This window comes from Mesoplodon mirus (genome assembly GCF_964341445.2).
Source record: "Mesoplodon mirus genome assembly, contig: HAP1_SCAFFOLD_1455, whole genome shotgun sequence".
NCBI classification, from domain to species: Eukaryota; Metazoa; Chordata; class Mammalia; order Artiodactyla; family Ziphiidae; genus Mesoplodon; species Mesoplodon mirus.
Genome location: NW_028294690.1, coordinates 6 through 71416, shown reverse-complemented (window position 1 = coordinate 71416; position 71411 = coordinate 6). Strand labels below are relative to the sequence as shown.

At 40.7% G+C, this 71411-nt stretch overlaps 5 protein-coding genes across 5 annotated transcripts; all 5 read right to left on the bottom strand.

The window, feature by feature from the left end:
• Window positions 1-9651: 9651 nt before the first annotated feature.
• On the bottom strand, window positions 9652-12785 carry LOC309798043 (YTH domain-containing protein 1-like). The gene has a single exon (XM_082646376.1). The coding sequence runs from the start codon at window positions 12067-12069 to the stop codon at window positions 9892-9894; it is 2178 nt and encodes a 725-aa protein (XP_082502502.1). The 5' UTR covers window positions 12070-12785; the 3' UTR covers window positions 9652-9891.
• A 10719-nt stretch (window positions 12786-23504) lies between these two features.
• On the bottom strand, window positions 23505-26517 carry LOC309798040 (YTH domain-containing protein 1-like). Its single transcript, XM_082646373.1, has one exon. It carries the CDS (start codon window positions 25755-25757, stop codon window positions 23580-23582), a length of 2178 nt encoding a protein of 725 aa, XP_082502499.1. The 5' UTR covers window positions 25758-26517; the 3' UTR covers window positions 23505-23579.
• A 10673-nt stretch (window positions 26518-37190) lies between these two features.
• On the bottom strand, window positions 37191-40203 carry LOC309798042 (YTH domain-containing protein 1-like). Its single transcript, XM_082646375.1, has one exon. It carries the CDS (start codon window positions 39441-39443, stop codon window positions 37266-37268), a length of 2178 nt encoding a protein of 725 aa, XP_082502501.1. The 5' UTR covers window positions 39444-40203; the 3' UTR covers window positions 37191-37265.
• A 10658-nt stretch (window positions 40204-50861) lies between these two features.
• On the bottom strand, window positions 50862-53945 carry LOC309798045 (YTH domain-containing protein 1-like). Its single transcript, XM_082646378.1, has one exon. It carries the CDS (start codon window positions 53128-53130, stop codon window positions 50953-50955), a length of 2178 nt encoding a protein of 725 aa, XP_082502504.1. The 5' UTR covers window positions 53131-53945; the 3' UTR covers window positions 50862-50952.
• Window positions 53946-64561: 10616 nt separating this feature from the next.
• LOC309798046 (YTH domain-containing protein 1-like) lies at window positions 64562-69059 on the bottom strand. The gene has a single exon (XM_082646379.1). The coding sequence runs from the start codon at window positions 66812-66814 to the stop codon at window positions 64637-64639; it is 2178 nt and encodes a 725-aa protein (XP_082502505.1). The 5' UTR covers window positions 66815-69059; the 3' UTR covers window positions 64562-64636.
• Window positions 69060-71411: the final 2352 nt, after the last annotated feature.

Below are 71411 nucleotides of genomic sequence, written 5' to 3'. Positions count from 1 at the left end.
AGGTCTTTTGTCTCCTTAGGTAGGTTTATTCTTAGGTATTTTAGTGTTTTTGTTGCAATGGTAAATGGGATTGTTCCCCTAATTTCTCTTTCTGATCTTCTGTTGTTAGTGTATAGGAATGCAAGAGATTTCTGTGCATTAATTTTGTAGCCTGCTACTTTACCAGATTCATTGATTAGCTCTAGTAGTTTTCTGGTACCTTCTTTAGGATTCTCTAGGTATAGAATCATGTCATCTGCAAACCCTGACACTTTTACTACTTCTTTTCTGATTTGTATTGCTTTTATTTCTTTTTCATCTCTGACTGCTGTGGCTAAAACTTCCAAAACTATGTTGAGTAACAGTCGTGAGAGTGGGCAACCTTGTCGTGTTCCTCATCTTAGTGGAAATGGTTTCAGTTTTTCAACATTGAGAACGATGTTGGCTGTGGGTTTGTCATATATGGCCTGTGTTATGTTGAGTTCCCTCTATGCCTACTTTCTGGAGGGTTTTCTCATAAATGGGTGTTGAATTTAATCAAAAGCTTTTTCTGCATCTATTGAGATGATCGTATGGTTTTTCTCCTTCAGTTAGTTAGTATGGTGTATCACATGGATTGATTTGCATATATTGAAGAACCCTTGCATTTCTGGGATAAACCCCACTTGATCATGGTGTATGATCCTTTTAATGTGCTCTTGGATTCCGTTTGCTAGTATTTTGTTGAGGATTTCTGCATCTATGTTCATCAATGATATCGGCCTGTAGTTTTCTTTTTTTGTGGCATCTTTGTCTGGTTTTGGTATCAGGATGATGGTGGCCTTGTAGAATGAGTTTGGGAGTGTTCTTCCCTCTGCTATATTTTGGAAGAGTTTGAGAAGGCTAGGTGTTAGCTCTTTTCTGAATGTTTGATAGAATTTGCCTGTGAAGCCATCTGGTCCTGGGCTTTTGTTTGTTGGAAGATTTTTAATCACAGTTTCAATTTCAATGCTTGTGATTGGCCGGCTTATATTTTCTATTTCATCCTGGTTCCGTCTCGGAAGGTTGTACTTTTCTCAGAATTTGTCCATTTCTTCCAGGTTTTCCATTGTATTGGCATATAGTTGCTTGTAGTAATCTCTCATGGTCCTTTGCATTTCTGCAGTGTCAGTTGTTACTTCTCCTATTTCATTTCTAATTCTATGGATTTGAGTCTTCTCCCTTTTTTTTTCTTGATGAGTCTGGGTGGTGGTTTATCAATTTTTTTTTATCTTCTAAAAGAACCAGCTTTTACTTGTGTTGATCTTTGCTATCGTTTCCTTCATTTCTTTCTCATTTATTCCTGCTCTGATCTTTATGATTTCTTCAGCTAACTTTGGGTTATCTTTGTTCTACTTCCTCTAATTGCTTTAAGTGTAAGGTTAGGTTGTTTATTTGAAATGTTTCTTGTTTCTTGAGGGAGGATTGTACTGCTATAACCTTCCCTCTTAGAACTGCTTTTGCTGCATCCCGTAGGTTTTGGTTGGTCATGTTTTCATTGTCATTTGGTTCTAGGTATTTTTTGATTTCCTCTTTGATTTCTTCAGTGATCTCTTGGTTATTAAGTAGTGTATTGTTTAGCCTCCATGTGTTTGTATTTTTGACAGACTTTTTCCTGTAATGGATATCTAGTTTCCTAGTGTTGTGGTCGGAAAAGACACTTGATACGATTTCAATTCTCTTAAATTTACCAGGCTTGATTTGTGACCCAAGATATGATCTATCCTGGAGAATGTTCCATGAGCACTTGAGAAGAAAGTGTATACTGCTGTTTTTGGATGGAATGTCCAATAAATATCAACTAAGTCCATCTTGTTTAATGTGTCATTTCTTTTTTCACAAACACACACACTTTATTTTATTTTTTCAAGAGATAAATAAACTGACACCAAGCATTGTAAATGGATGAACACAAAAAATACGACAATGAGTGCAAATACCAAACACGAAACACACTCATACTATGTCATAATATTGACATTCAGTCCAGTAATCCTCCACTGTAACAGCTCCTTTACTTTGCAGTGAAAATTGATTTGTATATGTTTTGCCTCTGAGTCCTCGTGGGATTTGTTTTTTATTCAAACAGAAAGTCACAAAAATTATAATCATCCTCATCAGTTCACTCAGTCCCATGTAATTAATTTTTTTTAATCTTGATCTTTTGTTAGCACCTTTATGAATTCATCAGTTTTCCATTAGAGCTCTGAAAATGCTTATTCATTCAGTTCAGCAGTATAGTCAGTTACCAGAAACCTGTACTTGTCAGAGTCTTTCCCATGAATTCCTTGAAGACGAATGTGTCATTTAAGGCTTGTGTTTCCTTATTTATTTTCAGTTTGGATGATCTGTCCATTGGTGAATGTGAGGTGTTAAAGTCCCCTCTTATGATTTTGTTACTGTCGATTTCCCCTTTTATGGCTGTTAGCATTTGCCTTATGTATTGAGGTGCTTCTGTACTGGATGCATAAATATTTACAATTGTTATATCTTCTTCTTGGATTGATCCCTTAATCATTATGTAGTGTCCTTGTTTGTCTCCTGTAATAGTGTTTGTTTTAAAGTTTATTTTATCTGATATGAGAATTGCTACTCCAGCTTTCTTTTCATTTCCATTTGCATGGAATATCTTTTTCCATCCTCTCACTTTCAGTCTGTATGTGTCCCTAGGTCTGAAGTGGGTCTCTTGTAGACAGTACATGTACAGGTCTTGTTTTTGTATCCTTTCAGCCAGTCTATGCCTTTTGGTTGGAGCATTTAATCCATTTAAATGTAAGGTAATCATTGATATGTATGTTCCTATTACCATTTTCTCCATTGTTTTGAGATTGTTATTGTAGGCCTTTCCCTTGTCTTGTGTTTCCTGCCTAGAGAAGCTCTTTTAGCATTTGTTGTAATGCTGGTTTGGTGGTGCTGAATTCTCTTAGCCTTTGCTTGTCTGTAAAGGTTTTAATTTCTCCGTCGAATCTGAAGGAGATCCTTGCTGGGTAAAGTAGTCTTGGTTGTAGCTTTTTCCCTTTCATCACTCTAAATATGTCCTGACACTCCCTTCTCACTTGCAGAACTTCTGCTGAAAGATAAGCTGTTAACCTTATGGGGATTCCCTTGTATGCTATTTGTTGTTTTTCCCTTGCTACTTTTAATATATTTTCTTTGTATTTAATTTTTGGTAGCTTGATTAATATGTGTCTTGCCATGTTTCTCCTTGGATTTATCCTGTATGGGACTCTCTACCCATCCTGGACTTGATTAATCATTTCCTTTCCATAGTAGGGAGGTTTTCCACTATAATCTCTTCAAATATTTTCTCAGTCCCTTTCTTTCCCTGTTCTTCTTCTGTTATTCCTATAATTCGAATTTGGTGTCTTTCATGTTGTCCCAGACGTCTGTGAGTCTGTACTCAATTCTCTTCAATCGTTTTTCTTTATTCTGCTCTGCAGTAGTGATTTCCACGATTTTATCTTCCAGGTCACTTATCCATTCTTCTGTCTCAGTTATCCTGCTACTGAGTTCTTCTAGAGAATTTTAAATTTCATTTATTGTGTTGTTCCTCATTTGTTTTTGTTTTTTTTTTTTGCTCTTCAGTTCTTCTAGGTCATTGTTAAACGTTTCTTGTATTTTCTCCATTCAATTTCCAATATTTTGTATAATCTGTACTATTATTGCTCTGAATTCTTTTTCAGGTAGACAGCCTATTTCCTCTTCATTTGTTTGGTCTGGTGGGTTTTTACCTTGCTCCTTCATCTGTTGCAATAACAAACAAATGAATAAAATATGGCCCAGCCCTCATGTTACTCTAGTGAGAAAGAGCTGGTAAAAATACATTGCAATAAAGAGGGATGGACACCATGAGAGAAATCTACATGAAACAAGTGGAGACACATGGAACAGAGGGTCAATTCTACTCAGAGAGGCAGGGAGAGAGAAGGCTTCACAAAGGAGATGAAATAAGCTGATCTTAAAGGGTCCATAAGAAGTGTTGAGCAGGTCATAGAGCTGTGCATTTTGTCCAATAGACTTTGGTGACAGCCCAGGGAAACGAGGGCCCTGGGTGATGGCAGTAAGAATGGGAAAGAGGAGTGTAGAGGCTTGAGGTAGGATTATTAGGGGGTGACAGTTACATGTGGTGTCCAAGGAGAGCAATGAGCTGAAGTCCTGTGACTGGGGTGCCATTATCGGGGACAGTTTGTGGAAGAAGAGAATAGATTTATTTGAGTTTGTGGCACCTATAAAATAGAGGTGTGGATAAAAGACAAAAGAAAGGAGTATTGGGTTTTGGCAATAGCTTTTTGTCCAGAATGACTATTAAAAGCCATGTTACTGATAAGGAAAGAAAAGGATCATCCCTGACTTTCCCCCATTACCTCAGGTCAGTTTATTAGCCTTGCCATGGTCACCGGAGGCTCAAGCAATGTAGGAGATGAGATGTGATTTCCACAGGTGAGGGTTGGGGACCATGGCCACATTCAGTCCTCGGCTGGTTAGACAGAGTCTCTCTCCTTCTCTGGCATCTGGATTTGCTTTCTTAAGGAAAAGAGAAGGAGTGTTATTTTAGCTAGTGGATGAGCAACTTTTGAGAACTTAGGTATTCATTTAAGCTTCTCTTGACAGGTATTTATTGGGCAAATGTTTATTAGTATGTACTAGGCACAGTTATTGAGGTTGGGGATGCTGTAAGGAACAAAACACAGCCCCAGCTGTCCTGGGACTTAGGTTATGGGTGCTGTGAGCTAGTAAGTAAATACAGAAAGGGGTACGCTATACAAATGCCTGTGGGAAGAGGATCCAGGAAGATGGCACAGCCAAGCGCAAAGGCCCTGTGGCGGGAGCAAATCCAGGTTAGCTGCGTGCGTGAGTAATAAATTGCTCTTCTGGACCATCACCTCTTCCCCCGTTGAATTTCAGGAACGGGCTCTGAATTTCTTGGTTACTGAGTGAAACAAATTCTCCTTGAGAGGATAGACATCCTGTTACTTGGTGTGGCTCTAGACCTGATTTGTAACATGAATGAGAGCCTTGGATAAGCTTTGGAGATTTTACTTCCTTGGAGCTCAAATGCTCTGGGAAGCAACTGCCATCTAGTGGCGAAATGAGGAAACATGCCTGGTAGATTGGGAAGAGAGGAAGCTCAACCTTGGATCGCTGGCTATGGAATTACTCTGAAAATCTGCATATTTTCCACTCTCACAAAATCCACGTAAGTTGAACAATAAGCTCCAAAGTAACCTCTGTCACAATTGTTTTCTGACAGGAGGAGGCATTTTCTTTGACATGTACTTGGCATTTTAACGTTTCCATATTTAATCTTCACAGCAACTCTGCAAATTGGCCGTTTTTATTATCCTCATTTTGAATAGGAAGATAAGTAAAGATTGAATCACTTTTTCAATGTATTAGATCTGTTAAATGACAGAGTTTGCATTTACCCTGGTTTGTGTGAGGACAAACTTGAGTTACATTGTCCACCTGTAGGCAGCTCTGAGCACTTAGTAAAGGAACGAGATCTTAATTGGATGCCAACAAGTCCAATTAACTTGTTGTGAAACCAGGTCCCCAATTCTCACTATGAAGGAAATGCTCAGAACTAGGATTAATAGGGAGAAATCACCACAGGTAAATGTCACTTCAGCATAAAGAACTTTCTAGGAATTAGACTTGTCTGCAGTGGAACAGGATGCCTTAGCGAGCAGACATGGATGGGGTCGCTAGTGGGCACTGGCAGGACATTGCTGTGTTTTTCTGGCCCAGGCTGAGTCTTATAAACATTTGCATTTGAGTGCTTTGTCTTGGAGTTCTTTCCAGTTTGTCACAGTCTCAGCCATTTCCTAAATACTACACATGACCCAATTCACACATCTACCTTACCTGACTGGCCCACTAGGCATTTGGATTGTTGACCGCTGAGTAAATTAGAGGTGTTTTAAGTGATGTTCTACCATATATTTGAGGGGCTTAACAACGTTTTAAAACTAACTTAATTTTTTTTCAGAAGAAGGGTTAATAAAACGAACTTAGTCCTGTTACCATAAATATTTTCTTGTACAAAATAGATAAAAATAGACGGAAGAAAAAAGAAAATAACAATTATTGACATTTGTTGAGTGCATACTATCAGTGACCATAAACTCTGATTTTCCCATTTTTGTCCCGTCAGTGCCTGTTGTCACTGTAGAATTATTAATACGGCCCCTTTTCACTTTTCAAAGTGTCTCTTACCCCAATCTCTCTCCTGCCCAGGGGCAGCCTCTGTTATTAATTTCTTGACTATCACTTAGGAAATTTCTATGACTATGTAAGCATTTATATATGCATATATGGCCCTTCCAAAAGAAAAAATAAATAAGAGCACACCATTTTAATACATCATTCTTAGCCTTGCTTTTATCTCACTTAGTGTGTCTTAAAGATTTTTTTTTTTTTTTTTGCGGTACGCGGGTCTCACTGTTGCGGCCTCTCCTGTTGCAGAGCACAGGCTCCGGACGTGCAAGCCCAGCGGCCATGGCACACGGGCCCAGCCGCTCCGTGGCACGTGGCACGGACCTGGACACGAACCCGTGTCCCCTGCATCGGCAGGCGGACTCTCAACCACTGCGCCACCAGGGAAGCCCTAAAGACTTTTTTTGCAACACATAAATAAAATGTTAAATGTTAAATTTAACATGAATATTTGTTTTTTAAACCTTTTATTTAAAAATGATTATAGATTCATAAACTAAATATAGACTATAGATTCACTCTGTACTATAGAGAGAAAGAGGACCATGGACGTTTCACTCAGTTTCCCCCAGTGGTTACATCTTACACAATTATAGTACAGTATCAAAGCGAGGAAATAGACATTGGCGCAATGTTTGTATATTGTTCTATGTCATTTTGTCACATGACTCATTTAGCAACCAGTGCCGTCAAGATAGGGAACTGGTCCATCATCACGAAGATCTCCCTTGTGCTACTCTCTTGTAGCTGCCCCCTTCGCCCAACCTCTCACCATCCCATAACCCTGGCAACCACTAGTATGATTTCCATCTCTATAATTTTGTCATTTGGAGAATATTATGTACATCAAGGGTCCCCTACCCCCAGGCCGCAGACTGATACTGGTCTGCAGCCTGTTAGAAACCGGGCCACACAGCTGGAGGTGAGCGGCGGGCAAGGGAAGCTTCATGTGCCGCTCCCCATCGCTCCCCATCGCTCCCCATCGCTCCCCGTTGCTCCCCATCACTCCCCATCACTCCCCACCGCTCCCCACCGCTCCCCCTCGCTCCTCATCGCTCCCCACCACTCCCCACCGCCCCCCATCGCTCCCCATCGATCCCCATAGCTCCGAATCGCTCCCCATCGCTCCGAATCGCTCCCCACCGCTCCCCATCGATCCCCATCGCTCCCCACCGCTCCGCATCGCTCCCCATCGCTCCCCATCGCTTCGCATCGCTCCCCATTGCTCCCCATCGCTCGCATTACTGCCTGAACCATCCCACCACACCCTCAACCCCTGGCTGTGGAAAAAGTTGTCTTCCACGAAACCGGTCCCTGGTGCCAAAAATGTTGGGGACTGCTGATGTACATGGCATCTTATAGTGTGTGGCATTGAGATTCACTTTTCTTTAGTTAGCGTAATGTATTTTTGAGATCCATCCAAATTGTTGTGTATTAATAGTTCATTCCTTTTAATTGCTGAGTTAATTAATTCCTGCTAATTTCATAATATGGGTATACTACAGTTTGTTTAGCCATTCACCTATTGAGGAACATTTTGTTTGTTTCAGTTTCTGGCTGTTACAAATAAAGCTGCTCTAGCACTCATATGTAGAATCTAAAACAAAACAAAACAAAAAAACTGAGCTCATAGATACAGAGAACAGATGAGTTGTTGCCAGAGGCAAGGGAGAGGGGAGTGGATGAAAGGAGTGAAGGGGGTCAAAAGGTACAAACTTTCAGTTATAAAATAAGTCCTAGGGATGTAACGTATAGCATGGTGACTCTAGTTAATGAAACTATATTGTATATTTGAAAGTTGATAAGAGAGTAGGTATTCAAAGTTATCATCACAAGAAAAAAAATGTATCCATGTATGGTGAAAGGTGTTAACTAGACATATTGTGGAGATCATTTTGCAACATATGCCAATATCAAACAATTATGTTGTACATCTGAAACTGATCTGATGTTATATGTCAATTATACTTCAATTAAGTTGTTTTTAAAGCTGCTATAACGATCATTTCCTGGTTTTGTGTGAACATAGGTATTTGTTTCTTTGGTGTAAATACCAAGGAGTGAAATGGTTGGGTTGTATAAATGTATGTTTCATTAATTTAACAAAACTGCCAAACTGATTTCCCAAGTGTACCATTTTACATTCTCGCTAGCAATATATGAGAGATCAGATTCTCCATTATGCCAGCATTTGTTATTGTCACTATTTTTCATTTTAGCTGTCCTAATAGATGTAGTGATATCTCATTATGGTCTTTAAAAATTTTTTTAAACCTCTTTGTTGGAGTATAATTGTTTACAATGTTGTGTTATTTTCTGCTGTATAACAAAGTGAATCAGCTATATGTATACATGTATCCCCGTATCCCGTCCCACTTGCGTCTTCCTCCATCCCTCCCTATCCCACTCCTCTAGGTGGTCACAAAACACTGAGCTGATCTCCCTGTGCTATGTGGCTGCTTCCCACTAACTATTATACATTTGGTAGTGTATAAATTTCGATGCCACTCTCTCACTTCATCCTAGCTTACCCTCCCCCCTCCCTGTGTCCTCAAGTCCATTCTCTACTTCGGCTTCTTTATTCCTGTCCTGAACCTATGTACATCAGAACCTTCTTTTTTTTTTTAAGATGCCATTTTTATGTGTTAGCATACGGTATTTGTTTTTCTCTTTCTGACTTACTTCACTATGTATGACAGTCTCCAGGTCCATCCACCTCACTACAGATAATTCAATTTCATTTCTTTTTATGGCTGAGTAATATTTCATTGTACATATGTGTCACATCTTCTTTATCCATTCATGTGTCTATCGACACTTAGATTGTTTCCATGTCCCGGCTATTGTAAATAGTGCTGCAATGGTTATTGTGGTACGTGACTCTTTTTTTTTTTTTTTTTTTTTTGTCAATCTTTACCAATTTATTTTATACAAAACAGTAGCAATGTAGAATATGGGAATTATCTTCCGCTGCCACACATGCAAGTTGTGAACATTCCAAGCCAATGTATACAGTTTGGAGGGGAAGGCTAAACAATAGCATCAACCATGCTACTGAACAGAGGAATTTTTTTATCTAAAAAGACTAAAAATTAGATAGCAACGTCTTAATATTGCTCTCATCATTGAAGATGGAAGAAACATAAAAAGTGACTTTTGTTAAGATTAAAAAAAGGAAAAGGAGAAACCAAGAGGCTGCTACAGCACTGCCTTACAGTCAAACCATCATATTTCAATATTTGCATACTTGATAGCAGCATTATTTTTACTGAACCGTGTGCACCTACATTTAGAAATACATCAAAGCAAAATATTGTTCCAGTCATCCATCAAGATGCAAAAGAAAGCAAGCAAACAAACAAAAAACTCTAGGATGAACATATTATATGTAGATGAACATTTATGGAGACTGAATCAATATCTACATTCTTGGGCTGTTCCATTCTGCCACAATAAAAGCCTCAACTCAAATTGTCAACTGTGCATTTTTTGGAGGATTTGAGTTTTTCCAGTTCTTATTATACTGCATGCTTGGAACAAAGCGGGTCATAATAAATCCTTCTACACAACGAACTTCAAGTAGACAGTTGAAAATAGTTTTACTACTTGTAAACACACACAACAAGAAAAATACAAGATTCTTTTTATTTTTAAAGAATCGGTGCTTCCAAAAGCACATTATCTTCTATATCGTCCTCTCTCCCCTCGGTCTCTGTCTCGATCACATAATCGCTCTCTTTCTCGTTCTCTATCACGTCCTCTATCTCGTTCTCTGTCTCTTCTGTTATCTCTAGGGCGATCTCGCTGTCGCTCCCGATCTCTTTCACGAGGTCTACTTCTCCGACCGGTGACAACAGCTTGTGTTCGACGAAGGAAATCATCCACCCTCATATCATAATCATGTAGTCGTTTATCTCTGTATCTTGCTTCATGTGGTACTGGGTGATGTCCTGAGTAGGGGGGATGAGCTTGAGGAGGTGGAGCATGGTGCTGATGGTGTGGAGGTCGTTCCATTCCAGGATAAGGAGTCATTCCTCGCCGAGGTGCTGGTGGTCCCAGGTTATGAAATTCCCTCAAATAATCATTGTAGGACCCATTTAAAAACACATCTCGGGGAACTCCTGAAAACCGTCTATCTACTTCCTGGTATCGTGGATCCTTTAAATACCCTGGTGTCTGATGAAACTCAGGGGCATAGTCAATCCTTGCTTTCTTTCTGCTGTTATGAATATCATAATCTTCTGGTCGACGCCTTCCCACATCCCGGACTGGTTCTCGACGGGATGGACGATCTCTTGACTGGGGCTGAGAATGCATTCTTCTCTTGTGAGGCATTTTATGAACGACCTGATGCAAGTCAATACTTTCATCAGGGGGAAATAGAAGACAAAGCTGCTTTCCACATTCAAGTTCAATTTCCTGTCCATCACGTGCGATGTTTACTGGCTTATGTCCATTCCAAGGATTGGTGAGATGAGCCGACTTAGTGAAGGGTAGTCCACGCCTGCAAATCCAGTCAATTTTAAAGACACCTCCCAGCATTTTAGCGTTCATTCCTGCTGGAAGTACCCAATGTATAGGAGATCCTCCATGGTGTGATTCTGAAGAAAGTCTTGCAAATCCTTGAAATTTTCCACTGTCTCTCACAGAAAATATTAAGATAACACTCCTTGCAGATCTGAATGCAGCATTTAATTTCTTCTCATTTACTGGCAGTGTAGACCATACACCCTTAGCTTTGGCAAGGGACACATTCTCATGGCTGTTACTCTCTATGAGAAAAAATCTCGCATCCTGTAGGACATATTTGAGTTTACTGGTTTGATCTTTTCGGACAACATGAACGGCAGATTGTAATTTCGCGTGCTTCTTTTCTGAACCTGCATATGACTCTGATGCAGAGCTTCCACTTGTATCAAAAACAATAGGAGATACGCCTCTAGCTCTCTTCCTTTCCTTCTTTTTCTCCTCTGATCCATCTGTTCCTGAACCAGATCTGACAGGCCCATCCGTGAAGGAAAGAGAGTCGATAGCCTCCCTTCGGGTGTCATAATCATTTCCCTCTTCCTTCTGGTCTCTCTCATCCTGTTCATATTCTTCTTCCTCCTCCTCCTCTTCCTCATCCTCCTCCTCTTCCTCTTTTTCTTCCTCCTCCTCCTCCTTCTCCTCCTCTTCCTCTTCTTCTTCCTCCTCTTCCTCCTTTCCATCGTCATCCACCTCTTCATCTTCCTCCACATCTTGCACCCCTTCCTCCTCATTCTCAGTGTTGTTGCCTTGCTCATCCGAAGAACCACTGCTGCCAGTCTCATGGTCAGAGGCATGTTCTTCAGAGTTCACTTCCTCCTTAGAAGACTGGCTGGATCTGCTTGCACGTCTGTCCACTTCAAGCCCAATTCTCTCAGAGCCATCTGGTGTAAGGGATTTGACCCTCCTTTCAGGATCCCTTTTCCGCACACATGTTTTCTCAGGTTGACTCTTATAAGGTTCTCTGGAGGCACTACTTGACAAACGAGTCTTCCGATCAGCTTCTAGACGTTTGTATCTTTCAGATCTTTGATAGTCCTCATTTTTATACTCTGTGACTGGCTTTCCGTCTGTACTAACCATTCTTTTGTTATTGCTGACTGATGAGCTCAGTGGCTTAGAAATCAATTGTCTTGAAAGAACAGAAGGCTTTTGTTGCTTTGTGTCAGTAGATTCCATTCGGTCCCTTTTTCTTTTTGAACCCTCTTCCTCATTTTTATCTGGTTCACTCTCTGGATTATAGAGTTCATCATCCTGTTCTGGTATTTCAGACACAATAGCATCTAGAACAGTAAGTTCTATATCTTTCTCCTCTCGGCTGTCGGCCGCCATTGCTCCCCTCTTGTTTCCGCCGCCGCCGCCGCCGCCGCCGCCGCCGCTGCTCCGACGTGACTCGGGCGGGCGCCGCAGCCGCGGCAGCAGAAGCACAGGCGCGTCCGTCAGTCCGTCCGCTGGGCTTGCGCGCTTCGCACGTTAGCCTCTACCACTAACCCTTCCCGACTCACCCTTCCTCCTCACTTCTTCCCTTTCTCCCTTTTCCGCTTTCCTCCTTTCACTCCGGCCTCCCCCACCCTAGGCCCAGCCTTCCCGTTGGGGCTTAGGGACGGGAGGCGGTAATGGGGAGGGAAGGGAAACCATGGAGGCAGCGGGCAGCGGTATAATGGAGCCGTGTGAAACGATCCCCCTCCCAAAATGCCCTGCGCTGCTTACGCTTCGTTCCTCCCTGGGAACGTCACAGTGCCCCGTGACGCTTTTTGAATTATGGTTTTCTCAGGGTATATGTCCAGTAGTGGGATTGCTGGGTCATATCGTAGTTCTATTTTTAGTTTCTTAAGGCACCTCCATACTGTTCTCCATAGTGGCTGTATCAGTTTACATTCCCACCAAGAGAGCAAGAGGGTTCCCTTTTCTCCACACCCTCTCCAGCATTAATTGTTTGTAGGTGTTTTGATGCTGGCCATTCTGACCGGTGTGAGGTCGTACCTCATTGTAGTGTTGATTTGCATTTCTCTTATGATTAGTGATGTTGAGCATGCTTTCATGTGTTTGTTGGCAATCTGTATATCTTTGGAGAAATGTCTATTTAGGCCTTCTGCCCATTTTTGCATTGGGTCGTTGGTTTGTTTTGAGTTTGATTTTGGAGATTAATCCTTTGTCAGTTGCTACATTGGCAAATATTTTCTCCCATTCTGAGGGTTGTCTTTCCATCTTGTTTATGGTTTCTTTTGCTATGCAAAAGCTTCTAAGTTTCATGAGGTCCCATTTGTTTATTTTTGTTTTTATTTCCATGTCTCTAGGAGGTGGGTCAAAAAGGATCTTGCTGTGATGTATGTCATAGTGTGTTCTGCCTGTGTTTTCCTCTAAGAGTTTGAAAGTGTGTGGCCTTACATTTAGGTCTTTAATCCATTTTGAGTTTATTTTTGTGTATGGTGTTAGGGCGTGTTCTAATTTCATTCTTTTACATGTAGCTGTCCAGTTTTCCCAGCACCACTTATTGAAGAGGCTGTCGTTTCTCCACTGTATATTCTTGCCTCCTTTGTCAAAGATAAGGTGACCAGATGTGCGTGGGTTTATCTCTGGGCTTTCTATCCTGTTCCATTGATCTATATTTCTGTTTTTGTGCCACTACCATACTGCCGTGATGACTGTAGCTTTGTAGTACAGCCTGCAGTCCAGGCGCCTGATTCCTCCAGCTCCATTTTTCATTCTCAAGCCTGCTTTGGCTATTCGGGGTCTTTTGTGTTTCCATACAAATTGTGAATTGTTTTGTTCTAGTTCTGTGAAAAATGCCATTGGTAGTATGATAAGGATTACATTGAATCTGTAGATTGCTTTGGGTAGTATAGTCATTTTCACAATGTTGATTCTTCCAATTCACAAACATGGCATATCTCTCCATCTGTTTGTTTCATCTTTAATTTCTTTCATCAGTGTCTTATAGTTTTCTGCATACAGGTCTTTTGTCTCCTTAGGTAGGTTTATTCTTAGGTATTTTAGTGTTTTTGTTGCAATGGTAAATGGGATTGTTCCCCTAATTTCTCTTTCTGATCTTCTGTTGTTAGTGTATAGGAATGCAAGAGATTTCTGTGCATTAATTTTGTAGCCTGCTACTTTACCAGATTCATTGATTAGCTCTAGTAGTTTTCTGGTACCTTCTTTAGGATTCTCTAGGTATAGAATCATGTCATCTGCAAACCCTGACACTTTTACTACTTCTTTTCTGATTTGTATTGCTTTTATTTCTTTTTCATCTCTGACTGCTGTGGCTAAAACTTCCAAAACTATGTTGAGTAACAGTCGTGAGAGTGGGCAACCTTGTCGTGTTCCTCATCTTAGTGGAAATGGTTTCAGTTTTTCAACATTGAGAACGATGTTGGCTGTGGGTTTGTCATATATGGCCTGTGTTATGTTGAGTTCCCTCTATGCCTACTTTCTGGAGGGTTTTCTCATAAATGGGTGTTGAATTTAATCAAAAGCTTTTTCTGCATCTATTGAGATGATCGTATGGTTTTTCTCCTTCAGTTAGTTAGTATGGTGTATCACATGGATTGATTTGCATATATTGAAGAACCCTTGCATTTCTGGGATAAACCCCACTTGATCATGGTGTATGATCCTTTTAATGTGCTCTTGGATTCCGTTTGCTAGTATTTTGTTGAGGATTTCTGCATCTATGTTCATCAATGATATCGGCCTGTAGTTTTCTTTTTTTGTGGCATCTTTGTCTGGTTTTGGTATCAGGATGATGGTGGCCTTGTAGAATGAGTTTGGGAGTGTTCTTCCCTCTGCTATATTTTGGAAGAGTTTGAGAAGGCTAGGTGTTAGCTCTTTTCTGAATGTTTGATAGAATTTGCCTGTGAAGCCATCTGGTCCTGGGCTTTTGTTTGTTGGAAGATTTTTAATCACAGTTTCAATTTCAATGCTTGTGATTGGCCGGCTTATATTTTCTATTTCATCCTGGTTCCGTCTCGGAAGGTTGTACTTTTCTCAGAATTTGTCCATTTCTTCCAGGTTTTCCATTGTATTGGCATATAGTTGCTTGTAGTAATCTCTCATGGTCCTTTGCATTTCTGCAGTGTCAGTTGTTACTTCTCCTATTTCATTTCTAATTCTATGGATTTGAGTCTTCTCCCTTTTTTTTTCTTGATGAGTCTGGGTGGTGGTTTATCAATTTTTTTTTATCTTCTAAAAGAACCAGCTTTTACTTGTGTTGATCTTTGCTATCGTTTCCTTCATTTCTTTCTCATTTATTCCTGCTCTGATCTTTATGATTTCTTCAGCTAACTTTGGGTTATCTTTGTTCTACTTCCTCTAATTGCTTTAAGTGTAAGGTTAGGTTGTTTATTTGAAATGTTTCTTGTTTCTTGAGGGAGGATTGTACTGCTATAACCTTCCCTCTTAGAACTGCTTTTGCTGCATCCCGTAGGTTTTGGTTGGTCATGTTTTCATTGTCATTTGGTTCTAGGTATTTTTTGATTTCCTCTTTGATTTCTTCAGTGATCTCTTGGTTATTAAGTAGTGTATTGTTTAGCCTCCATGTGTTTGTATTTTTGACAGACTTTTTCCTGTAATGGATATCTAGTTTCCTAGTGTTGTGGTCGGAAAAGACACTTGATACGATTTCAATTCTCTTAAATTTACCAGGCTTGATTTGTGACCCAAGATATGATCTATCCTGGAGAATGTTCCATGAGCACTTGAGAAGAAAGTGTATACTGCTGTTTTTGGATGGAATGTCCAATAAATATCAACTAAGTCCATCTTGTTTAATGTGTCATTTCTTTTTTCACAAACACACACACTTTATTTTATTTTTTCAAGAGATAAATAAACTGACACCAAGCATTGTAAATGGATGAACACAAAAAATACGACAATGAGTGCAAATACCAAACACGAAACACACTCATACTATGTCATAATATTGACATTCAGTCCAGTAATCCTCCACTGTAACAGCTCCTTTACTTTGCAGTGAAAATTGATTTGTATATGTTTTGCCTCTGAGTCCTCGTGGGATTTGTTTTTTATTCAAACAGAAAGTCACAAAAATTATAATCATCCTCATCAGTTCACTCAGTCCCATGTAATTAATTTTTTTTAATCTTGATCTTTTGTTAGCACCTTTATGAATTCATCAGTTTTCCATTAGAGCTCTGAAAATGCTTATTCATTCAGTTCAGCAGTATAGTCAGTTACCAGAAACCTGTACTTGTCAGAGTCTTTCCCATGAATTCCTTGAAGACGAATGTGTCATTTAAGGCTTGTGTTTCCTTATTTATTTTCAGTTTGGATGATCTGTCCATTGGTGAATGTGAGGTGTTAAAGTCCCCTATTATGATTTTGTTACTGTCGATTTCCCCTTTTATGGCTGTTAGCATTTGCCTTATGTATTGAGGTGCTTCTGTACTGGATGCATAAATATTTACAATTGTTATATCTTCTTCTTGGATTGATCCCTTAATCATTATGTAGTGTCCTTGTTTGTCTCCTGTAATAGTGTTTGTTTTAAAGTTTATTTTATCTGATATGAGAATTGCTACTCCAGCTTTCTTTTCATTTCCATTTGCATGGAATATCTTTTTCCATCCTCTCACTTTCAGTCTGTATGTGTCCCTAGGTCTGAAGTGGGTCTCTTGTAGACAGTACATGTACAGGTCTTGTTTTTGTATCCTTTCAGCCAGTCTATGCCTTTTGGTTGGAGCATTTAATCCATTTAAATGTAAGGTAATCATTGATATGTATGTTCCTATTACCATTTTCTCCATTGTTTTGAGATTGTTATTGTAGGCCTTTCCCTTGTCTTGTGTTTCCTGCCTAGAGAAGCTCTTTTAGCATTTGTTGTAATGCTGGTTTGGTGGTGCTGAATTCTCTTAGCCTTTGCTTGTCTGTAAAGGTTTTAATTTCTCCGTCGAATCTGAAGGAGATCCTTGCTGGGTAAAGTAGTCTTGGTTGTAGCTTTTTCCCTTTCATCACTCTAAATATGTCCTGACACTCCCTTCTCACTTGCAGAACTTCTGCTGAAAGATAAGCTGTTAACCTTATGGGGATTCCCTTGTATGCTATTTGTTGTTTTTCCCTTGCTACTTTTAATATATTTTCTTTGTATTTAATTTTTGGTAGCTTGATTAATATGTGTCTTGCCATGTTTCTCCTTGGATTTATCCTGTATGGGACTCTCTACCCATCCTGGACTTGATTAATCATTTCCTTTCCATAGTAGGGAGGTTTTCCACTATAATCTCTTCAAATATTTTCTCAGTCCCTTTCTTTCCCTGTTCTTCTTCTGTTATTCCTATAATTCGAATTTGGTGTCTTTCATGTTGTCCCAGACGTCTGTGAGTCTGTACTCAATTCTCTTCAATCGTTTTTCTTTATTCTGCTCTGCAGTAGTGATTTCCACGATTTTATCTTCCAGGTCACTTATCCATTCTTCTGTCTCAGTTATCCTGCTACTGAGTTCTTCTAGAGAATTTTAAATTTCATTTATTGTGTTGTTCCTCATTTGTTTTTGTTTTTTTTTTTTGCTCTTCAGTTCTTCTAGGTCATTGTTAAACGTTTCTTGTATTTTCTCCATTCAATTTCCAATATTTTGTATAATCTGTACTATTATTGCTCTGAATTCTTTTTCAGGTAGACAGCCTATTTCCTCTTCATTTGTTTGGTCTGGTGGGTTTTTACCTTGCTCCTTCATCTGTTGCAATAACAAACAAATGAATAAAATATGGCCCAGCCCTCATGTTACTCTAGTGAGAAAGAGCTGGTAAAAATACATTGCAATAAAGAGGGATGGACACCATGAGAGAAATCTACATGAAACAAGTGGAGACACATGGAACAGAGGGTCAATTCTACTCAGAGAGGCAGGGAGAGAGAAGGCTTCACAAAGGAGATGAAATAAGCTGATCTTAAAGGGTCCATAAGAAGTGTTGAGCAGGTCATAGAGCTGTGCATTTTGTCCAATAGACTTTGGTGACAGCCCAGGGAAACGAGGGCCCTGGGTGATGGCAGTAAGAATGGGAAAGAGGAGTGTAGAGGCTTGAGGTAGGATTATTAGGGGGTGACAGTTACATGTGGTGTCCAAGGAGAGCAATGAGCTGAAGTCCTGTGACTGGGGTGCCATTATCGGGGACAGTTTGTGGAAGAAGAGAATAGATTTATTTGAGTTTGTGGCACCTATAAAATAGAGGTGTGGATAAAAGACAAAAGAAAGGAGTATTGGGTTTTGGCAATAGCTTTTTGTCCAGAATGACTATTAAAAGCCATGTTACTGATAAGGAAAGAAAAGGATCATCCCTGACTTTCCCCCATTACCTCAGGTCAGTTTATTAGCCTTGCCATGGTCACCGGAGGCTCAAGCAATGTAGGAGATGAGATGTGATTTCCACAGGTGAGGGTTGGGGACCATGGCCACATTCAGTCCTCGGCTGGTTAGACAGAGTCTCTCTCCTTCTCTGGCATCTGGATTTGCTTTCTTAAGGAAAAGAGAAGGAGTGTTATTTTAGCTAGTGGATGAGCAACTTTTGAGAACTTAGGTATTCATTTAAGCTTCTCTTGACAGGTATTTATTGGGCAAATGTTTATTAGTATGTACTAGGCACAGTTATTGAGGTTGGGGATGCTGTAAGGAACAAAACACAGCCCCAGCTGTCCTGGGACTTAGGTTATGGGTGCTGTGAGCTAGTAAGTAAATACAGAAAGGGGTACGCTATACAAATGCCTGTGGGAAGAGGATCCAGGAAGATGGCACAGCCAAGCGCAAAGGCCCTGTGGCGGGAGCAAATCCAGGTTAGCTGCGTGCGTGAGTAATAAATTGCTCTTCTGGACCATCACCTCTTCCCCCGTTGAATTTCAGGAACGGGCTCTGAATTTCTTGGTTACTGAGTGAAACAAATTCTCCTTGAGAGGATAGACATCCTGTTACTTGGTGTGGCTCTAGACCTGATTTGTAACATGAATGAGAGCCTTGGATAAGCTTTGGAGATTTTACTTCCTTGGAGCTCAAATGCTCTGGGAAGCAACTGCCATCTAGTGGCGAAATGAGGAAACATGCCTGGTAGATTGGGAAGAGAGGAAGCTCAACCTTGGATCGCTGGCTATGGAATTACTCTGAAAATCTGCATATTTTCCACTCTCACAAAATCCACGTAAGTTGAACAATAAGCTCCAAAGTAACCTCTGTCACAATTGTTTTCTGACAGGAGGAGGCATTTTCTTTGACATGTACTTGGCATTTTAACGTTTCCATATTTAATCTTCACAGCAACTCTGCAAATTGGCCGTTTTTATTATCCTCATTTTGAATAGGAAGATAAGTAAAGATTGAATCACTTTTTCAATGTATTAGATCTGTTAAATGACAGAGTTTGCATTTACCCTGGTTTGTGTGAGGACAAACTTGAGTTACATTGTCCACCTGTAGGCAGCTCTGAGCACTTAGTAAAGGAACGAGATCTTAATTGGATGCCAACAAGTCCAATTAACTTGTTGTGAAACCAGGTCCCCAATTCTCACTATGAAGGAAATGCTCAGAACTAGGATTAATAGGGAGAAATCACCACAGGTAAATGTCACTTCAGCATAAAGAACTTTCTAGGAATTAGACTTGTCTGCAGTGGAACAGGATGCCTTAGCGAGCAGACATGGATGGGGTCGCTAGTGGGCACTGGCAGGACATTGCTGTGTTTTTCTGGCCCAGGCTGAGTCTTATAAACATTTGCATTTGAGTGCTTTGTCTTGGAGTTCTTTCCAGTTTGTCACAGTCTCAGCCATTTCCTAAATACTACACATGACCCAATTCACACATCTACCTTACCTGACTGGCCCACTAGGCATTTGGATTGTTGACCGCTGAGTAAATTAGAGGTGTTTTAAGTGATGTTCTACCATATATTTGAGGGGCTTAACAACGTTTTAAAACTAACTTAATTTTTTTTCAGAAGAAGGGTTAATAAAACGAACTTAGTCCTGTTACCATAAATATTTTCTTGTACAAAATAGATAAAAATAGACGGAAGAAAAAAGAAAATAACAATTATTGACATTTGTTGAGTGCATACTATCAGTGACCATAAACTCTGATTTTCCCATTTTTGTCCCGTCAGTGCCTGTTGTCACTGTAGAATTATTAATACGGCCCCTTTTCACTTTTCAAAGTGTCTCTTACCCCAATCTCTCTCCTGCCCAGGGGCAGCCTCTGTTATTAATTTCTTGACTATCACTTAGGAAATTTCTATGACTATGTAAGCATTTATATATGCATATATGGCCCTTCCAAAAGAAAAAATAAATAAGAGCACACCATTTTAATACATCATTCTTAGCCTTGCTTTTATCTCACTTAGTGTGTCTTAAAGATTTTTTTTTTTTTTTTTGCGGTACGCGGGTCTCACTGTTGCGGCCTCTCCTGTTGCAGAGCACAGGCTCCGGACGTGCAAGCCCAGCGGCCATGGCACACGGGCCCAGCCGCTCCGTGGCACGTGGCACGGACCTGGACACGAACCCGTGTCCCCTGCATCGGCAGGCGGACTCTCAACCACTGCGCCACCAGGGAAGCCCTAAAGACTTTTTTTGCAACACATAAATAAAATGTTAAATGTTAAATTTAACATGAATATTTGTTTTTTAAACCTTTTATTTAAAAATGATTATAGATTCATAAACTAAATATAGACTATAGATTCACTCTGTACTATAGAGAGAAAGAGGACCATGGACGTTTCACTCAGTTTCCCCCAGTGGTTACATCTTACACAATTATAGTACAGTATCAAAGCGAGGAAATAGACATTGGCGCAATGTTTGTATATTGTTCTATGTCATTTTGTCACATGACTCATTTAGCAACCAGTGCCGTCAAGATAGGGAACTGGTCCATCATCACGAAGATCTCCCTTGTGCTACTCTCTTGTAGCTGCCCCCTTCGCCCAACCTCTCACCATCCCATAACCCTGGCAACCACTAGTATGATTTCCATCTCTATAATTTTGTCATTTGGAGAATATTATGTACATCAAGGGTCCCCTACCCCCAGGCCGCAGACTGATACTGGTCTGCAGCCTGTTAGAAACCGGGCCACACAGCTGGAGGTGAGCGGCGGGCAAGGGAAGCTTCATGTGCCGCTCCCCATCGCTCCCCATCGCTCCCCATCGCTCCCCGTTGCTCCCCATCACTCCCCATCACTCCCCACCGCTCCCCACCGCTCCCCCTCGCTCCTCATCGCTCCCCACCACTCCCCACCGCCCCCCATCGCTCCCCATCGATCCCCATAGCTCCGAATCGCTCCCCATCGCTCCGAATCGCTCCCCACCGCTCCCCATCGATCCCCATCGCTCCCCACCGCTCCGCATCGCTCCCCATCGCTCCCCATCGCTTCGCATCGCTCCCCATTGCTCCCCATCGCTCGCATTACTGCCTGAACCATCCCACCACACCCTCAACCCCTGGCTGTGGAAAAAGTTGTCTTCCACGAAACCGGTCCCTGGTGCCAAAAATGTTGGGGACTGCTGATGTACATGGCATCTTATAGTGTGTGGCATTGAGATTCACTTTTCTTTAGTTAGCGTAATGTATTTTTGAGATCCATCCAAATTGTTGTGTATTAATAGTTCATTCCTTTTAATTGCTGAGTTAATTAATTCCTGCTAATTTCATAATATGGGTATACTACAGTTTGTTTAGCCATTCACCTATTGAGGAACATTTTGTTTGTTTCAGTTTCTGGCTGTTACAAATAAAGCTGCTCTAGCACTCATATGTAGAATCTAAAACAAAACAAAACAAAAAAACTGAGCTCATAGATACAGAGAACAGATGAGTTGTTGCCAGAGGCAAGGGAGAGGGGAGTGGATGAAAGGAGTGAAGGGGGTCAAAAGGTACAAACTTTCAGTTATAAAATAAGTCCTAGGGATGTAACGTATAGCATGGTGACTCTAGTTAATGAAACTATATTGTATATTTGAAAGTTGATAAGAGAGTAGGTATTCAAAGTTATCATCACAAGAAAAAAAATGTATCCATGTATGGTGAAAGGTGTTAACTAGACATATTGTGGAGATCATTTTGCAACATATGCCAATATCAAACAATTATGTTGTACATCTGAAACTGATCTGATGTTATATGTCAATTATACTTCAATTAAGTTGTTTTTAAAGCTGCTATAACGATCATTTCCTGGTTTTGTGTGAACATAGGTATTTGTTTCTTTGGTGTAAATACCAAGGAGTGAAATGGTTGGGTTGTATAAATGTATGTTTCATTAATTTAACAAAACTGCCAAACTGATTTCCCAAGTGTACCATTTTACATTCTCGCTAGCAATATATGAGAGATCAGATTCTCCATTATGCCAGCATTTGTTATTGTCACTATTTTTCATTTTAGCTGTCCTAATAGATGTAGTGATATCTCATTATGGTCTTTAAAAATTTTTTTAAACCTCTTTGTTGGAGTATAATTGTTTACAATGTTGTGTTATTTTCTGCTGTATAACAAAGTGAATCAGCTATATGTATACATGTATCCCCGTATCCCGTCCCACTTGCGTCTTCCTCCATCCCTCCCTATCCCACTCCTCTAGGTGGTCACAAAACACTGAGCTGATCTCCCTGTGCTATGTGGCTGCTTCCCACTAACTATTATACATTTGGTAGTGTATATATTTCGATGCCACTCTCTCACTTCATCCTAGCTTACCCTCCCCCCTCCCTGTGTCCTCAAGTCCATTCTCTACTTCGGCTTCTTTATTCCTGTCCTGAACCTATGTACATCAGAACCTTTTTTTTTTTTTTTTTAAGATGCCATTTTTATGTGTTAGCATACGGTATTTGTTTTTCTCTTTCTGACTTACTTCACTATGTATGACAGTCTCCAGGTCCATCCACCTCACTACAGATAACTCAATTTCATTTCTTTTTATGGCTGAGTAATATTTCATTGTACATATGTGTCACATCTTCTTTATCCATTCATGTGTCTATCGACACTTAGATTGTTTCCATGTCCCGGCTATTGTAAATAGTGCTGCAATGGTTATTGTGGTACGTGACTCTTTTTTTTTTTTTTTTTGTCAATCTTTACCAATTTATTTTATACAAAACAGTAGCAATGTAGAATATGGGAATTATCTTCCGCTGCCACACATGCAAGTTGTGAACATTCCAAGCCAATGTATACAGTTTGGAGGGGAAGGCTAAACAATAGCATCAACCATGCTACTGAACAGAGGAATTTTTTTATCTAAAAAGACTAAAAATTAGATAGCAACGTCTTAATATTGCTCTCATCATTGAAGATGGAAGAAACATAAAAAGTGACTTTTGTTAAGATTAAAAAAAGGAAAAGGAGAAACCAAGAGGCTGCTACAGCACTGCCTTACAGTCAAACCATCATATTTCAATATTTGCATACTTGATAGCAGCATTATTTTTACTGAACCGTGTGCACCTACATTTAGAAATACATCAAAGCAAAATATTGTGCCAGTCATCCATCAAGATGCAAAAGAAAGCAAGCAAACAAACAAAAAACTCTAGGATGAACATATTATATGTAGATGAACATTTATGGAGACTGAATCAATATCTACATTCTTGGGCTGTTCCATTCTGCCACAATAAAAGCCTCAACTCAAATTGTCAACTGTGCATTTTTTGGAGGATTTGAGTTTTTCCAGTTCTTATTATACTGCATGCTTGGAACAAAGCGGGTCATAATAAATCCTTCTACACAACGAACTTCAAGTAGACAGTTGAAAATAGTTTTACTACTTGTAAACACACACAACAAGAAAAATACAAGATTCTTTTTATTTTTAAAGAATCGGTGCTTCCAAAAGCACATTATCTTCTATATCGACCTCTCTCCCCTCGGTCTCTGTCCCGATCACATAATCGCTCTCTTTCTCGTTCTCTATCACGTCCTCTATCTCGTTCTCTGTCTCTTCTGTTATCTCTAGGGCGATCTCGCTGTCGCTCCCGATCTCTTTCACGAGGTCTACTTCTCCGACCGGTGACAACAGCTTGTGTTCGACGAAGGAAATCATCCACCCTCATATCATAATCATGTAGTCGTTTATCTCTGTATCTTGCTTCATGTGGTACTGGGTGATGTCCTGAGTAGGGGGGATGAGCTTGAGGAGGTGGAGCATGGTGCTGATGGTGTGGAGGTCGTTCCATTCCAGGATAAGGAGTCATTCCTCGCCGAGGTGCTGGTGGTCCCAGGTTATGAAATTCCCTCAAATAATCATTGTAGGACCCATTTAAAAACACATCTCGGGGAACTCCTGAAAACCGTCTATCTACTTCCTGGTATCGTGGATCCTTTAAATACCCTGGTGTCTGATGAAACTCAGGGGCATAGTCAATCCTTGCTTTCTTTCTGCTGTTATGAATATCATAATCTTCTGGTCGACGCCTTCCCACATCCCGGACTGGTTCTCGACGGGATGGACGATCTCTTGACTGGGGCTGAGAATGCATTCTTCTCTTGTGAGGCATTTTATGAACGACCTGATGCAAGTCAATACTTTCATCAGGGGGAAATAGAAGACAAAGCTGCTTTCCACATTCAAGTTCAATTTCCTGTCCATCACGTGCGATGTTTACTGGCTTATGTCCATTCCAAGGATTGGTGAGATGAGCCGACTTAGTGAAGGGTAGTCCACGCCTGCAAATCCAGTCAATTTTAAAGACACCTCCCAGCATTTTAGCGTTCATTCCTGCTGGAAGTACCCAATGTATAGGAGATCCTCCATGGTGTGATTCTGAAGAAAGTCTTGCAAATCCTTGAAATTTTCCACTGTCTCTCACAGAAAATATTAAGATAACACTCCTTGCAGATCTGAATGCAGCATTTAATTTCTTCTCATTTACTGGCAGTGTAGACCATACACCCTTAGCTTTGGCAAGGGACACATTCTCATGGCTGTTACTCTCTATGAGAAAAAATCTCGCATCCTGTAGGACATATTTGAGTTTACTGGTTTGATCTTTTCGGACAACATGAACGGCAGATTGTAATTTCGCGTGCTTCTTTTCTGAACCTGCATATGACTCTGATGCAGAGCTTCCACTTGTATCAAAAACAATAGGAGATACGCCTCTAGCTCTCTTCCTTTCCTTCTTTTTCTCCTCTGATCCATCTGTTCCTGAACCAGATCTGACAGGCCCATCCGTGAAGGAAAGAGAGTCGATAGCCTCCCTTCGGGTGTCATAATCATTTCCCTCTTCCTTCTGGTCTCTCTCATCCTGTTCATATTCTTCTTCCTCCTCCTCCTCTTCCTCCTCCTCCTCCTCTTCCTCTTTTTCTTCCTCCTCCTCCTCCTTCTCCTCCTCTTCCTCTTCTTCTTCCTCCTCTTCCTCCTTTCCATCGTCATCCACCTCTTCATCTTCCTCCACATCTTGCACCCCTTCCTCCTCATTCTCAGTGTTGTTGCCTTGCTCATCCGAAGAACCACTGCTGCCAGTCTCATGGTCAGAGGCATGTTCTTCAGAGTTCACTTCCTCCTTAGAAGACTGGCTGGATCTGCTTGCACGTCTGTCCACTTCAAGCCCAATTCTCTCAGAGCCATCTGGTGTAAGGGATTTGACCCTCCTTTCAGGATCCCTTTTCCGCACACATGTTTTCTCAGGTTGACTCTTATAAGGTTCTCTGGAGGCACTACTTGACAAACGAGTCTTCCGATCAGCTTCTAGACGTTTGTATCTTTCAGATCTTTGATAGTCCTCATTTTTATACTCTGTGACTGGCTTTCCGTCTGTACTAACCATTCTTTTGTTATTGCTGACTGATGAGCTCAGTGGCTTAGAAATCAATTGTCTTGAAAGAACAGAAGGCTTTTGTTGCTTTGTGTCAGTAGATTCCATTCGGTCCCTTTTTCTTTTTGAACCCTCTTCCTCATTTTTATCTGGTTCACTCTCTGGATTATAGAGTTCATCATCCTGTTCTGGTATTTCAGACACAATAGCATCTAGAACAGTAAGTTCTATATCTTTCTCCTCTCGGCTGTCGGCCGCCATTGCTCCCCTCTTGTTTCCGCCGCCGCCGCCGCCGCCGCCGCCGCCGCTGCTCCGACGTGACTCGGGCGGGCGCCGCAGCCGCGGCAGCAGAAGCACAGGCGCGTCCGTCAGTCCGTCCGCTGGGCTTGCGCGCTTCGCACGTTAGCCTCTACCACTAACCCTTCCCGACTCACCCTTCCTCCTCACTTCTTCCCTTTCTCCCTTTTCCGCTTTCCTCCTTTCACTCCGGCCTCCCCCACCCTAGGCCCAGCCTTCCCGTTGGGGCTTAGGGACGGGAGGCGGTAATGGGGAGGGAAGGGAAACCATGGAGGCAGCGGGCAGCGGTATAATGGAGCCGTGTGAAACGATCCCCCTCCCAAAATGCCCTGCGCTGCTTACGCTTCGTTCCTCCCTGGGAACGTCACAGTGCCCCGTGACGCTTTTTGAATTATGGTTTTCTCAGGGTATATGTCCAGTAGTGGGATTGCTGGGTCATATCGTAGTTCTATTTTTAGTTTCTTAAGGCACCTCCATACTGTTCTCCATAGTGGCTGTATCAGTTTACATTCCCACCAAGAGAGCAAGAGGGTTCCCTTTTCTCCACACCCTCTCCAGCATTAATTGTTTGTAGGTGTTTTGATGCTGGCCATTCTGACCGGTGTGAGGTCGTACCTCATTGTAGTGTTGATTTGCATTTCTCTTATGATTAGTGATGTTGAGCATGCTTTCATGTGTTTGTTGGCAATCTGTATATCTTTGGAGAAATGTCTATTTAGGCCTTCTGCCCATTTTTGCATTGGGTCGTTGGTTTTTTTTTGAGTTTGATTTTGGAGATTAATCCTTTGTCAGTTGCTACATTGGCAAATATTTTCTCCCATTCTGAGGGTTGTCTTTCCATCTTGTTTATGGTTTCCTTTGCTATGCAAAAGCTTCTAAGTTTCATGAGGTCCCATTTGTTTATTTTTGTTTTTATTTCCATGTCTCTAGGAGGTGGGTCAAAAAGGATCTTGCTGTGATGTATGTCATAGAGTGTTCTGCCTGTGTTTTCCTCTAAGAGTTTGAAAGTGTGTGGCCTTACATTTAGGTCTTTAATCCATTTTGAGTTTATTTTTGTGTATGGTGTTAGGGCGTGTTCTAATTTCATTCTTTTACATGTAGCTGTCCAGTTTTCCCAGCACCACTTATTGAAGAGGCTGTCGTTTCTCCACTGTATATTCTTGCCTCCTTTGTCAAAGATAAGGTGACCAGATGTGCGTGGGTTTATCTCTGGGCTTTCTATCCTGTTCCATTGATCTATATTTCTGTTTTTGTGCCACTACCATACTGCCGTGATGACTGTAGCTTTGTAGTACAGCCTGAAGTCCAGGCGCCTGATTCCTCCAGCTCCATTTTTCATTCTCAAGCCTGCTTTGGCTATTCGGGGTCTTTTGTGTTTCCATACAAATTGTGAATTGTTTTGTTCTAGTTCTGTGAAAAATGCCATTGGTAGTATGATAAGGATTACATTGAATCTGTAGATTGCTTTGGGTAGTATAGTCATTTTCACAATGTTGATTCTTCCAATTCACAAACATGGCATATCTCTCCATCTGTTTGTTTCATCTTTAATTTCTTTCATCAGTGTCTTATAGTTTTCTGCATACAGGTCTTTTGTCTCCTTAGGTAGGTTTATTCTTAGGTATTTTAGTGTTTTTGTTGCAATGGTAAATGGGATTGTTCCCCTAATTTCTCTTTCTGATCTTCTGTTGTTAGTGTATAGGAATGCAAGAGATTTCTGTGCATTAATTTTGTAGCCTGCTACTTTACCAGATTCATTGATTAGCTCTAGTAGTTTTCTGGTACCTTCTTTAGGATTCTCTAGGTATAGAATCATGTCATCTGCAAACCCTGACACTTTTACTACTTCTTTTCTGATTTGTATTGCTTTTATTTCTTTTTCATCTCTGACTGCTGTGGCTAAAACTTCCAAAACTATGTTGAGTAACAGTCGTGAGAGTGGGCAACCTTGTCGTGTTCCTCATCTTAGTGGAAATGGTTTCAGTTTTTCAACATTGAGAACGATGTTGGCTGTGGGTTTGTCATATATGGCCTGTGTTATGTTGAGTTCCCTCTATGCCTACTTTCTGGAGGGTTTTCTCATAAATGGGTGTTGAATTTAATCAAAAGCTTTTTCTGCATCTATTGAGATGATCGTATGGTTTTTCTCCTTCAGTTAGTTAATATGGTGTATCACATGGATTGATTTGCATATATTGAAGAACCCTTGCATTCCTGGGATAAACCCCACTTGGTCATGGTGTATGATCCTTTTAATGTGCTCTTGGATTCCGTTTGCTAGTATTTTGTTGAGGATTTCTGCATCTATGTTCATCAATGATATCGGCCTGTAGTTTTCTTTTTTTGTGGCATCTTTGTCTGGTTTTGGTATCAGGATGATGGTGGCCTTGTAGAATGAGTTTGGGAGTGTTCTTCCCTCTGCTATATTTTGGAAGAGTTTGAGAAGGCTAGGTGTTAGCTCTTTTCTGAATGTTTGATAGAATTTGCCTGTGAAGCCATCTGGTCCTGGGCTTTTGTTTGTTGGAAGATTTTTAATCACAGTTTCAATTTCAATGCTTGTGATTGGCCGGCTTATATTTTCTATTTCATCCTGGTTCCGTCTCGGAAGGTTGTACTTTTCTCAGAATTTGTCCATTTCTTCCAGGTTTTCCATTGTATTGGCATATAGTTGCTTGTAGTAATCTCTCATGGTCCTTTGCATTTCTGCAGTGTCAGTTGTTACTTCTCCTATTTCATTTCTAATTCTATGGATTTGAGTCTTCTCCCTTTTTTTTTCTTGATGAGTCTGGGTGGTGGTTTATCAATTTTTTTTATCTTCTAAAAGAACCAGCTTTTACTTGTGTTGATCTTTGCTATCGTTTCCTTCATTTCTTTCTCATTTATTCCTGCTCTGATCTTTATGATTTCTCAGCTAACTTTGGGTTATCTTTGTTCTACTTCCTCTAATTGCTTTAAGTGTAAGGTTAGGTTGTTTATTTGAAATGTTTCTTGTTTCTTGAGGGAGGATTGTACTGCTATAGCCTTCCCTCTTAGAACTGCTTTTGCTGCATCCCGTAGGTTTTGGTTGGTCGTGTTTTCATTGTCATTTGGTTCTAGGTATTTTTTGATTTCCTCTTTGATTTCTTCAGTGATCTCTTGGTTATTAAGTAGTGTATTGTTTAGCCTCCATGTGTTTGTATTTTTGACAGACTTTTTCCTGTAATGGATATCTAGTTTCCTAGTGTTGTGGTCGGAAAAGACACTTGATACGATTTCAATTCTCTTAAATTTACCAGGCTTGATTTGTGACCCAAGATATGATCTATCCTGGAGAATGTTCCATGAGCACTTGAGAAGAAAGTGTATACTGCTGTTTTTGGATGGAATGTCCAATAAATATCAACTAAGTCCATCTTGTTTAATGTGTCATTTCTTTTTTCACAAACACACACACTTTATTTTATTTTTTCAAGAGATAAATAAACTGACACCAAGCATTGTAAATGGATGAACACAAAAAATACGACAATGAGTGCAAATACCAAACACGAAACACACTCATACTATGTCATAATATTGACATTCAGTCCAGTAATCCTCCACTGTAACAGCTCCTTTACTTTGCAGTGAAAATTGATTTGTATATGTTTTGCCTCTGAGTCCTCGTGGGATTTGTTTTTTATTCAAACAGAAAGTCACAAAAATTATAATCATCCTCATCAGTTCACTCAGTCCCATGTAATTAATTTTTTTTAATCTTGATCTTTTGTTAGCACCTTTATGAATTCATCAGTTTTCCATTAGAGCTCTGAAAATGCTTATTCATTCAGTTCAGCAGTATAGTCAGTTACCAGAAACCTGTACTTGTCAGAGTCTTTCCCATGAATTCCTTGAAGACGAATGTGTCATTTAAGGCTTGTGTTTCCTTATTTATTTTCAGTTTGGATGATCTGTCCATTGGTGAATGTGAGGTGTTAAAGTCCCCTATTATGATTTTGTTACTGTCGATTTCCCCTTTTATGGCTGTTAGCATTTGCCTTATGTATTGAGGTGCTTCTGTACTGGATGCATAAATATTTACAATTGTTATATCTTCTTCTTGGATTGATCCCTTAATCATTATGTAGTGTCCTTGTTTGTCTCCTGTAATAGTGTTTGTTTTAAAGTTTATTTTATCTGATATGAGAATTGCTACTCCAGCTTTCTTTTCATTTCCATTTGCATGGAATATCTTTTTCCATCCTCTCACTTTCAGTCTGTATGTGTCCCTAGGTCTGAAGTGGGTCTCTTGTAGACAGTACATGTACAGGTCTTGTTTTTGTATCCTTTCAGCCAGTCTATGCCTTTTGGTTGGAGCATTTAATCCATTTAAATGTAAGGTAATCATTGATATGTATGTTCCTATTACCATTTTCTCCATTGTTTTGAGATTGTTATTGTAGGCCTTTCCCTTGTCTTGTGTTTCCTGCCTAGAGAAGCTCTTTTAGCATTTGTTGTAATGCTGGTTTGGTGGTGCTGAATTCTCTTAGCCTTTGCTTGTCTGTAAAGGTTTTAATTTCTCCGTCGAATCTGAAGGAGATCCTTGCTGGGTAAAGTAGTCTTGGTTGTAGCTTTTCCCCTTTCATCACTCTAAATATGTCCTGACACTCCCTTCTCACTTGCAGAACTTCTGCTGAAAGATAAGCTGTTAACCTTATGGGGATTCCCTTGTATGCTATTTGTTGTTTTTCCCTTGCTACTTTTAATATATTTTCTTTGTATTTAATTTTTGGTAGCTTGATTAATATGTGTCTTGCCATGTTTCTCCTTGGATTTATCCTGTATGGGACTCTCTACCCATCCTGGACTTGATTAATCATTTCCTTTCCATAGTAGGGAGGTTTTCCACTATAATCTCTTCAAATATTTTCTCAGTCCCTTTCTTTCCCTGTTCTTCTTCTGTTATTCCTATAATTCGAATTTGGTGTCTTTCATGTTGTCCCAGACGTCTGTGAGTCTGTACTCAATTCTCTTCAATCGTTTTTCTTTATTCTGCTCTGCAGTAGTGATTTCCACGATTTTATCTTCCAGGTCACTTATCCATTCTTCTGTCTCAGTTATCCTGCTACTGAGTTCTTCTAGAGAATTTTAAATTTCATTTATTGTGTTGTTCCTCATTTGTTTTTGTTTTTTTTTTTGCTCTTCAGTTCTTCTAGGTCATTGTTAAACGTTTCTTGTATTTTCTCCATTCAATTTCCAATATTTTGTATAATCTGTACTATTATTGCTCTGAATTCTTTTTCAGGTAGACAGCCTATTTCCTCTTCATTTGTTTGGTCTGGTGGGTTTTTACCTTGCTCCTTCATCTGCTGCAATAACAAACAAATGAATAAAATATGGCCCAGCCCTCATGTTACTCTAGTGAGAAAGAGCTGGTAAAAATACATTGCAATAAAGAGGGATGGACACCATGAGAGAAATCTACATGAAACAAGTGGAGACACATGGAACAGAGGGTCAATTCTACTCAGAGAGGCAGGGAGAGAGAAGGCTTCACAAAGGAGATGAAATAAGCTGATCTTAAAGGGTCCATAAGAAGTGTTGAGCAGGTCATAGAGCTGTGCATTTTGTCCAATAGACTTTGGTGACAGCCCAGGGAAACGAGGGCCCTGGGTGATGGCAGTAAGAATGGGAAAGAGGAGTGTAGAGGCTTGAGGTAGGATTATTAGGGGGTGACAGTTACATGTGGTGTCCAAGGAGAGCAATGAGCTGAAGTCCTGTGACTGGGGTGCCATTATCGGGGACAGTTTGTGGAAGAAGAGAATAGATTTATTTGAGTTTGTGGCACCTATAAAATAGAGGTGTGGATAAAAGACAAAAGAAAGGAGTATTGGGTTTTGGCAATAGCTTTTTGTCCAGAATGACTATTAAAAGCCATGTTACTGATAAGGAAAGAAAAGGATCATCCCTGACTTTCCCCCATTACCTCAGGTCAGTTTATTAGCCTTGCCATGGTCACCGGAGGCTCAAGCAATGTAGGAGATGAGATGTGATTTCCACAGGTGAGGGTTGGGGACCATGGCCACATTCAGTCCTCGGCTGGTTAGACAGAGTCTCTCTCCTTCTCTGGCATCTGGATTTGCTTTCTTAAGGAAAAGAGAAGGAGTGTTATTTTAGCTAGTGGATGAGCAACTTTTGAGAACTTAGGTATTCATTTAAGCTTCTCTTGACAGGTATTTATTGGGCAAATGTTTATTAGTATGTACTAGGCACAGTTATTGAGGTTGGGGATGCTGTAAGGAACAAAACACAGCCCCAGCTGTCCTGGGACTTAGGTTATGGGTGCTGTGAGCTAGTAAGTAAATACAGAAAGGGGTACGCTATACAAATGCCTGTGGGAAGAGGATCCAGGAAGATGGCACAGCCAAGCGCAAAGGCCCTGTGGCGGGAGCAAATCCAGGTTAGCTGCGTGCGTGAGTAATAAATTGCTCTTCTGGACCATCACCTCTTCCCCCGTTGAATTTCAGGAACGGGCTCTGAATTTCTTGGTTACTGAGTGAAACAAATTCTCCTTGAGAGGATAGACATCCTGTTACTTGGTGTGGCTCTAGACCTGATTTGTAACATGAATGAGAGCCTTGGATAAGCTTTGGAGATTTTACTTCCTTGGAGCTCAAATGCTCTGGGAAGCAACTGCCATCTAGTGGCGAAATGAGGAAACATGCCTGGTAGATTGGGAAGAGAGGAAGCTCAACCTTGGATCGCTGGCTATGGAATTACTCTGAAAATCTGCATATTTTCCACTCTCACAAAATCCACGTAAGTTGAACAATAAGCTCCAAAGTAACCTCTGTCACAATTGTTTTCTGACAGGAGGAGGCATTTTCTTTGACATGTACTTGGCATTTTAACGTTTCCATATTTAATCTTCACAGCAACTCTGCAAATTGGCCGTTTTTATTATCCTCATTTTGAATAGGAAGATAAGTAAAGATTGAATCACTTTTTCAATGTATTAGATCTGTTAAATGACAGAGTTTGCATTTACCCTGGTTTGTGTGAGGACAAACTTGAGTTACATTGTCCACCTGTAGGCAGCTCTGAGCACTTAGTAAAGGAACGAGATCTTAATTGGATGCCAACAAGTCCAATTAACTTGTTGTGAAACCAGGTCCCCAATTCTCACTATGAAGGAAATGCTCAGAACTAGGATTAATAGGGAGAAATCACCACAGGTAAATGTCACTTCAGCATAAAGAACTTTCTAGGAATTAGACTTGTCTGCAGTGGAACAGGATGCCTTAGCGAGCAGACATGGATGGGGTCGCTAGTGGGCACTGGCAGGACATTGCTGTGTTTTTCTGGCCCAGGCTGAGTCTTATAAACATTTGCATTTGAGTGCTTTGTCTTGGAGTTCTTTCCAGTTTGTCACAGTCTCAGCCATTTCCTAAATACTACACATGACCCAATTCACACATCTACCTTACCTGACTGGCCCACTAGGCATTTGGATTGTTGACCGCTGAGTAAATTAGAGGTGTTTTAAGTGATGTTCTACCATATATTTGAGGGGCTTAACAACGTTTTAAAACTAACTTAATTTTTTTTCAGAAGAAGGGTTAATAAAACGAACTTAGTCCTGTTACCATAAATATTTTCTTGTACAAAATAGATAAAAATAGACGGAAGAAAAAAGAAAATAACAATTATTGACATTTGTTGAGTGCATACTATCAGTGACCATAAACTCTGATTTTCCCATTTTTGTCCCGTCAGTGCCTGTTGTCACTGTAGAATTATTAATACGGCCCCTTTTCACTTTTCAAAGTGTCTCTTACCCCAATCTCTCTCCTGCCCAGGGGCAGCCTCTGTTATTAATTTCTTGACTATCACTTAGGAAATTTCTATGACTATGTAAGCATTTATATATGCATATATGGCCCTTCCAAAAGAAAAAATAAATAAGAGCACACCATTTTAATACATCATTCTTAGCCTTGCTTTTATCTCACTTAGTGTGTCTTAAAGATTTTTTTTTTTTTTTTTGCGGTACGCGGGTCTCACTGTTGCGGCCTCTCCTGTTGCAGAGCACAGGCTCCGGACGTGCAAGCCCAGCGGCCATGGCACACGGGCCCAGCCGCTCCGTGGCACGTGGCACGGACCTGGACACGAACCCGTGTCCCCTGCATCGGCAGGCGGACTCTCAACCACTGCGCCACCAGGGAAGCCCTAAAGACTTTTTTTGCAACACATAAATAAAATGTTAAATGTTAAATTTAACATGAATATTTGTTTTTTAAACCTTTTATTTAAAAATGATTATAGATTCATAAACTAAATATAGACTATAGATTCACTCTGTACTATAGAGAGAAAGAGGACCATGGACGTTTCACTCAGTTTCCCCCAGTGGTTACATCTTACACAATTATAGTACAGTATCAAAGCGAGGAAATAGACATTGGCGCAATGTTTGTATATTGTTCTATGTCATTTTGTCACATGACTCATTTAGCAACCAGTGCCGTCAAGATAGGGAACTGGTCCATCATCACGAAGATCTCCCTTGTGCTACTCTCTTGTAGCTGCCCCCTTCGCCCAACCTCTCACCATCCCATAACCCTGGCAACCACTAGTATGATTTCCATCTCTATAATTTTGTCATTTGGAGAATATTATGTACATCAAGGGTCCCCTACCCCCAGGCCGCAGACTGATACTGGTCTGCAGCCTGTTAGAAACCGGGCCACACAGCTGGAGGTGAGCGGCGGGCAAGGGAAGCTTCATGTGCCGCTCCCCATCGCTCCCCATCGCTCCCCATCGCTCCCCGTTGCTCCCCATCACTCCCCATCACTCCCCACCGCTCCCCACCGCTCCCCCTCGCTCCTCATCGCTCCCCACCACTCCCCACCGCCCCCCATCGCTCCCCATCGATCCCCATAGCTCCGAATCGCTCCCCATCGCTCCGAATCGCTCCCCACCGCTCCCCATCGATCCCCATCGCTCCCCACCGCTCCGCATCGCTCCCCATCGCTCCCCATCGCTTCGCATCGCTCCCCATTGCTCCCCATCGCTCGCATTACTGCCTGAACCATCCCACCACACCCTCAACCCCTGGCTGTGGAAAAAGTTGTCTTCCACGAAACCGGTCCCTGGTGCCAAAAATGTTGGGGACTGCTGATGTACATGGCATCTTATAGTGTGTGGCATTGAGATTCACTTTTCTTTAGTTAGCGTAATGTATTTTTGAGATCCATCCAAATTGTTGTGTATTAATAGTTCATTCCTTTTAATTGCTGAGTTAATTAATTCCTGCTAATTTCATAATATGGGTATACTACAGTTTGTTTAGCCATTCACCTATTGAGGAACATTTTGTTTGTTTCAGTTTCTGGCTGTTACAAATAAAGCTGCTCTAGCACTCATATGTAGAATCTAAAACAAAACAAAACAAAAAAACTGAGCTCATAGATACAGAGAACAGATGAGTTGTTGCCAGAGGCAAGGGAGAGGGGAGTGGATGAAAGGAGTGAAGGGGGTCAAAAGGTACAAACTTTCAGTTATAAAATAAGTCCTAGGGATGTAACGTATAGCATGGTGACTCTAGTTAATGAAACTATATTGTATATTTGAAAGTTGATAAGAGAGTAGGTATTCAAAGTTATCATCACAAGAAAAAAAATGTATCCATGTATGGTGAAAGGTGTTAACTAGACATATTGTGGAGATCATTTTGCAACATATGCCAATATCAAACAATTATGTTGTACATCTGAAACTGATCTGATGTTATATGTCAATTATACTTCAATTAAGTTGTTTTTAAAGCTGCTATAACGATCATTTCCTGGTTTTGTGTGAACATAGGTATTTGTTTCTTTGGTGTAAATACCAAGGAGTGAAATGGTTGGGTTGTATAAATGTATGTTTCATTAATTTAACAAAACTGCCAAACTGATTTCCCAAGTGTACCATTTTACATTCTCGCTAGCAATATATGAGAGATCAGATTCTCCATTATGCCAGCATTTGTTATTGTCACTATTTTTCATTTTAGCTGTCCTAATAGATGTAGTGATATCTCATTATGGTCTTTAAAAATTTTTTTAAACCTCTTTGTTGGAGTATAATTGTTTACAATGTTGTGTTATTTTCTGCTGTATAACAAAGTGAATCAGCTATATGTATACATGTATCCCCGTATCCCGTCCCACTTGCGTCTTCCTCCATCCCTCCCTATCCCACTCCTCTAGGTGGTCACAAAACACTGAGCTGATCTCCCTGTGCTATGTGGCTGCTTCCCACTAACTATTATACATTTGGTAGTGTATATATTTCGATGCCACTCTCTCACTTCATCCTAGCTTACCCTCCCCCCTCCCTGTGTCCTCAAGTCCATTCTCTACTTCGGCTTCTTTATTCCTGTCCTGAACCTATGTACATCAGAACCTTTTTTTTTTTTTTTTTAAGATGCCATTTTTATGTGTTAGCATACGGTATTTGTTTTTCTCTTTCTGACTTACTTCACTATGTATGACAGTCTCCAGGTCCATCCACCTCACTACAGATAACTCAATTTCATTTCTTTTTATGGCTGAGTAATATTTCATTGTACATATGTGTCACATCTTCTTTATCCATTCATGTGTCTATCGACACTTAGATTGTTTCCATGTCCCGGCTATTGTAAATAGTGCTGCAATGGTTATTGTGGTACGTGACTCTTTTTTTTTTTTTTTTTGTCAATCTTTACCAATTTATTTTATACAAAACAGTAGCAATGTAGAATATGGGAATTATCTTCCGCTGCCACACATGCAAGTTGTGAACATTCCAAGCCAATGTATACAGTTTGGAGGGGAAGGCTAAACAATAGCATCAACCATGCTACTGAACAGAGGAATTTTTTTATCTAAAAAGACTAAAAATTAGATAGCAACGTCTTAATATTGCTCTCATCATTGAAGATGGAAGAAACATAAAAAGTGACTTTTGTTAAGATTAAAAAAAGGAAAAGGAGAAACCAAGAGGCTGCTACAGCACTGCCTTACAGTCAAACCATCATATTTCAATATTTGCATACTTGATAGCAGCATTATTTTTACTGAACCGTGTGCACCTACATTTAGAAATACATCAAAGCAAAATATTGTGCCAGTCATCCATCAAGATGCAAAAGAAAGCAAGCAAACAAACAAAAAACTCTAGGATGAACATATTATATGTAGATGAACATTTATGGAGACTGAATCAATATCTACATTCTTGGGCTGTTCCATTCTGCCACAATAAAAGCCTCAACTCAAATTGTCAACTGTGCATTTTTTGGAGGATTTGAGTTTTTCCAGTTCTTATTATACTGCATGCTTGGAACAAAGCGGGTCATAATAAATCCTTCTACACAACGAACTTCAAGTAGACAGTTGAAAATAGTTTTACTACTTGTAAACACACACAACAAGAAAAATACAAGATTCTTTTTATTTTTAAAGAATCGGTGCTTCCAAAAGCACATTATCTTCTATATCGACCTCTCTCCCCTCGGTCTCTGTCCCGATCACATAATCGCTCTCTTTCTCGTTCTCTATCACGTCCTCTATCTCGTTCTCTGTCTCTTCTGTTATCTCTAGGGCGATCTCGCTGTCGCTCCCGATCTCTTTCACGAGGTCTACTTCTCCGACCGGTGACAACAGCTTGTGTTCGACGAAGGAAATCATCCACCCTCATATCATAATCATGTAGTCGTTTATCTCTGTATCTTGCTTCATGTGGTACTGGGTGATGTCCTGAGTAGGGGGGATGAGCTTGAGGAGGTGGAGCATGGTGCTGATGGTGTGGAGGTCGTTCCATTCCAGGATAAGGAGTCATTCCTCGCCGAGGTGCTGGTGGTCCCAGGTTATGAAATTCCCTCAAATAATCATTGTAGGACCCATTTAAAAACACATCTCGGGGAACTCCTGAAAACCGTCTATCTACTTCCTGGTATCGTGGATCCTTTAAATACCCTGGTGTCTGATGAAACTCAGGGGCATAGTCAATCCTTGCTTTCTTTCTGCTGTTATGAATATCATAATCTTCTGGTCGACGCCTTCCCACATCCCGGACTGGTTCTCGACGGGATGGACGATCTCTTGACTGGGGCTGAGAATGCATTCTTCTCTTGTGAGGCATTTTATGAACGACCTGATGCAAGTCAATACTTTCATCAGGGGGAAATAGAAGACAAAGCTGCTTTCCACATTCAAGTTCAATTTCCTGTCCATCACGTGCGATGTTTACTGGCTTATGTCCATTCCAAGGATTGGTGAGATGAGCCGACTTAGTGAAGGGTAGTCCACGCCTGCAAATCCAGTCAATTTTAAAGACACCTCCCAGCATTTTAGCGTTCATTCCTGCTGGAAGTACCCAATGTATAGGAGATCCTCCATGGTGTGATTCTGAAGAAAGTCTTGCAAATCCTTGAAATTTTCCACTGTCTCTCACAGAAAATATTAAGATAACACTCCTTGCAGATCTGAATGCAGCATTTAATTTCTTCTCATTTACTGGCAGTGTAGACCATACACCCTTAGCTTTGGCAAGGGACACATTCTCATGGCTGTTACTCTCTATGAGAAAAAATCTCGCATCCTGTAGGACATATTTGAGTTTACTGGTTTGATCTTTTCGGACAACATGAACGGCAGATTGTAATTTCGCGTGCTTCTTTTCTGAACCTGCATATGACTCTGATGCAGAGCTTCCACTTGTATCAAAAACAATAGGAGATACGCCTCTAGCTCTCTTCCTTTCCTTCTTTTTCTCCTCTGATCCATCTGTTCCTGAACCAGATCTGACAGGCCCATCCGTGAAGGAAAGAGAGTCGATAGCCTCCCTTCGGGTGTCATAATCATTTCCCTCTTCCTTCTGGTCTCTCTCATCCTGTTCATATTCTTCTTCCTCCTCCTCCTCTTCCTCCTCCTCCTCCTCTTCCTCTTTTTCTTCCTCCTCCTCCTCCTTCTCCTCCTCTTCCTCTTCTTCTTCCTCCTCTTCCTCCTTTCCATCGTCATCCACCTCTTCATCTTCCTCCACATCTTGCACCCCTTCCTCCTCATTCTCAGTGTTGTTGCCTTGCTCATCCGAAGAACCACTGCTGCCAGTCTCATGGTCAGAGGCATGTTCTTCAGAGTTCACTTCCTCCTTAGAAGACTGGCTGGATCTGCTTGCACGTCTGTCCACTTCAAGCCCAATTCTCTCAGAGCCATCTGGTGTAAGGGATTTGACCCTCCTTTCAGGATCCCTTTTCCGCACACATGTTTTCTCAGGTTGACTCTTATAAGGTTCTCTGGAGGCACTACTTGACAAACGAGTCTTCCGATCAGCTTCTAGACGTTTGTATCTTTCAGATCTTTGATAGTCCTCATTTTTATACTCTGTGACTGGCTTTCCGTCTGTACTAACCATTCTTTTGTTATTGCTGACTGATGAGCTCAGTGGCTTAGAAATCAATTGTCTTGAAAGAACAGAAGGCTTTTGTTGCTTTGTGTCAGTAGATTCCATTCGGTCCCTTTTTCTTTTTGAACCCTCTTCCTCATTTTTATCTGGTTCACTCTCTGGATTATAGAGTTCATCATCCTGTTCTGGTATTTCAGACACAATAGCATCTAGAACAGTAAGTTCTATATCTTTCTCCTCTCGGCTGTCGGCCGCCATTGCTCCCCTCTTGTTTCCGCCGCCGCCGCCGCCGCCGCCGCCGCCGCTGCTCCGACGTGACTCGGGCGGGCGCCGCAGCCGCGGCAGCAGAAGCACAGGCGCGTCCGTCAGTCCGTCCGCTGGGCTTGCGCGCTTCGCACGTTAGCCTCTACCACTAACCCTTCCCGACTCACCCTTCCTCCTCACTTCTTCCCTTTCTCCCTTTTCCGCTTTCCTCCTTTCACTCCGGCCTCCCCCACCCTAGGCCCAGCCTTCCCGTTGGGGCTTAGGGACGGGAGGCGGTAATGGGGAGGGAAGGGAAACCATGGAGGCAGCGGGCAGCGGTATAATGGAGCCGTGTGAAACGATCCCCCTCCCAAAATGCCCTGCGCTGCTTACGCTTCGTTCCTCCCTGGGAACGTCACAGTGCCCCGTGACGCTTTTTGAATTATGGTTTTCTCAGGGTATATGTCCAGTAGTGGGATTGCTGGGTCATATCGTAGTTCTATTTTTAGTTTCTTAAGGCACCTCCATACTGTTCTCCATAGTGGCTGTATCAGTTTACATTCCCACCAAGAGAGCAAGAGGGTTCCCTTTTCTCCACACCCTCTCCAGCATTAATTGTTTGTAGGTGTTTTGATGCTGGCCATTCTGACCGGTGTGAGGTCGTACCTCATTGTAGTGTTGATTTGCATTTCTCTTATGATTAGTGATGTTGAGCATGCTTTCATGTGTTTGTTGGCAATCTGTATATCTTTGGAGAAATGTCTATTTAGGCCTTCTGCCCATTTTTGCATTGGGTCGTTGGTTTTTTTTTGAGTTTGATTTTGGAGATTAATCCTTTGTCAGTTGCTACATTGGCAAATATTTTCTCCCATTCTGAGGGTTGTCTTTCCATCTTGTTTATGGTTTCCTTTGCTATGCAAAAGCTTCTAAGTTTCATGAGGTCCCATTTGTTTATTTTTGTTTTTATTTCCATGTCTCTAGGAGGTGGGTCAAAAAGGATCTTGCTGTGATGTATGTCATAGAGTGTTCTGCCTGTGTTTTCCTCTAAGAGTTTGAAAGTGTGTGGCCTTACATTTAGGTCTTTAATCCATTTTGAGTTTATTTTTGTGTATGGTGTTAGGGCGTGTTCTAATTTCATTCTTTTACATGTAGCTGTCCAGTTTTCCCAGCACCACTTATTGAAGAGGCTGTCGTTTCTCCACTGTATATTCTTGCCTCCTTTGTCAAAGATAAGGTGACCAGATGTGCGTGGGTTTATCTCTGGGCTTTCTATCCTGTTCCATTGATCTATATTTCTGTTTTTGTGCCACTACCATACTGCCGTGATGACTGTAGCTTTGTAGTACAGCCTGAAGTCCAGGCGCCTGATTCCTCCAGCTCCATTTTTCATTCTCAAGCCTGCTTTGGCTATTCGGGGTCTTTTGTGTTTCCATACAAATTGTGAATTGTTTTGTTCTAGTTCTGTGAAAAATGCCATTGGTAGTATGATAAGGATTACATTGAATCTGTAGATTGCTTTGGGTAGTATAGTCATTTTCACAATGTTGATTCTTCCAATTCACAAACATGGCATATCTCTCCATCTGTTTGTTTCATCTTTAATTTCTTTCATCAGTGTCTTATAGTTTTCTGCATACAGGTCTTTTGTCTCCTTAGGTAGGTTTATTCTTAGGTATTTTAGTGTTTTTGTTGCAATGGTAAATGGGATTGTTCCCCTAATTTCTCTTTCTGATCTTCTGTTGTTAGTGTATAGGAATGCAAGAGATTTCTGTGCATTAATTTTGTAGCCTGCTACTTTACCAGATTCATTGATTAGCTCTAGTAGTTTTCTGGTACCTTCTTTAGGATTCTCTAGGTATAGAATCATGTCATCTGCAAACCCTGACACTTTTACTACTTCTTTTCTGATTTGTATTGCTTTTATTTCTTTTTCATCTCTGACTGCTGTGGCTAAAACTTCCAAAACTATGTTGAGTAACAGTCGTGAGAGTGGGCAACCTTGTCGTGTTCCTCATCTTAGTGGAAATGGTTTCAGTTTTTCAACATTGAGAACGATGTTGGCTGTGGGTTTGTCATATATGGCCTGTGTTATGTTGAGTTCCCTCTATGCCTACTTTCTGGAGGGTTTTCTCATAAATGGGTGTTGAATTTAATCAAAAGCTTTTTCTGCATCTATTGAGATGATCGTATGGTTTTTCTCCTTCAGTTAGTTAATATGGTGTATCACATGGATTGATTTGCATATATTGAAGAACCCTTGCATTCCTGGGATAAACCCCACTTGGTCATGGTGTATGATCCTTTTAATGTGCTCTTGGATTCCGTTTGCTAGTATTTTGTTGAGGATTTCTGCATCTATGTTCATCAATGATATCGGCCTGTAGTTTTCTTTTTTTGTGGCATCTTTGTCTGGTTTTGGTATCAGGATGATGGTGGCCTTGTAGAATGAGTTTGGGAGTGTTCTTCCCTCTGCTATATTTTGGAAGAGTTTGAGAAGGCTAGGTGTTAGCTCTTTTCTGAATGTTTGATAGAATTTGCCTGTGAAGCCATCTGGTCCTGGGCTTTTGTTTGTTGGAAGATTTTTAATCACAGTTTCAATTTCAATGCTTGTGATTGGCCGGCTTATATTTTCTATTTCATCCTGGTTCCGTCTCGGAAGGTTGTACTTTTCTCAGAATTTGTCCATTTCTTCCAGGTTTTCCATTGTATTGGCATATAGTTGCTTGTAGTAATCTCTCATGGTCCTTTGCATTTCTGCAGTGTCAGTTGTTACTTCTCCTATTTCATTTCTAATTCTATGGATTTGAGTCTTCTCCCTTTTTTTTTCTTGATGAGTCTGGGTGGTGGTTTATCAATTTTTTTTATCTTCTAAAAGAACCAGCTTTTACTTGTGTTGATCTTTGCTATCGTTTCCTTCATTTCTTTCTCATTTATTCCTGCTCTGATCTTTATGATTTCTCAGCTAACTTTGGGTTATCTTTGTTCTACTTCCTCTAATTGCTTTAAGTGTAAGGTTAGGTTGTTTATTTGAAATGTTTCTTGTTTCTTGAGGGAGGATTGTACTGCTATAGCCTTCCCTCTTAGAACTGCTTTTGCTGCATCCCGTAGGTTTTGGTTGGTCGTGTTTTCATTGTCATTTGGTTCTAGGTATTTTTTGATTTCCTCTTTGATTTCTTCAGTGATCTCTTGGTTATTAAGTAGTGTATTGTTTAGCCTCCATGTGTTTGTATTTTTGACAGACTTTTTCCTGTAATGGATATCTAGTTTCCTAGTGTTGTGGTCGGAAAAGACACTTGATACGATTTCAATTCTCTTAAATTTACCAGGCTTGATTTGTGACCCAAGATATGATCTATCCTGGAGAATGTTCCATGAGCACTTGAGAAGAAAGTGTATACTGCTGTTTTTGGATGGAATGTCCAATAAATATCAACTAAGTCCATCTTGTTTAATGTGTCATTTCTTTTTTCACAAACACACACACTTTATTTTATTTTTTCAAGAGATAAATAAACTGACACCAAGCATTGTAAATGGATGAACACAAAAAATACGACAATGAGTGCAAATACCAAACACGAAACACACTCATACTATGTCATAATATTGACATTCAGTCCAGTAATCCTCCACTGTAACAGCTCCTTTACTTTGCAGTGAAAATTGATTTGTATATGTTTTGCCTCTGAGTCCTCGTGGGATTTGTTTTTTATTCAAACAGAAAGTCACAAAAATTATAATCATCCTCATCAGTTCACTCAGTCCCATGTAATTAATTTTTTTTAATCTTGATCTTTTGTTAGCACCTTTATGAATTCATCAGTTTTCCATTAGAGCTCTGAAAATGCTTATTCATTCAGTTCAGCAGTATAGTCAGTTACCAGAAACCTGTACTTGTCAGAGTCTTTCCCATGAATTCCTTGAAGACGAATGTGTCATTTAAGGCTTGTGTTTCCTTATTTATTTTCAGTTTGGATGATCTGTCCATTGGTGAATGTGAGGTGTTAAAGTCCCCTCTTATGATTTTGTTACTGTCGATTTCCCCTTTTATGGCTGTTAGCATTTGCCTTATGTATTGAGGTGCTTCTGTACTGGATGCATAAATATTTACAATTGTTATATCTTCTTCTTGGATTGATCCCTTAATCATTATGTAGTGTCCTTGTTTGTCTCCTGTAATAGTGTTTGTTTTAAAGTTTATTTTATCTGATATGAGAATTGCTACTCCAGCTTTCTTTTCATTTCCATTTGCATGGAATATCTTTTTCCATCCTCTCACTTTCAGTCTGTATGTGTCCCTAGGTCTGAAGTGGGTCTCTTGTAGACAGTACATGTACAGGTCTTGTTTTTGTATCCTTTCAGCCAGTCTATGCCTTTTGGTTGGAGCATTTAATCCATTTAAATGTAAGGTAATCATTGATATGTATGTTCCTATTACCATTTTCTCCATTGTTTTGAGATTGTTATTGTAGGCCTTTCCCTTGTCTTGTGTTTCCTGCCTAGAGAAGCTCTTTTAGCATTTGTTGTAATGCTGGTTTGGTGGTGCTGAATTCTCTTAGCCTTTGCTTGTCTGTAAAGGTTTTAATTTCTCCGTCGAATCTGAAGGAGATCCTTGCTGGGTAAAGTAGTCTTGGTTGTAGCTTTTCCCCTTTCATCACTCTAAATATGTCCTGACACTCCCTTCTCACTTGCAGAACTTCTGCTGAAAGATAAGCTGTTAACCTTATGGGGATTCCCTTGTATGCTATTTGTTGTTTTTCCCTTGCTACTTTTAATATATTTTCTTTGTATTTAATTTTTGGTAGCTTGATTAATATGTGTCTTGCCATGTTTCTCCTTGGATTTATCCTGTATGGGACTCTCTACCCATCCTGGACTTGATTAATCATTTCCTTTCCATAGTAGGGAGGTTTTCCACTATAATCTCTTCAAATATTTTCTCAGTCCCTTTCTTTCCCTGTTCTTCTTCTGTTATTCCTATAATTCGAATTTGGTGTCTTTCATGTTGTCCCAGACGTCTGTGAGTCTGTACTCAATTCTCTTCAATCGTTTTTCTTTATTCTGCTCTGCAGTAGTGATTTCCACGATTTTATCTTCCAGGTCACTTATCCATTCTTCTGTCTCAGTTATCCTGCTACTGAGTTCTTCTAGAGAATTTTAAATTTCATTTATTGTGTTGTTCCTCATTTGTTTTTGTTTTTTTTTTTGCTCTTCAGTTCTTCTAGGTCATTGTTAAACGTTTCTTGTATTTTCTCCATTCAATTTCCAATATTTTGTATAATCTGTACTATTATTGCTCTGAATTCTTTTTCAGGTAGACAGCCTATTTCCTCTTCATTTGTTTGGTCTGGTGGGTTTTTACCTTGCTCCTTCATCTGCTGCAATAACAAACAAATGAATAAAATATGGTCCAGCCCTCATGTTACTCTAGTGAGAAAGAGCTGGTAAAAATACATTGCAATAAAGAGGGATAGACACCATGAGAGAAATCTACATGAAACAAGTGGAGACACATGGAACAGAGGGTCAATTCTACTCAGAGAGGCAGGGAGAGAGAAGGCTTCACAAAGGAGATGAAATAAGCTGATCTTAAAGGGTCCATAAGAAGTGTTGAGCAGGTCATAGAGCTGTGCATTTTGTCCAATAGACTTTGGTGACAGCCCAGGGAAACGAGGGCCCTGGGTGATGGCAGTAAGAATGGGAAAGAGGAGTGTAGAGGCTTGAGGTAGGATTATTAGGGGGTGACAGTTACATGTGGTGTCCAAGGAGAGCAATGAGCTGAAGTCCTGTGACTGGGGTGCCATTATCGGGGACAGTTTGTGGAAGAAGAGAATAGATTTATTTGAGTTTGTGGCACCTATAAAATAGAGGTGTGGATAAAAGACAAAAGAAAGGAGTATTGGGTTTTGGCAATAGCTTTTTGTCCAGAATGACTATTAAAAGCCATGTTACTGATAAGGAAAGAAAAGGATCATCCCTGACTTTCCCCCATTACCTCAGGTCAGTTTATTAGCCTTGCCATGGTCACCGGAGGCTCAAGCAATGTAGGAGATGAGATGTGATTTCCACAGGTGAGGGTTGGGGACCATGGCCACATTCAGTCCTCGGCTGGTTAGACAGAGTCTCTCTCCTTCTCTGGCATCTGGATTTGCTTTCTTAAGGAAAAGAGAAAGAGTGTTATTTTAGCTAGTGGATGAGCAACTTTTGAGAACTTAGGTATTCATTTAAGCTTCTCTTGACAGGTATTTATTGGGCAAATGTTTATTAGTATGTACTAGGCACAGTTATTGAGGTTGGGGATGCTGTAAGGAACAAAACACAGCCCCAGCTGTCCTGGGACTTAGGTTATGGGTGCTGTGAGCTAGTAAGTAAATACAGAAAGGGGTACGCTATACAAATGCCTGTGGGAAGAGGATCCAGGAAGATGGCACAGCCAAGCGCAAAGGCCCTGTGGCGGGAGCAAATCCAGGTTAGCTGCGTGCGTGAGTAATAAATTGCTCTTCTGGACCATCACCTCTTCCCCCGTTGAATTTCAGGAACGGGCTCTGAATTTCTTGGTTACTGAGTGAAACAAATTCTCCTTGAGAGGATAGACATCCTGTTACTTGGTGTGGCTCTAGACCTGATTTGTAACATGAATGAGAGCCTTGGATAAGCTTTGGAGATTTTACTTCCTTGGAGCTCAAATGCTCTGGGAAGCAACTGCCATCTAGTGGCGAAATGAGGAAACATGCCTGGTAGATTGGGAAGAGAGGAAGCTCAACCTTGGATCGCTGGCTATGGAATTACTCTGAAAATCTGCATATTTTCCACTCTCACAAAATCCACGTAAGTTGAACAATAAGCTCCAAAGTAACCTCTGTCACAATTGTTTTCTGACAGGAGGAGGCATTTTCTTTGACATGTACTTGGCATTTTAACGTTTCCGTATTTAATCTTCACAGCAACTCTGCAAATTGGCCGTTTTTATTATCCTCATTTTGAATAGGAAGATAAGTAAAGATTGAATCACTTTTTCAATGTATTAGATCTGTTAAATGACAGAGTTTGCATTTACCCTGGTTTGTGTGAGGACAAACTTGAGTTACATTGTCCACCTGTAGGCAGCTCTGAGCACTTAGTAAAGGAACGAGATCTTAATTGGATGCCAACAAGTCCAATTAACTTGTTGTGAAACCAGGTCCCCAATTCTCACTATGAAGGAAATGCTCAGAACTAGGATTAATAGGGAGAAATCACCACAGGTAAATGTCACTTCAGCATAAAGAACTTTCTAGGAATTAGACTTGTCTGCAGTGGAACAGGATGCCTTAGCGAGCAGACATGGATGGGGTTGCTAGTGGGCACTGGCAGGACATTGCTGTGTTTTTCTGGCCCAGGCTGAGTCTTATAAACATTTGCATTTGAGTGCTTTGTCTTGGAGTTCTTTCCAGTTTGTCACAGTCTCAGCCATTTCCTAAATACTACACATGACCCAATTCACACATCTACCTTACCTGACTGGCCCACTAGGCATTTGGATTGTTGACCGCTGAGTAAATTAGAGGTGTTTTAAGTGATGTTCTACCATATATTTGAGGGGCTTAACAACGTTTTAAAACTAACTTAATTTTTTTTCAGAAGAAGGGTTAATAAAACGAACTTAGTCCTGTTACCATAAATATTTTCTTGTACAAAATAGATAAAAATAGACGGAAGAAAAAAGAAAATAACAATTATTGACATTTGTTGAGTGCATACTATCAGTGACCATAAACTCTGATTTTCCCATTTTTGTCCCGTCAGTGCCTGTTGTCACTGTAGAATTATTAATACGGCCCCTTTTCACTTTTCAAAGTGTCTCTAACCCCAATCTCTCTCCTGCCCAGGGGCAGCCTCTGTTATTAATTTCTTGACTATCACTTAGGAAATTTCTATGACTATGTAAGCATTTATATATGCATATATGGCCCTTCCAAAAGAAAAAATAAATAAGAGCACACCATTTTAATACATCATTCTTAGCCTTGCTTTTATCTCACTTAGTGTGTCTTAAAGATTTTTTTTTTTTTTTTGCGGTACGCGGGTCTCACTGTTGCGGCCTCTCCTGTTGCAGAGCACAGGCTCCGGACGTGCAAGCCCAGCGGCCATGGCACACGGGCCCAGCCGCTCCGTGGCACGTGGCACGGACCTGGACACGAACCCGTGTCCCCTGCATCGGCAGGCGGACTCTCAACCACTGCGCCACCAGGGAAGCCCTAAAGACTTATTTTGCAACACATAAATAAAATGTTAAATGTTAAATTTAACATGAATATTTGTTTTTTAAACCTTTTATTTAAAAATGATTATAGATTCATAAACTAAATATAGACTATAGATTCACTCTGTACTATAGAGAGAAAGAGGACCATGAACGTTTCACTCAGTTTCCCCCAGTGGTTACATCTTACACAATTATAGTACAATATCAAAGCGAGGAAATAGACATTGGCGCAATGTTTGTATATTGTTCTATGTCATTTTGTCACATGACTCATTTAGCAACCAGTGCCGTCAAGATAGGGAACTGGTCCATCATCACGAAGATCTCCCTTGTGCTACTCTCTTGTAGCTGCCCCCTTCGCCCAACCTCTCACCATCCCATAACCCTGGCAACCACTAGTATGATTTCCATCTCTATAATTTTGTCATTTGGAGAATATTATGTACATCAAGGGTCCCCTACCCCCAGGCCGCAGACTGATACTGGTCTGCAGCCTGTTAGAAACCGGGCCACACAGCTGGAGGTGAGCGGCGGGCAAGGGAAGCTTCATGTGCCGCTCCCCATCACTCCCCATCGCTCCCCATCGCTCCCCGTTGCTCCCCATCACTCCCCATCACTCCCCACCGCTCCCCACCGCTCCCCCTCGCTCCTCATCGCTCCCCACCACTCCCCACCGCCCCCCATCGCTCCCCATCGATCCCCATAGCTCCGAATCGCTCCCCATCGCTCCGAATCGCTCCCCACCGCTCCCCATCGATCCCCATCGCTCCCCACCGCTCCGCATCGCTCCCCATCGCTCCCCATCGCTTCGCATCGCTCCCCATTGCTCCCCATTGCTCGCATTACTGCCTGAACCATCCCACCACACCCTCAACCCCTGGCTGTGGAAAAAGTTGTCTTCCACGAAACCGGTCCCTGGTGCCAAAAATGTTGGGGACTGCTGATGTACATGGCATCTTATAGTGTGTGGCATTGAGATTCACTTTTCTTTAGTTAGCGTAATGTATTTTTGAGATCCATCCAAATTGTTGTGTATTAATAGTTCATTCCTTTTAATTGCTGAGTTAATTAATTCCTGCTAATTTCATAATATGGGTATACTACAGTTTGTTTAGCCATTCACCTATTGAGGAACATTTTGTTTGTTTCAGTTTCTGGCTGTTACAAATAAAGCTGCTCTAGCACTCATATGTAGAACCTAAAACAAAACAAAACAAAAAAACTGAGCTCATAGATACAGAGAACAGATGAGTTGTTGCCAGAGGCAAGGGAGTGGGGAGTGGATGAAAGGAGTGAAGGGGGTCAAAAGGTACAAACTTTCAGTTATAAAATAAGTCCTAGGGATGTAACGTATAGCATGGTGACTCTAGTTAATGAAACTATATTGTATATTTGAAAGTTGATAAGAGAGTAGGTGTTAAAAGTTATCATCACAAGAAAAAAAATGTATCCATGTATGGTGAAAGGTGTTATCTAGACATATTGTGGAGATCATTTTGCAACATATGCCAATATCAAACAATTATGTTGTACATCTGAAACTGATCTGATGTTATATGTCAATTATACTTCAATTAAGTTGTTTTTAAAGCTGCTATAACGATCATTTCCTGGTTTTGTGTGAACATAGGTATTTGTTTCTTTGGTGTAAATACCAAGGAGTGAAATGGTTGGGTTGTATAAATGTATGTTTCATTAATTTAACAAAACTGCCAAACTGATTTCCCAAGTGTACCATTTTACATTCTCGCTAGCAATATATGAGAGATCAGATTCTCCATTATGCCAGCATTTGTTATTGTCACTATTTTTCATTTTAGCTGTCCTAATAGATGTAGTGATATCTCATTATGGTCTTTAAAAATTTTTTTAAACCTCTTTGTTGGAGTATAATTGTTTACAATGTTGTGTTATTTTCTGCTGTATAACAAAGTGAATCAGCTATATGTATACATGTATCCCCGTATCCCGTCCCACTTGCGTCTTCCTCCATCCCTCCCTATCCCACTCCTCTAGGTGGTCACAAAACACTGAGCTGATCTCCCTGTGCTATGTGGCTGCTTCCCACTAACTATTATACATTTGGTAGTGTATAAATTTCGATGCCACTCTCTCACTTCATCCTAGCTTACCCTCCCCCCTCCCTGTGTCCTCAAGTCCATTCTCTACTTCGGCTTCTTTATTCCTGTCCTGAACCTATGTACATCAGAACCTTCTTTTTTTTTTTAAGATGCCATTTTTATGTGTTAGCATACGGTATTTGTTTTTCTCTTTCTGACTTACTTCACTATGTATGACAGTCTCCAGGTCCATCCACCTCACTACAGATAATTCAATTTCATTTCTTTTTATGGCTGAGTAATATTTCATTGTACATATGTGTCACATCTTCTTTATCCATTCATGTGTCTATCGACACTTAGATTGTTTCCATGTCCCGGCTATTGTAAATAGTGCTGCAATGGTTATTGTGGTACGTGACTCTTTTTTTTTTTTTTTTTTTTTGTCAATCTTTACCAATTTATTTTATACAAAACAGTAGCAATGTAGAATATGGGAATTATCTTCCGCTGCCACACATGCAAGTTGTGAACATTCCAAGCCAATGTATACAGTTTGGAGGGGAAGGCTAAACAATAGCATCAACCATGCTACTGAACAGAGGAATTTTTTTATCTAAAAAGACTAAAAATTAGATAGCAACGTCTTAATATTGCTCTCATCATTGAAGATGGAAGAAACATAAAAAGTGACTTTTGTTAAGATTAAAAAAAGGAAAAGGAGAAACCAAGAGGCTGCTACAGCACTGCCTTACAGTCAAACCATCATATTTCAATATTTGCATACTTGATAGCAGCATTATTTTTACTGAACCGTGTGCACCTACATTTAGAAATACATCAAAGCAAAATATTGTTCCAGTCATCCATCAAGATGCAAAAGAAAGCAAGCAAACAAACAAAAAACTCTAGGATGAACATATTATATGTAGATGAACATTTATGGAGACTGAATCAATATCTACATTCTTGGGCTGTTCCATTCTGCCACAATAAAAGCCTCAACTCAAATTGTCAACTGTGCATTTTTTTGGAGGATTTGAGTTTTTCCAGTTCTTATTATACTGCATGCTTGGAACAAAGCGGGTCATAATAAATCCTTCTACACAACGAACTTCAAGTAGACAGTTGAAAATAGTTTTACTACTTGTAAACACACACAACAAGAAAAATACAAGATTCTTTTTATTTTTAAAGAATCGGTGCTTCCAAAAGCACATTATCTTCTATATCGTCCTCTCTCCCCTCGGTCTCTGTCTCGATCACATAATCGCTCTCTTTCTCGTTCTCTATCACGTCCTCTATCTCGTTCTCTGTCTCTTCTGTTATCTCTAGGGCGATCTCGCTGTCGCTCCCGATCTCTTTCACGAGGTCTACTTCTCCGACCGGTGACAACAGCTTGTGTTCGACGAAGGAAATCATCCACCCTCATATCATAATCATGTAGTCGTTTATCTCTGTATCTTGCTTCATGTGGTACTGGGTGATGTCCTGAGTAGGGGGGATGAGCTTGAGGAGGTGGAGCATGGTGCTGATGGTGTGGAGGTCGTTCCATTCCAGGATAAGGAGTCATTCCTCGCCGAGGTGCTGGTGGTCCCAGGTTATGAAATTCCCTCAAATAATCATTGTAGGACCCATTTAAAAACACATCTCGGGGAACTCCTGAAAACCGTCTATCTACTTCCTGGTATCGTGGATCCTTTAAATACCCTGGTGTCTGATGAAACTCAGGGGCATAGTCAATCCTTGCTTTCTTTCTGCTGTTATGAATATCATAATCTTCTGGTCGACGCCTTCCCACATCCCGGACTGGTTCTCGACGGGATGGACGATCTCTTGACTGGGGCTGAGAATGCATTCTTCTCTTGTGAGGCATTTTATGAACGACCTGATGCAAGTCAATACTTTCATCAGGGGGAAATAGAAGACAAAGCTGCTTTCCACATTCAAGTTCAATTTCCTGTCCATCACGTGCGATGTTTACTGGCTTATGTCCATTCCAAGGATTGGTGAGATGAGCCGACTTAGTGAAGGGTAGTCCACGCCTGCAAATCCAGTCAATTTTAAAGACACCTCCCAGCATTTTAGCGTTCATTCCTGCTGGAAGTACCCAATGTATAGGAGATCCTCCATGGTGTGATTCTGAAGAAAGTCTTGCAAATCCTTGAAATTTTCCACTGTCTCTCACAGAAAATATTAAGATAACACTCCTTGCAGATCTGAATGCAGCATTTAATTTCTTCTCATTTACTGGCAGTGTAGACCATACACCCTTAGCTTTGGCAAGGGACACATTCTCATGGCTGTTACTCTCTATGAGAAAAAATCTCGCATCCTGTAGGACATATTTGAGTTTACTGGTTTGATCTTTTCGGACAACATGAACGGCAGATTGTAATTTCGCGTGCTTCTTTTCTGAACCTGCATATGACTCTGATGCAGAGCTTCCACTTGTATCAAAAACAATAGGAGATACGCCTCTAGCTCTCTTCCTTTCCTTCTTTTTCTCCTCTGATCCATCTGTTCCTGAACCAGATCTGACAGGCCCATCCGTGAAGGAAAGAGAGTCGATAGCCTCCCTTCGGGTGTCATAATCATTTCCCTCTTCCTTCTGGTCTCTCTCATCCTGTTCATATTCTTCTTCCTCCTCCTCCTCTTCCTCCTCCTCCTCCTCTTCCTCTTTTTCTTCCTCCTCCTCCTCCTTCTCCTCCTCTTCCTCTTCTTCTTCCTCCTCTTCCTCCTTTCCATCGTCATCCACCTCTTCATCTTCCTCCACATCTTGCACCCCTTCCTCCTCATTCTCAGTGTTGTTGCCTTGCTCATCCGAAGAACCACTGCTGCCAGTCTCATGGTCAGAGGCATGTTCTTCAGAGTTCACTTCCTCCTTAGAAGACTGGCTGGATCTGCTTGCACGTCTGTCCACTTCAAGCCCAATTCTCTCAGAGCCATCTGGTGTAAGGGATTTGACCCTCCTTTCAGGATCCCTTTTCCGCACACATGTTTTCTCAGGTTGACTCTTATAAGGTTCTCTGGAGGCACTACTTGACAAACGAGTCTTCCGATCAGCTTCTAGACGTTTGTATCTTTCAGATCTTTGATAGTCCTCATTTTTATACTCTGTGACTGGCTTTCCGTCTGTACTAACCATTCTTTTGTTATTGCTGACTGATGAGCTCAGTGGCTTAGAAATCAATTGTCTTGAAAGAACAGAAGGCTTTTGTTGCTTTGTGTCAGTAGATTCCATTCGGTCCCTTTTTCTTTTTGAACCCTCTTCCTCATTTTTATCTGGTTCACTCTCTGGATTATAGAGTTCATCATCCTGTTCTGGTATTTCAGACACAATAGCATCTAGAACAGTAAGTTCTATATCTTTCTCCTCTCGGCTGTCGGCCGCCATTGCTCCCCTCTTGTTTCCGCTGCTGCCGCCGCCGCCGCCGCCGCCGCTGCTCCGACGTGACTCGGGCGGGCGCCGCAGCCGCGGCAGCAGAAGCACAGGCGCGTCCGTCAGTCCGTCCGCTGGGCTTGCGCGCTTCGCACGTTAGCCTCTACCACTAACCCTTCCCGACTCACCCTTCCTCCTCACTTCTTCCCTTTCTCCCTTTTCCGCTTTCCTCCTTTCACTCCGGCCTCCCCCACCCTAGGCCCAGCCTTCCCGTTGGGGCTTAGGGACGGGAGGCGGTAATGGGGAGGGAAGGGAAACCATGGAGGCAGCGGGCAGCGGTATAATGGAGCCGTGTGAAACGATCCCCCTCCCAAAATGCCCTGCGCTGCTTACGCTTCGTTCCTCCCTGGGAACGTCACAGTGCCCCGTGACGCTTTTTGAATTATGGTTTTCTCAGGGTATATGTCCAGTAGTGGGATTGCTGGGTCATATCGTAGTTCTATTTTTAGTTTCTTAAGGCACCTCCATACTGTTCTCCATAGTGGCTGTATCAGTTTACATTCCCACCAAGAGAGCAAGAGGGTTCCCTTTTCTCCACACCCTCTCCAGCATTAATTGTTTGTAGGTGTTTTGATGCTGGCCATTCTGACCGGTGTGAGGTCGTACCTCATTGTAGTGTTGATTTGCATTTCTCTTATGATTAGTGATGTTGAGCATGCTTTCATGTGTTTGTTGGCAATCTGTATATCTTTGGAGAAATGTCTATTTAGGCCTTCTGCCCATTTTTGCATTGGGTCGTTGGTTTGTTTTGATTTTGATTTTGGAGATTAATCCTTTGTCAGTTGCTACATTGGCAAATATTTTCTCCCATTCTGAGGGTTGTCTTTCCATCTTGTTTATGGTTTCCTTTGCTATGCAAAAGCTTCTAAGTTTCATGAGGTCCCATTTGTTTATTTTTGTTTTTATTTCCATGTCTCTAGGAGGTGGGTCAAAAAGGATCTTGCTGTGATGTATGTCATAGTGTGTTCTGCCTGTGTTTTCCTCTAAGAGTTTGAAAGTGTGTGGCCTTACATTTAGGTCTTTAATCCATTTTGAGTTTATTTTTGTGTATGGTGTTAGGGCGTGTTCTAATTTCATTCTTTTACATGTAGCTGTCCAGTTTTCCCAGCACCACTTATTGAAGAGGCTGTCGTTTCTCCACTGTATATTCTTGCCTCCTTTGTCAAAGATAAGGTGACCAGATGTGCGTGGGTTTATCTCTGGGCTTTCTATCCTGTTCCATTGATCTATATTTCTGTTTTTGTGCCACTACCATACTGCCGTGATGACTGTAGCTTTGTAGTACAGCCTGCAGTCCAGGCGCCTGATTCCTCCAGCTCCATTTTTCATTCTCAAGCCTGCTTTGGCTATTCGGGGTCTTTTGTGTTTCCATACAAATTGTGAATTGTTTTGTTCTAGTTCTGTGAAAAATGCCATTGGTAGTATGATAAGGATTACATTGAATCTGTAGATTGCTTTGGGTAGTATAGTCATTTTCACAATGTTGATTCTTCCAATTCACAAACATGGCATATCTCTCCATCTGTTTGTTTCATCTTTAATTTCTTTCATCAGTGTCTTATAGTTTTCTGCATACAGGTCTTTTGTCTCCTTAGGTAGGTTTATTCTTAGGTATTTTAGTGTTTTTGTTGCAATGGTAAATGGGATTGTTCCCCTAATTTCTCTTTCTGATCTTCTGTTGTTAGTGTATAGGAATGCAAGAGATTTCTGTGCATTAATTTTGTAGCCTGCTACTTTACCAGATTCATTGATTAGCTCTAGTAGTTTTCTGGTACCTTCTTTAGGATTCTCTAGGTATAGAATCATGTCATCTGCAAACCCTGACACTTTTACTACTTCTTTTCTGATTTGTATTGCTTTTATTTCTTTTTCATCTCTGACTGCTGTGGCTAAAACTTCCAAAACTATGTTGAGTAACAGTCGTGAGAGTGGGCAACCTTGTCGTGTTCCTCATCTTAGTGGAAATGGTTTCAGTTTTTCAACATTGAGAACGATGTTGGCTGTGGGTTTGTCATATATGGCCTGTGTTATGTTGAGTTCCCTCTATGCCTACTTTCTGGAGGGTTTTCTCATAAATGGGTGTTGAATTTAATCAAAAGCTTTTTCTGCATCTATTGAGATGATCGTATGGTTTTTCTCCTTCAGTTAGTTAGTATGGTGTATCACATGGATTGATTTGCATATATTGAAGAACCCTTGCATTCCTGGGATAAACCCCACTTGATCATGGTGTATGATCCTTTTAATGTGCTCTTGGATTCCGTTTGCTAGTATTTTGTTGAGGATTTCTGCATCTATGTTCATCAATGATATCGGCCTGTAGTTTTCTTTTTTTGTGGCATCTTTGTCTGGTTTTGGTATCAGGATGATGGTGGCCTTGTAGAATGAGTTTGGGAGTGTTCTTCCCTCTGCTATATTTTGGAAGAGTTTGAGAAGGCTAGGTGTTAGCTCTTTTCTGAATGTTTGATAGAATTTGCCTGTGAAGCCATCTGGTCCTGGGCTTTTGTTTGTTGGAAGATTTTTAATCACAGTTTCAATTTCAATGCTTGTGATTGGCCGGCTTATATTTTCTATTTCATCCTGGTTCCGTCTCGGAAGGTTGTACTTTTCTCAGAATTTGTCCATTTCTTCCAGGTTTTCCATTGTATTGGCATATAGTTGCTTGTAGTAATCTCTCATGGTCCTTTGCATTTCTGCAGTGTCAGTTGTTACTTCTCCTATTTCATTTCTAATTCTATGGATTTGAGTCTTCTCCCTTTTTTTTTCTTGATGAGTCTGGGTGGTGGTTTATCAATTTTTTTTTATCTTCTAAAAGAACCAGCTTTTACTTGTGTTGATCTTTGCTATCGTTTCCTTCATTTCTTTCTCATTTATTCCTGCTCTGATCTTTATGATTTCTCAGCTAACTTTGGGTTATCTTTGTTCTACTTCCTCTAATTGCTTTAAGTGTAAGGTTAGGTTGTTTATTTGAAATGTTTCTTGTTTCTTGAGGGAGGATTGTACTGCTATAGCCTTCCCTCTTAGAACTGCTTTTGCTGCATCCCGTAGGTTTTGGTTGGTCGTGTTTTCATTGTCATTTGGTTCTAGGTATTTTTTGATTTCCTCTTTGATTTCTTCAGTGATCTCTTGGTTATTAAGTAGTGTATTGTTTAGCCTCCATGTGTTTGTATTTTTGACAGACTTTTTCCTGTAATGGATATCTAGTTTCCTAGTGTTGTGGTCGGAAAAGACACTTGATACGATTTCAATTCTCTTAAATTTACCAGGCTTGATTTGTGACCCAAGATATGATCTATCCTGGAGAATGTTCCATGAGCACTTGAGAAGAAAGTGTATACTGCTGTTTTTGGATGGAATGTCCAATAAATATCAACTAAGTCCATCTTGTTTAATGTGTCATTTCTTTTTTCACAAACACACACACTTTATTTTATTTTTTCAAGAGATAAATAAACTGACACCAAGCATTGTAAATGGATGAACACAAAAAATACGACAATGAGTGCAAATACCAAACACGAAACACACTCATACTATGTCATAATATTGACATTCAGTCCAGTAATCCTCCACTGTAACAGCTCCTTTACTTTGCAGTGAAAATTGATTTGTATATGTTTTGCCTCTGAGTCCTCGTGGGATTTGTTTTTTATTCAAACAGAAAGTCACAAAAATTATAATCATCCTCATCAGTTCACTCAGTCCCATGTAATTAATTTTTTTTAATCTTGATCTTTTGTTAGCACCTTTATGAATTCATCAGTTTTCCATTAGAGCTCTGAAAATGCTTATTCATTCAGTTCAGCAGTATAGTCAGTTACCAGAAACCTGTACTTGTCAGAGTCTTTCCCATGAATTCCTTGAAGACGAATGTGTCATTTAAGGCTTGTGTTTCCTTATTTATTTTCAGTTTGGATGATCTGTCCATTGGTGAATGTGAGGTGTTAAAGTCCCCTCTTATGATTTTGTTACTGTCGATTTCCCCTTTTATGGCTGTTAGCATTTGCCTTATGTATTGAGGTGCTTCTGTACTGGATGCATAAATATTTACAATTGTTATATCTTCTTCTTGGATTGATCCCTTAATCATTATGTAGTGTCCTTGTTTGTCTCCTGTAATAGTGTTTGTTTTAAAGTTTATTTTATCTGATATGAGAATTGCTACTCCAGCTTTCTTTTCATTTCCATTTGCATGGAATATCTTTTTCCATCCTCTCACTTTCAGTCTGTATGTGTCCCTAGGTCTGAAGTGGGTCTCTTGTAGACAGTACATGTACAGGTCTTGTTTTTGTATCCTTTCAGCCAGTCTATGCCTTTTGGTTGGAGCATTTAATCCATTTAAATGTAAGGTAATCATTGATATGTATGTTCCTATTACCATTTTCTCCATTGTTTTGAGATTGTTATTGTAGGCCTTTCCCTTGTCTTGTGTTTCCTGCCTAGAGAAGCTCTTTTAGCATTTGTTGTAATGCTGGTTTGGTGGTGCTGAATTCTCTTAGCCTTTGCTTGTCTGTAAAGGTTTTAATTTCTCCGTCGAATCTGAAGGAGATCCTTGCTGGGTAAAGTAGTCTTGGTTGTAGCTTTTCCCCTTTCATCACTCTAAATATGTCCTGACACTCCCTTCTCACTTGCAGAACTTCTGCTGAAAGATAAGCTGTTAACCTTATGGGGATTCCCTTGTATGTTATTTGTTGTTTTTCCCTTGCTACTTTTAATATATTTTCTTTGTATTTAATTTTTGGTAGCTTGATTAATATGTGTCTTGCCATGTTTCTCCTTGGATTTATCCTGTATGGGACTCTCTACCCATCCTGGACTTGATTAATCATTTCCTTTCCATAGTAGGGAGGTTTTCCACTATAATCTCTTCAAATATTTTCTCAGTCCCTTTCTTTCCCTGTTCTTCTTCTGTTATTCCTATAATTCGAATTTGGTGTCTTTCATGTTGTCCCAGACGTCTGTGAGTCTGTACTCAATTCTCTTCAATCGTTTTTCTTTATTCTGCTCTGCAGTAGTGATTTCCACGATTTTATCTTCCAGGTCACTTATCCATTCTTCTGTCTCAGTTATCCTGCTACTGAGTTCTTCTAGAGAATTTTAAATTTCATTTATTGTGTTGTTCCTCATTTGTTTTTTTTTTTTTTTTGCTCTTCAGTTCTTCTAGGTCATTGTTAAACGTTTCTTGTATTTTCTCCATTCAATTTCCAATATTTTGTATAATCTGTACTATTATTGCTCTGAATTCTTTTTCAGGTAGACAGCCTATTTCCTCTTCATTTGTTTGGTCTGGTGGGTTTTTACCTTGCTCCTTCATCTGCTGCAATAACAAACAAATGAATAAAATATGGCCCAGCCCTCATGTTACTCTAGTGAGAAAGAGCTGGTAAAAATACATTGCAATAAAGAGGGATAGACACCATGAGAGAAATCTACATGAAACAAGTGGAGACACATGGAACAGAGGGTCAATTCTACTCAGAGAGGCAGGGAGAGAGAAGGCTTCACAAAGGAGATGAAATAAGCTGATCTTAAAGGGTCCATAAGAAGTGTTGAGCAGGTCATAGAGCTGTGCATTTTGTCCAGTAGACTTTGGTGACAGCCCAGGGAAACGAGGGCCCTGGGTGATGGCAGTAAGAATGGGAAAGAGGAGTGTAGAGGCTTGAGGTAGGATTATTAGGGGGTGACAGTTACATGTGGTGTCCAAGGAGAGCAATGAGCTGAAGTCCTGTGACTGGGGTGCCATTATCGGGGACAGTTTGTGGAAGAAGAGAATAGATTTATTTGAGTTTGTGGCACCTATAAAATAGAGGTGTGGATAAAAGACAAAAGAAAGGAGTATTGGGTTTTGGCAATAGCTTTTTGTCCAGAATGACTATTAAAAGCCATGTTACTGATAAGGAAAGAAAAGGATCATCCCTGTCTTTCCCCCATTACCTCAGGTCAGTTTATTAGCCTTGCCATGGTCACCGGAGGCTCAAGCAATGTAGGAGATGAGATGTGATTTCCACAGGTGAGGGTTGGGGACCATGGCCACATTCAGTCCTCGGTTGGTTAGACAGAGTCTCTCTCCTTCTCTGGCATCTGGATTTGCTTTCTTAAGGAAAAGAGAAAGAGTGTTATTTTAGCTAGTGGATGAGCAACTTTTGAGAACTTAGGTATTCATTTAAGCTTCTCTTGACAGGTATTTATTGGGCAAATGTTTATTAGTATGTACTAGGCACAGTTATTGAGGTTGGGGATGCTGTAAGGAACAAAACACAGCCCCAGCTGTCCTGGGACTTAGGTTATGGGTGCTGTGAGCTAGTAAGTAAATACAGAAAGGGGTACGCTATACAAATGCCTGTGGGAAGAGGATCCAGGAAGATGGCACAGCCAAGCGCAAAGGCCCTGTGGCAGGAGCAAATCCAGGTTAGCTGCGTGCGTGAGTAATAAATTGCTCTTCTGGACCATCACCTCTTCCCCCGTTGAATTTCAGGAACGGGCTCTGAATTTCTTGGTTACTGAGTGAAACAAATTCTCCTTGAGAGGATAGACATCCTGTTACTTGGTGTGGCTCTAGACCTGATTTGTAACATGAATGAGAGCCTTGGATAAGCTTTGGAGATTTTACTTCCTTGGAGCTCAAATGCTCTGGGAAGCAACTGCCATCTAGTGGCGAAATGAGGAAACATGCCTGGTAGATTGGGAAGAGAGGAAGCTCAACCTTGGATCGCTGGCTATGGAATTACTCTGAAAATCTGCATATTTTCCACTCTCACAAAATCCACGTAAGTTGAACAATAAGCTCCAAAGTAACCTCTGTCACAATTGTTTTCTGACAGGAGGAGGCATTTTCTTTGACATGTACTTGGCATTTTAACGTTTCCGTATTTAATCTTCACAGCAACTCTGCAAATTGGCCGTTTTTATTATCCTCATTTTGAATAGGAAGATAAGTAAAGATTGAATCACTTTTTCAATGTATTAGATCTGTTAAATGACAGAGTTTGCATTTACCCTGGTTTGTGTGAGGACAAACTTGAGTTACATTGTCCACCTGTAGGCAGCTCTGAGCACTTAGTAAAGGAACGAGATCTTAATTGGATGCCAACAAGTCCAATTAACTTGTTGTGAAACCAGGTCCCCAATTCTCACTATGAAGGAAATGCTCAGAACTAGGATTAATAGGGAGAAATCACCACAGGTAAATGTCACTTCAGCATAAAGAACTTTCTAGGAATTAGACTTGTCTGCAGTGGAACAGGATGCCTTAGCGAGCAGACATGGATGGGGTTGCTAGTGGGCACTGGCAGGACATTGCTGTGTTTTTCTGGCCCAGGCTGAGTCTTATAAACATTTGCATTTGAGTGCTTTGTCTTGGAGTTCTTTCCAGTTTGTCACAGTCTCAGCCATTTCCTAAATACTACACATGACCCAATTCACACATCTACCTTACCTGACTGGCCCACTAGGCATTTGGATTGTTGACCGCTGAGTAAATTAGAGGTGTTTTAAGTGATGTTCTACCATATATTTGAGGGGCTTAACAACGTTTTAAAACTAACTTAATTTTTTTTCAGAAGAAGGGTTAATAAAACGAACTTAGTCCTGTTACCATAAATATTTTCTTGTACAAAATAGATAAAAATAGACGGAAGAAAAAAGAAAATAACAATTATTGACATTTGTTGAGTGCATACTATCAGTGACCATAAACTCTGATTTTCCCATTTTTGTCCCGTCAGTGCCTGTTGTCACTGTAGAATTATTAATACGGCCCCTTTTCACTTTTCAAAGTGTCTCTAACCCCAATCTCTCTCCTGCCCAGGGGCAGCCTCTGTTATTAATTTCTTGACTATCACTTAGGAAATTTCTATGACTATGTAAGCATTTATATATGCATATATGGCCCTTCCAAAAGAAAAAATAAATAAGAGCACACCATTTTAATACATCATTCTTAGCCTTGCTTTTATCTCACTTAGTGTGTCTTAAAGATTTTTTTTTTTTTTTTGCGGTACGCGGGTCTCACTGTTGCGGCCTCTCCTGTTGCAGAGCACAGGCTCCGGACGTGCAAGCCCAGCGGCCATGGCACACGGGCCCAGCCGCTCCGTGGCACGTGGCACGGACCTGGACACGAACCCGTGTCCCCTGCATCGGCAGGCGGACTCTCAACCACTGCGCCACCAGGGAAGCCCTAAAGACTTATTTTGCAACACATAAATAAAATGTTAAATGTTAAATTTAACATGAATATTTGTTTTTTAAACCTTTTATTTAAAAATGATTATAGATTCATAAACTAAATATAGACTATAGATTCACTCTGTACTATAGAGAGAAAGAGGACCATGAACGTTTCACTCAGTTTCCCCCAGTGGTTACATCTTACACAATTATAGTACAATATCAAAGCGAGGAAATAGACATTGGCGCAATGTTTGTATATTGTTCTATGTCATTTTGTCACATGACTCATTTAGCAACCAGTGCCGTCAAGATAGGGAACTGGTCCATCATCACGAAGATCTCCCTTGTGCTACTCTCTTGTAGCTGCCCCCTTCGCCCAACCTCTCACCATCCCATAACCCTGGCAACCACTAGTATGATTTCCATCTCTATAATTTTGTCATTTGGAGAATATTATGTACATCAAGGGTCCCCTACCCCCAGGCCGCAGACTGATACTGGTCTGCAGCCTGTTAGAAACCGGGCCACACAGCTGGAGGTGAGCGGCGGGCAAGGGAAGCTTCATGTGCCGCTCCCCATCACTCCCCATCGCTCCCCATCGCTCCCCGTTGCTCCCCATCACTCCCCATCACTCCCCACCGCTCCCCACCGCTCCCCCTCGCTCCTCATCGCTCCCCACCACTCCCCACCGCCCCCCATCGCTCCCCATCGATCCCCATAGCTCCGAATCGCTCCCCATCGCTCCGAATCGCTCCCCACCGCTCCCCATCGATCCCCATCGCTCCCCACCGCTCCGCATCGCTCCCCATCGCTCCCCATCGCTTCGCATCGCTCCCCATTGCTCCCCATTGCTCGCATTACTGCCTGAACCATCCCACCACACCCTCAACCCCTGGCTGTGGAAAAAGTTGTCTTCCACGAAACCGGTCCCTGGTGCCAAAAATGTTGGGGACTGCTGATGTACATGGCATCTTATAGTGTGTGGCATTGAGATTCACTTTTCTTTAGTTAGCGTAATGTATTTTTGAGATCCATCCAAATTGTTGTGTATTAATAGTTCATTCCTTTTAATTGCTGAGTTAATTAATTCCTGCTAATTTCATAATATGGGTATACTACAGTTTGTTTAGCCATTCACCTATTGAGGAACATTTTGTTTGTTTCAGTTTCTGGCTGTTACAAATAAAGCTGCTCTAGCACTCATATGTAGAACCTAAAACAAAACAAAACAAAAAAACTGAGCTCATAGATACAGAGAACAGATGAGTTGTTGCCAGAGGCAAGGGAGTGGGGAGTGGATGAAAGGAGTGAAGGGGGTCAAAAGGTACAAACTTTCAGTTATAAAATAAGTCCTAGGGATGTAACGTATAGCATGGTGACTCTAGTTAATGAAACTATATTGTATATTTGAAAGTTGATAAGAGAGTAGGTGTTAAAAGTTATCATCACAAGAAAAAAAATGTATCCATGTATGGTGAAAGGTGTTATCTAGACATATTGTGGAGATCATTTTGCAACATATGCCAATATCAAACAATTATGTTGTACATCTGAAACTGATCTGATGTTATATGTCAATTATACTTCAATTAAGTTGTTTTTAAAGCTGCTATAACGATCATTTCCTGGTTTTGTGTGAACATAGGTATTTGTTTCTTTGGTGTAAATACCAAGGAGTGAAATGGTTGGGTTGTATAAATGTATGTTTCATTAATTTAACAAAACTGCCAAACTGATTTCCCAAGTGTACCATTTTACATTCTCGCTAGCAATATATGAGAGATCAGATTCTCCATTATGCCAGCATTTGTTATTGTCACTATTTTTCATTTTAGCTGTCCTAATAGATGTAGTGATATCTCATTATGGTCTTTAAAAATTTTTTTAAACCTCTTTGTTGGAGTATAATTGTTTACAATGTTGTGTTATTTTCTGCTGTATAACAAAGTGAATCAGCTATATGTATACATGTATCCCCGTATCCCGTCCCACTTGCGTCTTCCTCCATCCCTCCCTATCCCACTCCTCTAGGTGGTCACAAAACACTGAGCTGATCTCCCTGTGCTATGTGGCTGCTTCCCACTAACTATTATACATTTGGTAGTGTATATATTTCGATGCCACTCTCTCACTTCATCCTAGCTTACCCTCCCCCCTCCCTGTGTCCTCAAGTCCATTCTCTACTTCGGCTTCTTTATTCCTGTCCTGAACCTATGTACATCAGAACCTTTTTTTTTTTTTTTTTAAGATGCCATTTTTATGTGTTAGCATACGGTATTTGTTTTTCTCTTTCTGACTTACTTCACTATGTATGACAGTCTCCAGGTCCATCCACCTCACTACAGATAACTCAATTTCATTTCTTTTTATGGCTGAGTAATATTTCATTGTACATATGTGTCACATCTTCTTTATCCATTCATGTGTCTATCGACACTTAGATTGTTTCCATGTCCCGGCTATTGTAAATAGTGCTGCAATGGTTATTGTGGTACGTGACTCTTTTTTTTTTTTTTTTTGTCAATCTTTACCAATTTATTTTATACAAAACAGTAGCAATGTAGAATATGGGAATTATCTTCCGCTGCCACACATGCAAGTTGTGAACATTCCAAGCCAATGTATACAGTTTGGAGGGGAAGGCTAAACAATAGCATCAACCATGCTACTGAACAGAGGAATTTTTTTATCTAAAAAGAGTAAAAATTAGATAGCAACGTCTTAATATTGCTCTCATCATTGAAGATGGAAGAAACATAAAAAGTGACTTTTGTTAAGATTAAAAAAAGGAAAAGGAGAAACCAAGAGGCTGCTACAGCACTGCCTTACAGTCAAACCATCATATTTCAATATTTGCATACTTGATAGCAGCATTATTTTTACTGAACCGTGTGCACCTACATTTAGAAATACATCAAAGCAAAATATTGTGCCAGTCATCCATCAAGATGCAAAAGAAAGCAAGCAAACAAACAAAAAACTCTAGGATGAACATATTATATGTAGATGAACATTTATGGAGACTGAATCAATATCTACATTCTTGGGCTGTTCCATTCTGCCACAATAAAAGCCTCAACTCAAATTGTCAACTGTGCATTTTTTGGAGGATTTGAGTTTTTCCAGTTCTTATTATACTGCATGCTTGGAACAAAGCGGGTCATAATAAATCCTTCTACACAACGAACTTCAAGTAGACAGTTGAAAATAGTTTTACTACTTGTAAACACACACAACAAGAAAAATACAAGATTCTTTTTATTTTTAAAGAATCGGTGCTTCCAAAAGCACATTATCTTCTATATCGACCTCTCTCCCCTCGGTCTCTGTCCCGATCACATAATCGCTCTCTTTCTCGTTCTCTATCACGTCCTCTATCTCGTTCTCTGTCTCTTCTGTTATCTCTAGGGCGATCTCGCTGTCGCTCCCGATCTCTTTCACGAGGTCTACTTCTCCGACCGGTGACAACAGCTTGTGTTCGACGAAGGAAATCATCCACCCTCATATCATAATCATGTAGTCGTTTATCTCTGTATCTTGCTTCATGTGGTACTGGGTGATGTCCTGAGTAGGGGGGATGAGCTTGAGGAGGTGGAGCATGGTGCTGATGGTGTGGAGGTCGTTCCATTCCAGGATAAGGAGTCATTCCTCGCCGAGGTGCTGGTGGTCCCAGGTTATGAAATTCCCTCAAATAATCATTGTAGGACCCATTTAAAAACACATCTCGGGGAACTCCTGAAAACCGTCTATCTACTTCCTGGTATCGTGGATCCTTTAAATACCCTGGTGTCTGATGAAACTCAGGGGCATAGTCAATCCTTGCTTTCTTTCTGCTGTTATGAATATCATAATCTTCTGGTCGACGCCTTCCCACATCCCGGACTGGTTCTCGACGGGATGGACGATCTCTTGACTGGGGCTGAGAATGCATTCTTCTCTTGTGAGGCATTTTATGAACGACCTGATGCAAGTCAATACTTTCATCAGGGGGAAATAGAAGACAAAGCTGCTTTCCACATTCAAGTTCAATTTCCTGTCCATCACGTGCGATGTTTACTGGCTTATGTCCATTCCAAGGATTGGTGAGATGAGCCGACTTAGTGAAGGGTAGTCCACGCCTGCAAATCCAGTCAATTTTAAAGACACCTCCCAGCATTTTAGCGTTCATTCCTGCTGGAAGTACCCAATGTATAGGAGATCCTCCATGGTGTGATTCTGAAGAAAGTCTTGCAAATCCTTGAAATTTTCCACTGTCTCTCACAGAAAATATTAAGATAACACTCCTTGCAGATCTGAATGCAGCATTTAATTTCTTCTCATTTACTGGCAGTGTAGACCATACACCCTTAGCTTTGGCAAGGGACACATTCTCATGGCTGTTACTCTCTATGAGAAAAAATCTCGCATCCTGTAGGACATATTTGAGTTTACTGGTTTGATCTTTTCGGACAACATGAACGGCAGATTGTAATTTCACGTGCTTCTTTTCTGAACCTGCATATGACTCTGATGCAGAGCTTCCACTTGTATCAAAAACAATAGGAGATACGCCTCTAGCTCTCTTCCTTTCCTTCTTTTTCTCCTCTGATCCATCTGTTCCTGAACCAGATCTGACAGGCCCATCCGTGAAGGAAAGAGAGTCGATAGCCTCCCTTCGGGTGTCATAATCATTTCCCTCTTCCTTCTGGTCTCTCTCATCCTGTTCATATTCTTCTTCCTCCTCCTCCTCTTCCTCCTCCTCCTCCTCTTCCTCTTTTTCTTCCTCCTCCTCCTCCTTCTCCTCCTCTTCCTCTTCTTCTTCCTCCTCTTCCTCCTTTCCATCGTCATCCACCTCTTCATCTTCCTCCACATCTTGCACCCCTTCCTCCTCATTCTCAGTGTTGTTGCCTTGCTCATCCGAAGAACCACTGCTGCCAGTCTCATGGTCAGAGGCATGTTCTTCAGAGTTCACTTCCTCCTTAGAAGACTGGCTGGATCTGCTTGCACGTCTGTCCACTTCAAGCCCAATTCTCTCAGAGCCATCTGGTGTAAGGGATTTGACCCTCCTTTCAGGATCCCTTTTCCGCACACATGTTTTCTCAGGTTGACTCTTATAAGGTTCTCTGGAGGCACTACTTGACAAACGAGTCTTCCGATCAGCTTCTAGACGTTTGTATCTTTCAGATCTTTGATAGTCCTCATTTTTATACTCTGTGACTGGCTTTCCGTCTGTACTAACCATTCTTTTGTTATTGCTGACTGATGAGCTCAGTGGCTTAGAAATCAATTGTCTTGAAAGAACAGAAGGCTTTTGTTGCTTTGTGTCAGTAGATTCCATTCGGTCCCTTTTTCTTTTTGAACCCTCTTCCTCATTTTTATCTGGTTCACTCTCTGGATTATAGAGTTCATCATCCTGTTCTGGTATTTCAGACACAATAGCATCTAGAACAGTAAGTTCTATATCTTTCTCCTCTCGGCTGTCGGCCGCCATTGCTCCCCTCTTGTTTCCGCCGCCGCCGCCGCCGCCGCCGCCGCCGCTGCTCCGACGTGACTCGGGCGGGCGCCGCAGCCGCGGCAGCAGAAGCACAGGCGCGTCCGTCAGTCCGTCCGCTGGGCTTGCGCGCTTCGCACGTTAGCCTCTACCACTAACCCTTCCCGACTCACCCTTCCTCCTCACTTCTTCCCTTTCTCCCTTTTCCGCTTTCCTCCTTTCACTCCGGCCTCCCCCACCCTAGGCCCAGCCTTCCCGTTGGGGCTTAGGGACGGGAGGCGGTAATGGGGAGGGAAGGGAAACCATGGAGGCAGCGGGCAGCGGTATAATGGAGCCGTGTGAAACGATCCCCCTCCCAAAATGCCCTGCGCTGCTTACGCTTCGTTCCTCCCTGGGAACGTCACAGTGCCCCGTGACGCTTTTTGAATTATGGTTTTCTCAGGGTATATGTCCAGTAGTGGGATTGCTGGGTCATATCGTAGTTCTATTTTTAGTTTCTTAAGGCACCTCCATACTGTTCTCCATAGTGGCTGTATCAGTTTACATTCCCACCAAGAGAGCAAGAGGGTTCCCTTTTCTCCACACCCTCTCCAGCATTAATTGTTTGTAGGTGTTTTGATGCTGGCCATTCTGACCGGTGTGAGGTCGTACCTCATTGTAGTGTTGATTTGCATTTCTCTTATGATTAGTGATGTTGAGCATGCTTTCATGTGTTTGTTGGCAATCTGTATATCTTTGGAGAAATGTCTATTTAGGCCTTCTGCCCATTTTTGCATTGGGTCGTTGGTTTTTTTTGAGTTTGATTTTGGAGATTAATCCTTTGTCAGTTGCTACATTGGCAAATATTTTCTCCCATTCTGAGGGTTGTCTTTCCATCTTGTTTATGGTTTCCTTTGCTATGCAAAAGCTTCTAAGTTTCATGAGGTCCCATTTGTTTATTTTTGTTTTTATTTCCATGTCTCTAGGAGGTGGGTCAAAAAGGATCTTGCTGTGATGTATGTCATAGAGTGTTCTGCCTGTGTTTTCCTCTAAGAGTTTGAAAGTGTGTGGCCTTACATTTAGGTCTTTAATCCATTTTGAGTTTATTTTTGTGTATGGTGTTAGGGCGTGTTCTAATTTCATTCTTTTACATGTAGCTGTCCAGTTTTCCCAGCACCACTTATTGAAGAGGCTGTCGTTTCTCCACTGTATATTCTTGCCTCCTTTGTCAAAGATAAGGTGACCAGATGTGCGTGGGTTTATCTCTGGGCTTTCTATCCTGTTCCATTGATCTATATTTCTGTTTTTGTGCCACTACCATACTGCCGTGATGACTGTAGCTTTGTAGTACAGCCTGAAGTCCAGGCGCCTGATTCCTCCAGCTCCATTTTTCATTCTCAAGCCTGCTTTGGCTATTCGGGGTCTTTTGTGTTTCCATACAAATTGTGAATTGTTTTGTTCTAGTTCTGTGAAAAATGCCATTGGTAGTATGATAAGGATTACATTGAATCTGTAGATTGCTTTGGGTAGTATAGTCATTTTCACAATGTTGATTCTTCCAATTCACAAACATGGCATATCTCTCCATCTGTTTGTTTCATCTTTAATTTCTTTCATCAGTGTCTTATAGTTTTCTGCATACAGGTCTTTTGTCTCCTTAGGTAGGTTTATTCTTAGGTATTTTAGTGTTTTTGTTGCAATGGTAAATGGGATTGTTCCCCTAATTTCTCTTTCTGATCTTCTGTTGTTAGTGTATAGGAATGCAAGAGATTTCTGTGCATTAATTTTGTAGCCTGCTACTTTACCAGATTCATTGATTAGCTCTAGTAGTTTTCTGGTACCTTCTTTAGGATTCTCTAGGTATAGAATCATGTCATCTGCAAACCCTGACACTTTTACTACTTCTTTTCTGATTTGTATTGCTTTTATTTCTTTTTCATCTCTGACTGCTGTGGCTAAAACTTCCAAAACTATGTTGAGTAACAGTCGTGAGAGTGGGCAACCTTGTCGTGTTCCTCATCTTAGTGGAAATGGTTTCAGTTTTTCAACATTGAGAACGATGTTGGCTGTGGGTTTGTCATATATGGCCTGTGTTATGTTGAGTTCCCTCTATGCCTACTTTCTGGAGGGTTTTCTCATAAATGGGTGTTGAATTTAATCAAAAGCTTTTTCTGCATCTATTGAGATGATCGTATGGTTTTTCTCCTTCAGTTAGTTAATATGGTGTATCACATGGATTGATTTGCATATATTGAAGAACCCTTGCATTCCTGGGATAAACCCCACTTGGTCATGGTGTATGATCCTTTTAATGTGCTCTTGGATTCCGTTTGCTAGTATTTTGTTGAGGATTTCTGCATCTATGTTCATCAATGATATCGGCCTGTAGTTTTCTTTTTTTGTGGCATCTTTGTCTGGTTTTGGTATCAGGATGATGGTGGCCTTGTAGAATGAGTTTGGGAGTGTTCTTCCCTCTGCTATATTTTGGAAGAGTTTGAGAAGGCTAGGTGTTAGCTCTTTTCTGAATGTTTGATAGAATTTGCCTGTGAAGCCATCTGGTCCTGGGCTTTTGTTTGTTGGAAGATTTTTAATCACAGTTTCAATTTCAATGCTTGTGATTGGCCGGCTTATATTTTCTATTTCATCCTGGTTCCGTCTCGGAAGGTTGTACTTTTCTCAGAATTTGTCCATTTCTTCCAGGTTTTCCATTGTATTGGCATATAGTTGCTTGTAGTAATCTCTCATGGTCCTTTGCATTTCTGCAGTGTCAGTTGTTACTTCTCCTATTTCATTTCTAATTCTATGGATTTGAGTCTTCTCCCTTTTTTTTTCTTGATGAGTCTGGGTGGTGGTTTATCAATTTTTTTTATCTTCTAAAAGAACCAGCTTTTACTTGTGTTGATCTTTGCTATCGTTTCCTTCATTTCTTTCTCATTTATTCCTGCTCTGATCTTTATGATTTCTCAGCTAACTTTGGGTTATCTTTGTTCTACTTCCTCTAATTGCTTTAAGTGTAAGGTTAGGTTGTTTATTTGAAATGTTTCTTGTTTCTTGAGGGAGGATTGTACTGCTATAGCCTTCCCTCTTAGAACTGCTTTTGCTGCATCCCGTAGGTTTTGGTTGGTCGTGTTTTCATTGTCATTTGGTTCTAGGTATTTTTTGATTTCCTCTTTGATTTCTTCAGTGATCTCTTGGTTATTAAGTAGTGTATTGTTTAGCCTCCATGTGTTTGTATTTTTGACAGACTTTTTCCTGTAATGGATATCTAGTTTCCTAGTGTTGTGGTCGGAAAAGACACTTGATACAATTTCAATTCTCTTAAATTTACCAGGCTTGATTTGTGACCCAAGATATGATCTATCCTGGAGAATGTTCCATGAGCACTTGAGAAGAAAGTGTATACTGCTGTTTTTGGATGGAATGTCCAATAAATATCAACTAAGTCCATCTTGTTTAATGTGTCATTTCTTTTTTCACAAACACACACACTTTATTTTATTTTTTCAAGAGATAAATAAACTGACACCAAGCATTGTAAATGGATGAACACAAAAAATACGACAATGAGTGCAAATACCAAACACGAAACACACTCATACTATGTCATAATATTGACATTCAGTCCAGTAATCCTCCACTGTAACAGCTCCTTTACTTTGCAGTGAAAATTGATTTGTATATGTTTTGCCTCTGAGTCCTCGTGGGATTTGTTTTTTATTCAAACAGAAAGTCACAAAAATTATAATCATCCTCATCAGTTCACTCAGTCCCATGTAATTAATTTTTTTTAATCTTGATCTTTTGTTAGCACCTTTATGAATTCATCAGTTTTCCATTAGAGCTCTGAAAATGCTTATTCATTCAGTTCAGCAGTATAGTCAGTTACCAGAAACCTGTACTTGTCAGAGTCTTTCCCATGAATTCCTTGAAGACGAATGTGTCATTTAAGGCTTGTGTTTCCTTATTTATTTTCAGTTTGGATGATCTGTCCATTGGTGAATGTGAGGTGTTAAAGTCCCCTCTTATGATTTTGTTACTGTCGATTTCCCCTTTTATGGCTGTTAGCATTTGCCTTATGTATTGAGGTGCTTCTGTACTGGATGCATAAATATTTACAATTGTTATATCTTCTTCTTGGATTGATCCCTTAATCATTATGTAGTGTCCTTGTTTGTCTCCTGTAATAGTGTTTGTTTTAAAGTTTATTTTATCTGATATGAGAATTGCTACTCCAGCTTTCTTTTCATTTCCATTTGCATGGAATATCTTTTTCCATCCTCTCACTTTCAGTCTGTATGTGTCCCTAGGTCTGAAGTGGGTCTCTTGTAGACAGTACATGTACAGGTCTTGTTTTTGTATCCTTTCAGCCAGTCTATGCCTTTTGGTTGGAGCATTTAATCCATTTAAATGTAAGGTAATCATTGATATGTATGTTCCTATTACCATTTTCTCCATTGTTTTGAGATTGTTATTGTAGGCCTTTCCCTTGTCTTGTGTTTCCTGCCTAGAGAAGCTCTTTTAGCATTTGTTGTAATGCTGGTTTGGTGGTGCTGAATTCTCTTAGCCTTTGCTTGTCTGTAAAGGTTTTAATTTCTCCGTCGAATCTGAAGGAGATCCT

Bases quoted from the DNA above. Each gene is read 5' to 3' on its own strand.
- LOC309798040 (XM_082646373.1), bottom strand. From the start codon at position 25,757: ATGGCGGCCGACAGCCGAGAGGAGAAAGATATAGAACTTACTGTTCTA.
- LOC309798046 (XM_082646379.1), bottom strand. From the start codon at position 66,814: ATGGCGGCCGACAGCCGAGAGGAGAAAGATATAGAACTTACTGTTCTA.
- LOC309798043 (XM_082646376.1), bottom strand. From the start codon at position 12,069: ATGGCGGCCGACAGCCGAGAGGAGAAAGATATAGAACTTACTGTTCTA.
- LOC309798045 (XM_082646378.1), bottom strand. From the start codon at position 53,130: ATGGCGGCCGACAGCCGAGAGGAGAAAGATATAGAACTTACTGTTCTA.
- LOC309798042 (XM_082646375.1), bottom strand. From the start codon at position 39,443: ATGGCGGCCGACAGCCGAGAGGAGAAAGATATAGAACTTACTGTTCTA.